This window comes from Filicampus tigris, chromosome 22 (genome assembly GCF_054856515.1).
Source record: "Filicampus tigris isolate MCC_2025a chromosome 22, RoL_Ftig_1.0, whole genome shotgun sequence".
In the NCBI taxonomy this organism is placed as follows: domain Eukaryota; kingdom Metazoa; phylum Chordata; class Actinopteri; order Syngnathiformes; family Syngnathidae; genus Filicampus; species Filicampus tigris.
This window is the reverse complement of record NC_141238.1, coordinates 4,033,041-4,093,988: the sequence shown is the minus strand read 5'-3', so window position 1 is coordinate 4,093,988 and position 60,948 is coordinate 4,033,041. Positions and strand designations below refer to the sequence as shown.

The 60,948-nt window shown below is 42.2% G+C and overlaps 6 protein-coding genes across 10 annotated transcripts in view; all 6 read right to left on the bottom strand.

The window, feature by feature from the left end:
* Positions 1–1,706: 1,706 nt before the first annotated feature.
* Positions 1,707–3,665, bottom strand: LOC147126567 (microsomal glutathione S-transferase 1-like). Its single transcript, XM_086022732.1, has 5 exons — positions 2,723–3,665; positions 2,546–2,615; positions 2,345–2,477; positions 2,175–2,266; positions 1,707–2,089 (listed from the first exon to the last, which is right to left on the bottom strand). The coding sequence occupies exons 3-5, from the start codon at positions 2,459–2,461 to the stop codon at positions 1,843–1,845; spliced, it is 456 nt and encodes a 151-aa protein (XP_085878858.1). The 5' UTR covers positions 2,462–2,477; positions 2,546–2,615; positions 2,723–3,665; the 3' UTR covers positions 1,707–1,842.
* A 152-nt stretch (positions 3,666–3,817) lies between these two features.
* Positions 3,818–5,321, bottom strand: mgst1.2 (microsomal glutathione S-transferase 1.2). The gene is made up of 3 exons (XM_086022731.1): positions 5,056–5,321; positions 4,894–4,985; positions 3,818–4,267 (listed from the first exon to the last, which is right to left on the bottom strand). Exons 1-3 carry the CDS (start codon positions 5,170–5,172, stop codon positions 4,021–4,023), a joined length of 456 nt encoding a protein of 151 aa, XP_085878857.1. The 5' UTR covers positions 5,173–5,321; the 3' UTR covers positions 3,818–4,020.
* A 15,949-nt stretch (positions 5,322–21,270) lies between these two features.
* On the bottom strand, positions 21,271–27,262 carry dera (deoxyribose-phosphate aldolase (putative)). The gene is made up of 9 exons (XM_086022374.1): positions 27,110–27,262; positions 26,255–26,352; positions 25,970–26,117; positions 25,752–25,847; positions 25,349–25,483; positions 25,148–25,276; positions 23,658–23,770; positions 23,128–23,277; positions 21,271–23,052 (listed from the first exon to the last, which is right to left on the bottom strand). Exons 1-9 carry the CDS (start codon positions 27,138–27,140, stop codon positions 22,996–22,998), a joined length of 957 nt encoding a protein of 318 aa, XP_085878500.1. The 5' UTR covers positions 27,141–27,262; the 3' UTR covers positions 21,271–22,995.
* Positions 27,263–29,785: 2,523 nt separating this feature from the next.
* On the bottom strand, positions 29,786–47,969 carry hmga2 (high mobility group AT-hook 2). The gene is made up of 5 exons (XM_086022446.1): positions 47,480–47,969; positions 46,210–46,296; positions 45,508–45,558; positions 34,184–34,216; positions 29,786–32,416 (listed from the first exon to the last, which is right to left on the bottom strand). Exons 1-5 carry the CDS (start codon positions 47,570–47,572, stop codon positions 32,348–32,350), a joined length of 333 nt encoding a protein of 110 aa, XP_085878572.1. The 5' UTR covers positions 47,573–47,969; the 3' UTR covers positions 29,786–32,347.
* A 6,504-nt stretch (positions 47,970–54,473) lies between these two features.
* Positions 54,474–55,567, bottom strand: LOC147126563 (protein BTG3-like). Its single transcript, XM_086022514.1, has 4 exons — positions 55,296–55,567; positions 55,093–55,230; positions 54,805–54,979; positions 54,474–54,634 (listed from the first exon to the last, which is right to left on the bottom strand). The coding sequence occupies exons 1-4, from the start codon at positions 55,463–55,465 to the stop codon at positions 54,488–54,490; spliced, it is 630 nt and encodes a 209-aa protein (XP_085878640.1). The 5' UTR covers positions 55,466–55,567; the 3' UTR covers positions 54,474–54,487.
* A 1,262-nt stretch (positions 55,568–56,829) lies between these two features.
* msrb3 (methionine sulfoxide reductase B3) overlaps positions 56,830–60,948 on the bottom strand; it is a 5,575-nt gene continuing 1,456 nt past the window's right edge. Inside the window, exons 2-8 of one of the 5 annotated variants that reach the window (XM_086023050.1) lie at positions 60,620–60,734; positions 59,968–60,120; positions 58,553–58,661; positions 58,160–58,237; positions 57,885–57,913; positions 57,594–57,691; positions 56,830–57,418 (exon numbers count right to left, since the gene is read on the bottom strand). In XM_086023050.1, coding sequence (XP_085879176.1) covers positions 57,260–57,418; positions 57,594–57,691; positions 57,885–57,913; positions 58,160–58,237; positions 58,553–58,661; positions 59,968–60,043 — 549 coding nt within the window. In that variant the 5' untranslated portion in view covers positions 60,044–60,120; positions 60,620–60,734 and the 3' untranslated portion in view covers positions 56,830–57,259. The remainder of the gene's footprint in view (positions 57,419–57,593; positions 57,692–57,884; positions 57,914–58,159; positions 58,238–58,552; positions 58,662–59,967; positions 60,121–60,619; positions 60,735–60,948) is intronic. The other 4 variants (XM_086023049.1, XM_086023051.1, XM_086023052.1 and 1 more) reach the window with 4 other exon arrangements.

Genomic DNA, 60,948 nt, shown 5'->3' with positions numbered 1-60,948 from the left:
GACGAAAAGCAATTGCGAACGGGGCTAAAACAGAGTTCTGTTCATGCATGTCAATTAAGCAGTGAGTGTTAAATGTGTGACATTCAGCAGGGTGTTTTTGCACCGGTTTGAAATGAAAGAAAAGCAGCGTTGTGGGGATATGCAGAGGAATGTTCGCAGCAAAGCTAATGAAGTTAATTGCTTGAGCGGAGGCACTTTTATGAGCTGCACCTGGTCTATAAATGATTCCTAATGAGGAAGCAACCCAGTTGACTTTTAAAATGCTTCCCTCTAGTGGCAAGGAGAAACACTATTGAATCAGCACAATGAAGGACTGGATGCAGATGTGTTGTCTTTAAACAGAACAAATTCAAGACTAGATTCCGCCATCGGATCGATTCAATTGCAGATTTTGAGTTACAATGCGTCGGTTAATGTGTGCTGTTCAATTCCTTGGTGTGTGAGTGCTACCAGCTGTCATTTTTTTGGGGGCCAAGGTCCACTCCAGTCACATTCCACTATATCACTGTGTGCTTATAGACCCCAAAATAACGAATGGTGATGATGTATGAAAATAGTTCGAGCATCTTAATGGGAGTCTGTCTTAGTTGTTCATCTTGGTCTTCAGAGGATGATTAATGTACTTGATGTGAAGAAAATGACCATCCAGCACTGAGTCAGGCAGAGCGCCATTGTTGTGTTCAATTTCACAAAGCAGTTTTTCCAAAGCTTTCAATTAACGTAATTGTAGATATGAGACGATAAAAAGATCTAGCATGGCAACAATAGTCGACAAATCAGACCTGGATAACATTTCTTCCACTGCTTTTAATATCGCCCTGACTGACTTTTGCTTTATAAGTAGCATTAAAAGTACAATCAATAGCACCCAGGCTCCCCCTGCAGTTGTAAAGTGTAATTTACTTTTAAGACACAGTGGTAAATACCGATCAACAGTGGTAAATGTGCATTTCGTACCTCAGTGACCTTTTTTTTTTTTTTTTTCGGCAACAGAATTGAATCATTCTGTTCACACCTCCTTGACCAAACCCACCATGAAAAAAGGGAAACAAATTTGACTAAAAAAGAAAAAAAACAGTTGTCAGGCTAGCTGACAGAGTGCAACCACCTTAGAGTAAGTTAGCTTATCTGTATATGTAAATAAGGTCAATTACTGGTCGGACATGTCAGTGCCGAGCCACAGCAAAATAATGACAGATTTTTCTCCTTACACAGGCATGAAAAGCAGATCAGATAGACACGATTGCCTGGAAGCCTTCCACCGGTTGTGGAATGCAGTGGGCGGCGCCCAGACCTGTCCCTTTTACTGCCAGTGATCAAAGCACCTGTAAGAACATTACATAAGACTCAACCATTCTGAATAAATAATTCTGCCTTATATCCAAGTGAGTGCCGTACTTAACACCGCAACCCCTGATTTGCATTTTATTTGATCGCAGTGGGCTAACTGAAGAACCTTTGACCCCGACGAGGTCAGACGCGATAGAAAATATCAACCTCCAGATAAGTTTATCACCTTGTTACCCAATTTCAACAACATGCAAGACCTTGAATAGGATTGAGCAACATTTTTTGAACGCCACTCAAATAAGAACCTGTGTTGCAACCCGTTCTACCAGTTGAAACGGCATGATCATGTATTTGAGCATGTTTACCTGACAATCACTCCATCCGTTTTTTATAAATCTGTTGGACAGCAAACAAAATGAGGTGAAACGTTTGATTTTAATTGGAATTCTCAACCTTCAGTACAATTACCACCCGGGACCATTTTCATTCGGGCTGGTTCAGATTTAGTTCAAACAAAAATCAAAACCAGCATCCACGTTTGAAAGGCCGCCTTCAGACAACGAGAGCTTTGCTGAGAACGTTGTAGGCCATGGATAGGGTGACCACCACACCCACGAGAAAGGACAACAACCTACAGGGCTGACGCAAAGCAGCAAGGTAGGCGATGGTGTGGCAGATCCGAGAAGCGGCGAAGAGGCGGAAGTGAAGCAAGGCGGCTGACGGATCCGGTCCACTCAGAGCGTAGAAAAAGCCCACCAGCACAAAGGGGAAAATGTTTTCCAAGTCATTCAGGTGACATCTGAAAAACAAAACATCCTTTACCGAAATAAGGAACGAACACAAAGTTTGCATTAATTGCAGTCTCAATCAGAATTTTCACTCGCCTACGAACTCGCTCAACCTCTGGGTGGCTTCTCAGCATCTTCTTTTTCTCGCCCGTCGGCGTATGGCCAACATCTTCCTCATTGGCGAAGGCCTAAAAAATGTAAATGCAAACCGAAAATCCTGGTTCACTTTTGAACCCTTGATGAAGACACAACTGGTATTTACCTACCCCTCTGCTAAAGCGGTAATAAGCAATAATTGGTGCCATGATCATCAACTTAATGATAACAATAAGCGAGTATGTGCTGAAAGCCACGAACACTTCATCTTGCATCAGGTCCGTCATCGTTATCGCTTTACAGCTGATGGATGAAAACAACAATTCATATTGAGCCGTGGCTTGACAAAAGTACCGGTAAAAATACCTTACCTGAGTGCGTGTGTGGCGTCACTTGCAGCGAGACGAGTGGAATGTGTTCCAGAAATGAGTCACCCTTCACCTGGTCAGTGCGCGGGAGGAGCCAGAACAACAAAGAAAATTGAAAGACTGGGACCATGGGTAAGATGGTGATTGTCAGAACGACATACATTTCAGCGTAGAAAGTACCTGGACATCCAGGGAAGTTAGTTAGTTCTTCCAACAATAAATCCTGAACTGAAGACTCCACAGAACAAGAGAAAATCCTTCATCAAGAACTACTAAGAGTAGAACGACACCAGAGAGGTGTGGACACGTCACAAAAGGGGGGGATGGATAAGACGCAACAGGAGACCAGGACTGAGGAAACGAGTTAAACCTGTTTTTCAATAGATTTGACTCTGCTCCCCCTCCGATTCCCAATCAATATGGCCCCGCCTCTTTCCATCTCTCCATGCTGGTCATCCCTCCCCACCTTCAGCTCTTCTCATCTCAGCTCCCAATGACTGGCTATCCCTGCCCGAATACCTTCGGCTCTGAATGAAATGTTCATGTTCAAACAGTGCATAATGTTGGCGTGGAACTCGCATCCAATATATCGAAGGGGGTCCAGTTTGGTGATCTGGTCCTGCTGGCCTCATCAAGCCATGTTTTTCCAACTCTCGCCGGAGCGGTTTGCAGGAGTTGAGATTAGAATCAGCGCGTCCCAAACTGTATCCATGGTCCTAAGACGGAAAAGGTTGGAGTTCCCACTCTGGGTCTGTGATGAGATTCTTCCAAATATCTCGGTGTTGTTCAGGAGTGAGGGAAGAATGGAGCCGGAGATCAACGGATAGATTGATGCAGCATCTGCAGTGGTGTGGACTTTGCATCGATCAACAAGGAACTGAGCAAAAAAGGCGCGGTTGTTGATTTACGGGAGTTGGTCTGAGTGTCCACTCGAACCATTGGTCATGAGTTGTGACCGATAGATTTAGATCACGGATACAAGCTGCTCAAATGATTTTTTTCCCCAGAGATAAGGTGAGAAGCTCTTTCCTCCAGAAGGGGCTCCGAGTAGAGATCGAGAGGAGCCATATGAGGTTGTTCTGGCATCTGGTTCCGATGCCTTCTGGATGCCTCGCTGGTGAAGTGGGACGTGCCCCGGCGAAGAGCAAATTAATGTTTCTGTTTTTCCAAGGCTTTGCGAGATTTTGAAGTTTTTGTTACTTGAAAGCTCCAATTTGAACAAGTGAGCGTTTTAGTACGCCTTCTAGCACTACTGATGAAAAATACTAATTCAAATGGTTTCATGAAAAATGTTTATTTACCAAATCATTCGAGTGACTATTTCAATAAGCCCATATCAAACAAATGACCAGCATGAAAATATTAAACTACTCGGATGGTTAACAATATTCTCGGGATATGTAGAAGTAGGAGCGGATTTTCAGTTATCTTTAAACATTCAAATGCTGAAAGTGGTTGAGGAGCAGTGGCTGTTATCTTCAGAGAACGAAAACTTTACTGAAGATGTTGTAGGCCATGGATACGGTGGCTGCCAAGCCTACGAGAAAGGAGAGACCCCTGCAGGGCTGAGGAAGAGCCCCGACGTAGGAGATGGTGTGGAAGATCCGAGAACCGGCAAAGATGCGGAAATGAAGCAGGGCGGCTGGAAGTTGCGGTCCGCTCAGGGCATAGACCAAGCCGACCAGCACGAAGGGAACAACGTTTTCCAGGTCGTTCAGGTGACATCTGGTTAACAAAAACATGCATTACGGAAATGAGAAACAAGATCGTCACAAGTTTTGTGGAGGAATACATTGTGTATTGAAACACAAATCGTCAACTAAACCATGTACATATTAAAAAAGAACAAAACTCCGCTAGCTTAATTAGCATCGATTTATGATCACTCGAAAACTTCAAACAATTACTATTTTATACTTAACGACTTAACATTTTTTTTAGTCATTGCTTGCCAATCACATTCAGATATCTTCATGGCCTTGCAGACAGTTGGGACTCGTAAAACACCAAAATCGTGTAACACAACAGTCGTGGCAGAAGTGGCACTGCTTGGCAATAACGCAATGTAGCAAACCGGTTGTTTGATGTGGATTTCTCAAGAGTTTTATAACATCCGACTGTCTGTGAAACCATGCGATAGCAGTGGTATTAAGAGGTGGATTAAGTTAAGTCCCCACTAAAGGATATGCAGGTACAAAATGCAGAGCCCACCTCTCATTATCTAGTTACTTGAAACAGGGCGTTGAAAATATCCTTGCTAAATGAGCCAACAGACAACACAAATCCATCGATCCATCCATTTTGTTGAAATTTGGCGAATGAAATGGTCGTCTCGGCAGAATTTCACTCACCTACGAACTCGCTCGACATCGGGGTGGGGTCTCAGCAGCTTCTTTCTCTCTTCCACAGACTTATAGGCCACATCTTCCTCAGTGGCAAAAGACTAAAACATGGAAATAGGCGTTGAAATAATCTTTTGATAGTCATTGAATAGACAACTCGTGTTGACCTACCCCTTTCCTGAAGCGGTAAAACGTAGTCAAAGGTGCCATAAACATCATCTTCAGGATAACAATAAGTGCGTAGGTGCTGAAAGCTTTGAACACCTCATCTTGCATCAGATCCAACATCGTGACTGCTTTACAGCTGATCCAGAAAGGCGTTTATTCCCGTATCTGGTGACTTGTAAAAAGTAAATATGTGCAGCTGTGTCGATCAGCCTTGCTTGTTTGGTGTCACTTTCAGCGAGACAAGACCGGAATGCGTTTCATAACACAAGTCAGCCTTTTGCCCAGTCCCTCGTGGGGGTGGAGCCAGCCAACATTCAAAAGCGAATGTGAGCCAGATGATCAACCAACACGTCTGTAAAGCCATCCTGTGGCGTCTGCTTTGGTGATTGCGCAAGAAGAGGCCAGAGTCGTAGCAGGACAACTAGTGACGGCTTCGCCATCACCGGGTTTCAACAACGTACCTGCTCACAACCTCCTGAGCGGCCGACAGTTTGTGGCTGAGAAGAACACTGCAGTGCTGGTGATTATTTTTCCTCTCTTTTTTTCCTGTTCTTTCCCAAGGTTAAGGCAGTCAAGGGGATCCGTTTTGAAGACATGGACGACATCAAAATGATTTGGACTGAAGAATGTCAGATACCTTTTGGCCATAATGTTGAGTTGGTGATTTCATTGACAGTGTGCACAGCCTGACTCTAGTCTGTGATGTACTAGTTGATAAACATATTCTGAGAGTAATATTATGTTTGTGTTTGTCAAGGTTACGTAAAAGTTGTATTCATGTTTGAAAGCTCAAATTTGAGGTACTGAATGTTTTAGTATGCCTTCTGGCACTACTGATGCGATACTTTATTTATTTATTTTATTTTTTTAAGTTATTGGACCAAAAAGCAGTCATTAAAATCGTTTCATGAAAAATATTTATTTGACAGTTATTCAAGTGAATAGCCCATAACACATAAATGGTCGGCATAAGAATTCTGCACTACAAAGGTAGTCAAGACATTTAGACGTTGGAGCAGATTCATCCATCCATGTAACGTAAATTCAGAGATTTGTGTTGACATACAGAGTTTGAAGATAATTGTAAAAATGTGCAAAGACTGAGCACGATTCAGTTGTGGCGATTCAACTTATTGCTCGTGAGTTATCAATACTAGCTAGCTAGGCTCATTTGTACAATTAGCCTAGAGTTGGCTAGCTAGCTAGCTATGCCTCCACCCCAAAAAAATATAATCAGGCAACAATTTATAGGAAATCTTTGTGTTATTTCATTTCCCAAGCAAAGAGATGACACTGGATCGGTAGCTCGCTAATCGGCTAATCCACGGGCCTGTTCTGTTACCTCGCGAGCTCGCTGGTGGCTAGCGCCTCTGGTCGCGGTGTGAAAAGCTCAAACATGCAAGGATATATATAGTGATCAGAGCGCTGTTAGACAAAGTAGCATTTGCTTTTCAGCAATGTGACAATGTGAAGGGTCTGTACAAAAAAAAAAAATGCTAATTAAAATGAAACAATTGCGAGCCTGCAAACTAACCCGACTTGCAAAGTGTCAGGAAATCTAATTCTCCTCATGAAACCAAAAGTGCTATTTTCTCCTTGGTGATTTCCACGGCTGCGTTTAGTGCTGTCTTCATCTTTCCTTCCATCAAACCTCTGTCAACACGGCACTCTCCAGACTGCGGCTAGACCCGAGCTGCACGGTAGTCAGAATCACTTTTGTCTCAAACTCTTGTCATTTCGCTTTAATCAAGCGCGCGTCATGTCGCAGTGTTTGGGAGCCAGGTGCTTGAAACGACCCGCGCTTGAACAAAGAGCCATGCCTTGCCAGCGTGAGGCGCTTTGAAAAAAGCGTGCAAAAACACCTGCCAGTCACATACCAGCAAGCCCGGCACAGTCACTTTGTTGGGCGCGTGTGCCAGTTTGGGAGAGGAATCGTCGATTGGTGTAGGGCGTCAGCTGCCAAATAGAAACAGAATGTTGGTAGTTTGTCTATATGGCCCAAGGCGTGTTTTCCATGATTCTGACACGCTGATACATGTGGAAGCGTGAGACTAATAACAGGTGACACGCAAAAGCCATCAATGTTAGTTATTCGGCGCCTGACGTTTTCCCCGCGCTCTTTGGGAGGGGGCTTGTGTTTGCGCAAAACAGATTAACGCCCGCCGTGTCGCCCATTTTTCAGCGCTCATCATTCATACTAGCGTTATACAAGGGAGCGTATTCCTCGTTTTTTTTTTTGTTTTCAGAGTTGTGGTGAAGCGAGAACAAGGAAGCGGTCATTTTTATTGACGGCCGACTCATGCCCACCTAAATTTCATCCAGGCATATAAATATGTCTAGTGATGGTATGCTAACACTCTCTATTTGTTTTTCTGTTTATTATTGATTTCAAGATGCCTTAAAACGTTTAACTTCCTTTCACCTTATAAGTGAGCAAAAGGCACCGGAGCAAAATTACCATCGACTATTTGGTGAAAACTCAACTCGTTTTACTGCCTCAAATTTTGTTCCTTCCTTCCGGGACGACCAATAAATGCATCACCGAGCACGGCAAGAGTCGGCTGCAAAATATTTTCCTTCCTGTATTTCTTATTTATTTTACGCGCTTTCAAACGGCTCGCACGGAGCGAGCCGTCGTCCCCCTTTTGCGCGGCAGATTCGCCGAGAAAACTAATGTCCCGTGATTTCCCTCAAGGAGTGGTAATGGCTAAAAGCTGCATTGATTCCTTGCCAGCCCTGCCAGTAATTGGGATGCGAGCTGCGCTGTGTTCCCATTGATTTCTCATGGTCGCCAGGTTATGCCGCTGGTGTAGGACAACAATGACTAAATAACAGCCCGGCCAATGATCTTAATGCCACAAGCCAAGCAAAGTTATTGATTTCATTACAGAATGCCTCCTAGGTTCTAGGCACATACATTTTTTTATTGATCACAACCGGTGCCCGCATTACTTTCAGGACTGTCACATGCAGCCGCCAATCAATGAAAGCCGAATTCTGCAACTGCATACTGCGTTGGGGGCGGGCGATAAATTTGGCGGCATATAATCAGGATTTGGAAGGTGACCCCGACTGATCGAATTGATAAGTGCAAGCGTTTTCCCTGCAACCTGTGGGTTAAACCATAAATATCGTGTGATTAACTTGTCCAATTGGGTTTCATTTGACCCCATTCACACACTGGTGGCCCAAGGGCAGTAAGAAAATAAGAAATCAGATTAGCAGCCGAGCAAGAGAAATGCTCTGATAAGACTGTACTGATGATAGGGGTTTCTATTTTGTCATGTTACCAGAACCTCAAAATAGACAAATCATCTTAACTGGATGGATGGACTGACAGCTCAGTAATGGTTAGAGCCACAATACTGTAACAGTAATTGGTTGATTTTTGTGCTCCTGTCAAGTTTTTTTCTCTCTTTTGTTGGAACGTTATCAATGGAGACTCTGACGTTCTCTTCTGGATCAAATGTGACAAATAAAAATAGGTGGTGACGGTGAATGTATCTTGGAAATTGATGTAACAACTGAAACTGGTTTGATTCTTAGAGCATACCGGTGGTGTGGATGGCTCTTTGGCTAACACCTCGGGCCAAGAATTGGTAAATGAATTCTTTGTGAAGACACCGTTCAATATTTGGAAAAGCAGTCGCATTTGATCATTTCTGAATATCTGAAGAAGAGCGGAACATTTTTCCATTGTCACTCTATCATTCCGTTTTTAAGGACTTATGAATTAAGCAATCTTTCTTTCATAAATGGATAATGCACTTTGTACAATCCATGAAGGCAATGAAGCCTATCATTTAAGGGGCAAAAGATTTATGAGTCACTGTGTGAATATGAATCATTTACTAATTTTATTTTCAGTATACACACAAATTAGGTCAGCCACACGGGTAACGCGGCTCGTCAGGATTTGTAGTGCGCTTACTGGGTTGTGACTCTTTTTCCCTGAGGATGATGCGCACGTTTAGCCGCATGTCTTCATTCTGCTGGTTGTCATAGCGGTTCCCCACGAATGATGAGGTTCCGTATTTGTTTTGTTTTGTCCGAGCAGTCTTTCTCCTCGTCTCTCCACTTCTAACTCCTCAATCGCTTGTCTACTTAAGTATGCTCCTCCACTGGTTGGCACGGCTGTACTTAACATGATCAATATGTCTTCATTGACAGACTATGCACCACAGTCCTTTAAAGTGGCTGTAATCAAACCTCTTCTGAAGAAAAAGCTACTCTTTCTCCAAAGGCCTTAATTATAGACCGATCTTCCTTTTCTCGCCAAGATTGGAGAAGAAGTGTTCCAGAAACTCCCTTGGATGGGTTTGAATTCCTTCTCGTCAGATCACTTACGGTTTGTAAATTTCAATCATGAAGACTCAATTTAATGAGCATTCAAAAGGCATGGTGTACCGCAGGGGTCTGTGCTCGGACCGCCACTCTTCAGTCTGTACTTGCTTCACTTAGACAAAATTATAGGAAAAACTCTCCCATTGTTTATACAGATGGCGCACGACTTAATTTATTCATGAAATCGTGTGAAACCATTCAATTAGTCAATCTTCGGGTTTGCCGTATGGAAATCCAAAATTGACCATATGAATGATATTTTTATTGGTTTCAATTGGACTTTAGATTCTAGTCATCACATTTTGAGAGCAATTCTGCAGAAGTTAATCGGTCAAAATCACCACAGTCAATCTGTTGTTGTTGTTGTTCTTTAGCAGTGTTGACAAAGGTGTGCCACATTGGTCTGTTTTAGGACCACTTGAATTCACAACCAATGTGCCTTGCGCAATTCAGTGCGTGTGTTTATGAATGCTCGATCCACTACCGCATTGCAGCATTTTAACGCTGAATCATTATATCAGAAAATGTCTATGCTGGTCCATATTATGATGTTTGCCAGAGGTCTTAATACATTGTGGCATGCTTTTTCCAATAACTCTGCAGCATTTGCACCCATTTACGAGCTTCAGCTCCAATCATTTGTGATTGACAGTATCTTAATCTCAGAAGATGAGTGCTATAACACACATCCAGTCAGTGGGTATATTTATAATGGCTTTCCCTGTTGGTGGTAGGCTGCCCCAGTGCTCGGGGTACTAAACCTACACAACTTTCCCCTCCGAATGTATCATAATGAAGAAGCTCATTAAGGATCAGCAGTTGCACTCCACTCTTAATGAGAGTCACACAGCTGCTCATTAGGCGCAGGCCTTTAGGCTTTGTCTTTTTACTCACTTGCAAAAGTGGCCCCGAACCCTCATTACATCCACCTTTTTAGCAAGCCGTTGTTGAGGTGGGTGATCAAACTAGTTAGCACATCTGGCAGCATATAAAAACCTTGTCATTGGCTGTTAAAAGCTGCTGCAACATACAGAACAGAGGTAAAAGCCACAAGGTCTGGACATGAATGAAGTACACTAAAGTGAACACAATGCTGCCATTTATCTACTCAGCGAAATGACATTATGAATAATATTGAACGCAGATGGGTTGCCCTGCCTACCGCAAATGCAGTTTCACAATATCTCTGAGCCGGTATATAATATCTGTTCTGAATACACTATCGCCACCATCCATTTACAAGGACAAAATAAACAATTGTTATTGTAATTTGCATGAATTACATTGGGCGCTGAAGCAGAAGTATGAGTTTAATGGAAACGTCGGCGAGAGAGAGTTCAAAAAGCGACTGAATAAAACATTTGTGTTGCGAAAAACACCATTACACCAATCAAAACAAGGGAAAAACATATCACAGAATTCAATCAGTCAAATAGTACAATACTTTATTGATCATGCCGATGAGGGTTTAACAAAAATCAGTGCCCTGACGAACGGATTCAGTATCGTACCTAAATCTACCTACATCTCTCAAAAATCTGAAAATATATTGTGGTCTGATGAGACAATGGTTGAACAAATATATATATATATACTTTTGTTCAACCATGGCCCTCACTTTTCTTTGAGACAGAAAACGGCATATCAAGCAAACTGAGCAATTACCTAATCGTGGAAAGGTTTTTTGCCATGCTCGTTACCTCAACTGAGTTTGGCAGACTAAAAGCAATGCACTCTGGGTGATCCAGCCAGGCAAGGATCTCGCACAGCGGGAGGGGCCGCAGCGCCTCATTATGGCGCCATTTTAACAAAGCACTCTCTCTCTCTCTCCTCTGCAGAGTTGTATGTAACCGCCGCTCAATATCCCATGCCTTTCCTTTCAGCCCTCACAAAGAGATATAAATCTTTCCGGGCAGGATAATTACCAAGATAATTTTATCCATAATGATACTTGTCAGTCAGGGGTGGTGATGAAATTGAAAAAAAAAAAAAAAAAAATCTCCACTGTGAAGTTTCCAGCCCAGATTTATCCCTAGATTTATGCAGGGGAAAGAAGAAAAGAGTAACTGAAGTCAGAGAAACTTTTAGGTGTATAATGGGCTAACTCCATAAATCCCCACAGTGTAAGCAGAGTGTACATTTCCCACCTGGCCTCAGGTGGAGCTTGTCTCAATTTGAAATAAAGGTTGCTATGAATGATTGATCAGTGCTGACATTATAATGAACTGACTTCATCTTTTTCCTAAACATGTCAACTATCCACTGTTTGTGTGCATTCTGTCATTGTGCTTTGACTCCTGTTTCTTTATAAGCCCCGGCTTTTTGCATGGTCTCAATGTAAAAACTCCAAACTCATATTTTCTATATATATATATATATATGTATTTATTTTATTTATTCATAAAATCCTGTCATCAATACATATCGGTCCAATAAAATGTATCGTTACACCCCTAATACATATATATATATATATATATATATATATATATGTATGTATGTATGTGTGTGTGTGTGTATGTTAGGGATGTAACAAAAAAATTATTTGAATCTGAAGATCGGTTTTGATTGAAAGGAATCAAATCAAAATAAAATGTACCATTCTTGAATCGTATCGCACCCGATGTGTACCGATCAAATTGTCTTTTATTGCCAAGATGCACACTCCTAATATTTGTTATTATATTACATGTCTTATATGTATATATTAAGATATTGTTGGACAGTACCTGAATTCGCGCATTTATATTTTATTCGATATTTCGTTAATTTTTTTTACATTTCATATATTCGTGCTCTGACTAAAAAATAAGAAGTTTTATAAGTTTCCTTTACTCAGTACTACAGTACATTTTTCACTGAATGCTTACTCTTAAGTAATAATTTGGAGGACTACTTTAGGTATCATTTTTGGTTGTTCTTCCCAGGCAATGAACCCGTCGCTGCATGTGTCACCCTAACCCTAAATACGATTATCCACAGTGACATAAAGTGAACATAATGTGCTCATGTTGGGGATTTCTGTCATTCAACTTGACATCTAATTTGCTGTTCACACACATGCCTGTAAATACGCAGACATGTAATGTGGTAACATCTCAGCAATCCAGGACAGGCCTTTTAACAAAACAGCGCACTTGATCATCGCGTGGCGCAGAAGAGAAAGCTGACGCCCTTGCGGTGGAGAAACTGCACACTTTGATCTCGTTTTGAAATTCTTCCAACTTGTCTTAGTGGGTTTTTTTTGTTTTTTTTTTCTCATAAAAAAGGGATACCTAAATTATTTCTGAGATGCTGTTATGAGGCTCAGTGGCAAAGGTAAAGGCCTCCCGTGGATAAGAGGGGATAAAAGCTTTAAAAAAAAAAAAAAAAAAAGCGGGGAAAAAAAAAAACACAAAAGACATCACTGGCTGGATGTTATAATATTTAGCATAAGCAGTGCCAAACATTTCTTCAAGGAATACACATCTTGTGCTTTCTTTTAAAAAATTAACGTGGTGGAACTGGGACCCCGTTACCCGTTGTATCACTCAACAAAGGCAACGGAACAATCACTTATGTCAAAGTTTGACAATGACAGAATTAGAGCAGGATTTTTCACAGCTCCCCGTCCCCCCACGGGGAATCTCGGCGCTCGCAACTCCGAAAAGTTTACTTTTCCTTGTCATTTGAAATTACGCTCATTTGCATCTTCGCGGAGGAACGGGGGCCCGTATAAAAAAAAAAAAAAAAAAACAATGACGCCACCGAGAGGGACGTGAAGAGACGCGGCGTGCCTTTGAAATGGAACCTCGGAGCGCTTGAACGGGATGAGCTGTCTTGGTGATCACCCCTGCAGGGCTTCGACAAATATGCAATTCAGGAGATTGAGCAACTTCCCCCATTAACATGATGTTCTGTTTCTCTCTGTTCCACTACTGAGAGAATGAATCCGAGCGTTTGATAGTGCCCCAAATTAATTCATAATATAGTGGATATATATAAAAAAAATAAAAAGTCTACACACCCCTGTTCAAATGCCAGATTTTTGTGTTTAAAAAAAAAATTAGACCAAGGCTTCAAAATGTATCCGGGGGGGGGGGGGGGGGAGTAAGAAATAAACAACTAAATGAATGCGGTTGCACAAGTGTGCACACCCTCATAACCGGACATGGTCACAAAGACTACGAGAACAGTTGAATTTGAATAGCGGTTAATCCAGGGCAACTAATGGCAGGTGTGTGCTAACTCCCATTTAACTCAATTTGCAATGTGACAGTCAAATAGTAAAGTTGTCCACCTGAGCGTGTTTAGTTCATTTCTCAAATCAAAACCACAACTTTTTAAAAAGTATGCACTTTTCATTTCTCAGAGCTTTAAGCAAACTGGTCATGTTTGCGTGCAATATATTTGGGCAAAGTAGTGCAAAACTTGCAATCTTCCACAATCCACTTTTGAAAATGATGAATGCAATCTTGTTCGGTGTGTTGACGCAAATTATTTTGGAGAAGTGCACTTTCTGCACTGAAAGGCATTACTAAGCTTAAGATCCCTGTTTTGCAGGAAAGCATAAATAATTGCTTGGCTGGCCCAAGTAGCAAGTTTCATATAAATATATATATGTTTTTCAGTAGAAATCATTTTTGTTTTAATTAAATGGATTACAAAAGTGGGAGCAAGGCAACATTTTTGCATTCTTGCAGTCCGTAGTGTGACTGGAACGTTTTAGGAGCACAAAAAAAATGGGAAAAAAAAGATATAAATAAAATTCCTCGGATTGAACGGCTGGACTTTGAAAAGACAAATAAATTCGTCAATGGCAGTGAATGAGTTAATATTAGTATTGTGCAACAGAGACTATTTGCATCTTGACATGCGTCAAGAGTCCATCGTAGACGGACGTAACGGAGAGAATACGGGCACAAAAGCAAATATTTCTTAGCCTCAGGTAACAAATAAACCGGACGTCCGGCAAGTTTTTCTATTCTGTCATCTGCTTTAAGTAGTTTCTCGCAGGCACGGGTATTACCTGATTAGACTGTTGACACGAACTTTTCTAAACAGGGGGGGTGGAAGGGGGAAAAAAAACCCTCTGAGTTACAGTTCATGTAAAAGCCATTTGGTCTCTCGCAACTCTCTTGCATCTAAAAAGAATAAAATCCCACTGCAGCATCAGCTCTTGAGCTCCACAACTTCCCTCAGTGTGTCAGAGAAGAAACATTTGGAAAGGCGAAGAAGGGAAATGAAAGGAAAAATCAATGAGGGCGGATTTTCGTTTGAGCGGGCCAGTGTGAAAAATCCAGCCGAGCGTTTCACATGCCGCCGAGCCCGACGCTGACCTCCATACGGCGCGCAGATCAATGGACAGGACGGAGGCCACCGGAGTATTGATTGATTAATCAAAGCTAATATTCTTTTGATCAGCGCCGCCGCCCTATTAACCGGTGAAGGCGAGAGTAAAACAGCGTGTTTTATTTACTCATTCACAGTGTGTGATGTGTGACGATGATAGCCTTCAAACTGACCATCACATCATGAAAGGGACTTGCATTGAGAGTTTACTTATTTTTCTCGGATCGTCGGTCCTAAGAAAGCGAACGTTAAATAGCAAAAAAAGGCGTGATGTGATGTCCAGTGAATTCAACCATGTAATCATAAGCAAATGTGGATAAATGCAAGTGAAAAATGTTCAGAAACTTTTTTTTTACATTACGTTAACTCATTCACTGCAAGTGACGAATTTACACGTCTTTTCACAGTGCAGCCATTCAATCCCAGGAATTTATTTAGATATTTTTTTCCATTTTTTTTTTTTTCAAACATAATGGTAAAAAAAGGGTATGAAAATGTCTGACGGTGAATGAGTTAAGGTCATTCAAGCATTAAAGCTACTTTTTATTTCTGTCCTTTTCTTCTAAACGTTGACAGTGTACGTTCTTTTCGTAATGTCAACTTGCTTTCATACAACAGTTCTAAAAGCGATTTATTCGTTTTCATTCATTATTATCTATCCATCAGTTATTCGATTCCGGCAACACCAGTGGTTCAGCAAACAGTGGCGTTAGCGATTAACGCAAAATGCTAACTAGCCAACGCGCTGGAGTCAGCATTGACAAAAAGATGTCAATGAATCTTGTTTTATTGTTTCACTTTCGCAGTACTACAGCATTTAGTGATAAGCAAAATTAGTCGGGAAGAGCAAAATGAGGTATACACGTCGTGACGAACGCGTCTGTCGGTCGATAGCTAGATCAACACAGTTCTACTTTGCAAGCCCAACTCGTTTCATTTTTAATGATCTCAAGTGCGGGGATTTTCACGTCTTCCTCTCCTCTCCCCGCCTCAGTTTACTCTCCCAAACTTGACGCTCTTGAAATCGCGTCTGGTAATTTCGAAGGTGAGCGCTTCTCTCTTGGTTTGAAAGGCCCCTCGCTCCCTCGCCGCCCTTGGGTTTCTTCAATGTCAACGCTCACTTCAAACGCCTCCGAATGAGCTCTGAGGACTCCGTTGAGATTTCCCATTGCAAACAATTATTCCGTCCGTGCTGCTCCGACAAAGATTCCTCTAGATTTATATTACTAGGCCATGAGTCAAATTTCCGTGTCTCTGCGGTATCGTGTGCTTCACAGAGGTTCTGCTGTTGACCCGACGTTTGAGCTGAATGTAGATGATTCTCAATAGAGATATCCACAAGCTAGTTAGGAGTGAGATTTGAAGAATAATTCACTGCGAAATTCTCGACAGCCGAACGGTCGTATTAACTTATATACTGTTCAATTTGCCACCGGGGGGGGGGGGGGGGGAGTATATTGTAAATGTACCGTGCTTGGACTGCTCAGTAAGCTGCAGTCATTATTGGTCAGTTTAGCAGAGGATAAAGAAGGTATGCCTTCACGTGTTGCTTAAAAGGGTATAGCACGGCGACATCAATGCTAGTTCCATTAGCCCACCGATAGTGTTCAGCATTGTGTGTTAGCGTGAAGCTAGCAGACTTTCCCAAGGCAGTTAGTGATTCTTTTATTTAGTTTGACAGGAAACTTCAAGAAACTGGTTGAAGCCTCTTTTTTTTTGGAAGATTTGTTCGCTATCCGCCAAACTGCTGCGTGTTGTAAAATGAGTCGGGTAATTGCTCTCAAATTTTTGCTAGCGTGCCAAATTTAAGAAACAAAAGTCAACCCTGCTTGTAAGTGAAGTGACAACTGTACCACTATTTCCCCAAATGATTGCAAAATCCAAACGAATCAAAGCGATGTTCCGCTGATAAGTTTTTCCCCAACGTGAGACCAAGTTCCAAATCACCACAGAAGTTTTCAACTTAGTATTTCTGGTCCAGCCCTCTTACTGCTCTTCCTCTGGAGGTCCTACAACCCCTCTGGCCTAGGCACCTGGCTTCTTTCATGGTGTGTGGCTATATCATCCAAAATAGATAAGAAAGCCTCTCTGTTGCCACAGGAAAACATTGTGAAGCCTCCCCCCGCCCTTCACCCCCGAGCAGTGGATCTCTGCAAAGGCCTCCCCCGAACAAGCTCCAGTCCACAACTGGAACTTTAAAAGAAGCTGGAGTTGCAACAGCCCTCACCTCCCCGCGGTAACCACCCACGCTGAGGAGACACACACGCTGCAGCCATGTCCTGGAGGGAAAACGAATCTGAGTAAACATGGCTGAATAAATAAATGCGTCAACTTTTTCTTATTCGGATTTTCACATTTTTGCTGGAGGACTCAGGTGAAGTTTTTCAGCGAGAGTCCTACTGACCTTTACAGCTTTTTTGTTTCGGTATTAAGGTGAAATATAGAGAGAAAATTGTATTACTGTCGAAGCAAGTTAGATTTTCTAAATTTAATTACATCAATAAAAAAAACAATTATTTTTATGGAATGAATGCACAATTCTATGTGAATTTCCTGGCATAAGGCATATAACCCGCCGTCGCATTCTCTGACCCTGACAAACCCATCAATCATCATCTTTTTCACCATTAATAACCAACCTGATCATAAAACAACATTGGAACGGCCCCCGTTGGAATGTGTCACGCGGGCACTTACAGCGTCATCGCAATCGATGCTGATCAACTTTCCTAATTGCGAGCGAGCCTCCGACAGGTGAGGCCCGAGCGGTTTTGATCTCTCAAACATGTATTCCATCTCTTCTCCCGCCACGAGGGAGCATCCAACCAAGGTCAGCGCTCAAAGGCAGCGCCGCACCATGGGAAATGAGCGCGTGCCAGCCTCCCACTTTTGCGGGATCAGCGCGGCATCAGAAGGATCGGACTGACACTAGTGAAGTCCCCCGGTACCACCTATCACAACTTGTTTCTGGCACCGAGGAAACCAAAGACCTGCTCTAATTGTATCATTAATATCATTGCAGCGGAGGGCTAATTATTCTTGCTTTGAATTTCACCTGCCCCAACCTTGAATCGGCTTCCGTGCGGATGTTTGAGCACAAACGGGCTGGAAGTCATGGAGGATTTTTTTTTTTTGTGTGTGTGTATGTGATCAAAGCGACATGCAACAAATGACCTTCAACTGGGAAACTTTGTACATGGTGTTTTTAGAAAATATCGTAAGAATCTACATGATTGCAATTGTGGACTTACTGCTGCACCGATTAATCAAATAAGTTGAATAATTCGATTAGGAAAAAAAAAAAGCAACGGCGTAAAAAGGTCAAGTCGCGAAACATGACACCCATGTCACTCACCAGACCAAACCCCGCCGTCGTTAGAGGCAGTCCTTGTTGCCCGGGCGATGTAACCAAATTTGAAAATAAGTTGGAACGCACCACCAACACTAATAAAGTAGTCAAGTCATAATTATGGTACATATGTATGAAATACATTTTTTCAATCAATTCCCTTCACTAATTAATAGGTAGAGTCTCATCCAATTTGTGCTGTGGAGTTAACACGCCGCCTCCATCTTTTATTAACGACACGCCTGGCACTGTCGAAAGTTATTAATAATGCAATGTGTACAGTATATTATATTAAACGAATAACCTCAACCAATACGTTACACGCGCGGTCTCGGAGCCCAAAGGAGGTTGTCAACATTAAGACATCCGCTATGTTAGCGCGTGGATTGACTGACCGCTCTTTTCCACACTGCCACGCGAAAACGGATTTCGTGTTGACAGAAGATGCTCTCAGTCATCGACACACTCCGCCAGCCACGATTTGCCGATCATCAGTCTGCAGTTCAGATGGCTCTATTAAGGGCATTTTTATTTTATGTCCTTAAAGTGACATTGACTGTCCGATCAATATTTTTTTGTGATATTTTACTGGTATGTGTGTTGACTTGATTTCGTAACAAGGTATGGAAATGGGAACCGAGCCTTGCCGTGAAAAGCAAAAACGTGGAAGTGATTGAGGAAAGCAAAATGTTTTGTAATCGCCTATAAATGTCAAAATGAAACTCCTCAACATACTTCAACATACTTCCTTGACAGGCGCAAAAACAATCACTGTTTATTAAGTTAGGTGTATGCAAAATGTCTTTGTTTTTTTAACCACTGTTTTCTTTCTTCATGAGCTAAACTTAACCAATATTTGGTTAAAAAATAGAAAAATATCTATTTGAATAATAGTTCATTCTTGTTTTTTAGCATTTTATAACGTATAATGAATTCTTTAATAACATTACAACATTTGTTTATTCTATCAATGCTTTCTTTTATTCACAATGAAATAAATAAACAATTGCTTCAACAAAAGATAAAGCTTAATCAACCAAGTTAAAAAAAACTAATACAAAAAGGATGGTTTAATTGATCATTCTCATTGTTTGAATTTAGAATCATCTTTTTAATTTGATCGATGTTTTTTTTTATTTACGATAAATCCATCAACCAATTTCTTGACAAGTCTTGATTAAACAATATTAGGTTAAAAAAAAAAAGAGTGAAATATTAAACCATGTTTTAACAATGAAACAGTTCTCATAATTATATCCCAAACTATTAAATACAAAAAAAATATATTTTATTTGAGCAATGTCTTTTGTTTTATTTACAATTTTTAAAAATATCATTCTCAACCCCCCCCCCCCCCCCCCCCCCCGTGGCCGTGACGTCCAACAGAAAGACGGCGTCCGGGGATATTTTTCCCTTTAAAACATGTACATTCATTCTTCACCCGCCGCAAACAGCATGACAAATCCAAAGTGCCGTTCATAATGGATAGCGGGGCCATTACTGACGGCGTGGGCCGCTCGGCCATTTTTTCTTCATCATAAACTACGTGTGGGATGCCGGGGCCGGGGAAAGTGTCGTTTTTCACCGCCGCTGCGGGCTAAAGAAACACTGATGAATTAAACAAGGGGAAAACAATCAATCTGAGCAAGACGATTTGTCAGGCGTGAGGGACTTGATCACCGCTGGCCTGCCGGGTGTTCATCCAAACCGACCTCTTGGTGGGCGGCTGAGGGGGCGGGGGTGCAATGCAAACAAACCGGCACCATGCCGTAGCTGTTGTGAAATTTGCTCTATAAATAAAGTTGGCTTGTATTCTAGTGGAAGTTTCAGAAAAGCACTTTTGATTCTGAAGGCAGATTAGACTGACATAGCAACAAATGAGAGGCTGAAATCTGATTGGGCAAATATCCACATGTACTCAAAAATGGTGTCCAACGACACCATTGTCTGCCGATTGCAGATTATTTTTTTGTTAATTGCCTATGGATGCCACAAGATGCACTTTTTTGGGATATTAGACAAGGATACAGCACAAATGAAGCACCTCCTTTTTTTTTTTTTAAAGCCAAACACACTCAATGGCACATGTTATCAAACAGAACTTCATTTATTCGGATAACAATATTGTCATGATTGTGTTTTTGTTTCGATTACATTTGGTCCCTCGTGTTAACCAATCAGCTCCCTCCGACCGCATGTGCCTTGTCCAGGTGCTCCACGTTAACTCGTTAGCTTGCTTGTATTTAGTTCCTTGGTTTCTTTGTCGGATTCTTGTCGCTGTCATGTTGTTTTGTTGCGCCTGGTGTTGTATTTTGCTTCCTTGTGACTTTGAGTTTTGGATTTTTCAGGACTTTGTTTATGCTGGTGTTTTGTGAATAAATTGCTGCTCAGTAAGCCCTGCTTCTCTCACCTCTATGCATTTGGGTCCTCTACCCCGCAAATATTTTGATATTAGACATGGCTTTAGGCCGAGCTCAAAAACAAAGTTTGCATTGTTTTGTTGTTTTTTGATTTGGTTGGGAGAGGAGCAAATATCAGATAGGCTGCGATAGTCAATTTCTTGAATGGCAAAGCGGGAATTTGGGGCTGGCTTTGCATACAATAGGTAATAAGGTATTTCCGATTTTGCTCCAGCCGATTGGAGTGCCATAATGTATTTCCCGGCCGGACGCCATTGTTGTTTAGTCATAAAAGCGCCGACATGGATGCTTCCACGTCGCCCCCCTTGTCCGCGTGTGTGCACTCGAATGCGTTCAGCGGGGCTATGACACGAAACAGGATGTTTGAAGAATACCCGGAGAAGGTTTGAACCCCCGAACAAAACCATTAAATTGAACCTAATGAAGCGAAACGGCGTGGCTGCTTTGTGTGTGTAACCGCGTGTGCGTGCGTGATGGGGATCTGAGTAGATGGCCTAGGGAATCAATCAAGCTGGTTCCAGCCTCCACGCCTCCATCTTATCAAGTGGCAGCGCGCTGACCGATGGTTCAGATTTGAGATGATCTACATGCCTTTATGTAAGTGCGGCTAATCCATCAAGAAGCGGGCCATGCAAGCTCACTCCATCATTGCCGCCTAGTCCACACCTCACACTGAGCTTTTGGAGCGCTTTCTTTTTCTTTTCTTTTTTTTTTTTTTTTTGTATCGGTAGGGGGTGGGGGTAGGGAGAACCAAAAGGGAAAACAATTTAAAAGTTGTCAGTTTGCATCATTTATTTCCATCAGCGATGGCATCATTCAGTCTCGATAAATCACACAGCCAGCTCGCTCCAGACCTGTGTGAGGATAAGCGGTTTAAAAAAAAAAAAAAAAAAAAAATGGATGGATGCGCATAAGTGATTTTAAAAACTTCCAATTCGGATATAAACCGAGGGGAAAACTGATTATAATGGTGCTTATTCTACTGTTTTAATGAAATATAGAATGTGTCCTTCACAGCGGTTCTTAAACTTAAGGAAAGGAACTCTCCAAAAAAAAAAAATACTTTGCTGTTCGATTACTAGTCAGCAATGTTAAAATACAGCTAGTCGAGTCATATCGTAAAAAGTACATTTATCATTTTAAGCCTCTGTAACATTTTCAAAGATCAAATATAACCGAACCATGCTGAGCAAATGTACTGTACTTTAAAAAAAAGGTTGAAGCCTCTGCGCAGTTTGAATATAATCTGTGCACTTAAATAATGGAAAATGAACTTAAAATGTTGAAAAAAATGTTTAATACATTTTTTTTACCAGGGATAGACCGACTATCAGCGCCGATATTCCCCATGTTGATATGAATATCGGCATTGGACTTTTTTTTTTTTCTTTATCTATTGACTGAAGTGTTTTGCATTTTAATTACCAGTTACTTAATTAGTTAAATGAAAATGTCTCCAACAGGTTTGAAAAGAAACCCTTTCTTCAGAAATGCATATGTACTGAGCTTAAAAGTTAAAGACAACTGAACTGCGCTTATCAAAAAAAAAGAAGTTTAAGGCACTGTAACATTATTCACAGATTTAGTTAGGGTAGTTAAATGAAAAAAAATCAAGTGCTTTTAATAGCAAACCATTCTTAGAGACAGTTTGACAATTCAATTCAATGATTCTTTTGGCATAACACAAGAAGGAGCCCACGTACCCCACTTTGAGTGGCTGGTCTATCTAATTAAAAAAAAAAAAGAAATCAGATGTAAACCCCGTTTTTGATTCCTTCATTACCAAGTTTCTTGCAAACCTCACGTAGCATGGCCTCATTCCCAGCCCTTTCCATCCTTGTGCAGAAGCCAAACCGCTCCCTGGAGTTTATCCACCATCAAATCCTGCATTTTACTCCCAAACACTCCCGTAATTAATTCACTCATTTACACTTCCTTTCCTTCAAGGTCAAGTCTTCTGATATCTTAATTAAAAAAAAAAAAAAAAAAAAAAAACACAAGGAAAAAAGACTAACTTTTTTTTTTTTTTGGTCTTCAAATGATTCCTCAGTTTTGTGAGCTGTTCAATCAGATCTTTTAAACTCACATAACCCCCCCGATTAATCCGCCGCACCCTTCAGTTGGCTTGGCGTCCCCGCTAATGAAATTAAGAAAGAGAAGCCTCCATAACGGAGTCAGCGCACGTCGCAGGGGAAGGTTGGAACGCTTCACGAATAACGGAAGAATCGCGCAGGCAAGTTTGAAAAAATGTGGTTCAGAGTCCACGGTCGTTCACAAGCAATAAAAAATTTTTTTTTTTTTAAATCACACCGTATTGTTGCTCTCGTGAGATGTTGCATTGGTTGCTCCAGTCAAACATACAAAGATAATCACAACTCACAGAAACTGCTGCAAGGTTCTAACAGAACTACGAAACATGACTGTGACAGAAAATGAAATTGGGAAGCTTGTGTGGTGAACTTGAGGTCCTTTTTGGTCTTTTGGAGCATCTCCGGAGCTTCAGGCCATTGGAAGCTCGTGGTAGGCAGCATATTGTCCCGTTACGTGATGATAAATCTGCACAAACACATTTATTACGATTGCATCCCTCATAGTTTTGGTGACTTCATATCGAGTCATTCCCGCGCCCACCTGTCTCTCAATGTCAGCCAACAGGCTGCTGGCCCCCAAGCGGAAGAGGTGAGGAGTGAGCCAATCGTTGCCCAGCTCCTCTTTGATCAGAAGAAGCCACACCAGAGACTCCTTGGCTGTCCGGATACCCCCCGCTGGCTTGAAGCCCACCTAAGGGCCCACAGTCTGGTTACACTGCTAGAAACTAGCTGGATGTATTTATTTTTTTTAAACTTGGGCTCCCCCTAGAGTTGACAAACTTAAATACAACTGAATTGTATTAACAAATATACTGTGCTGGATTTTTGGGGGGGGATGCAGTGTGCTCATGCGCTTCAGTGATTTATTTCATGTACCACTAGAGGGAGCCAGTCTACCACTAGTGGGACTCAAACAAACACTTTGAGAATCACTCATTTGTATTCATCCCATTTGTACTCATGCTTTGAATACGCAATAATAAAATAATTGGAGCAGGGTTTTACGACTGAAACACTTTTATGTACTTTACTCATAATGATTAAAGCAGTATGACAATTTAGTGACTTTACCTTGTGGCCCGTACGCAGGAAGTAGTCGCGTATGGCCCTCACCATCACTATGGCGACAGGGTAGGTGGCGTTGACGGATTCCTTTCCCGTGGACGTCTTGATGAAGTCGGAACCTGACGGGATTAAGAGCAAATCGTACAGTTGAAGGTTTTTCTTCAAGGGAACAAAAGGGGGATATGATTAAATTAGCCAGCGGTGGCTTTGAGCAAGAGCTATTCATTCGCAGTCTGGACAAGGACACTGTATCAATTGTTAATATACAGCTCTGGGAAAAAAAAAATCTCAGATCTTGATATTTTTCTGTATATGTTGAAGGGAAATGACATTTTTTTTGTTGTATTCTATTAGATATTGTCATTTAGAACATTTATTGGCCGAAAATGCAAAATGGTCAAAAATAGCAAAAACAAAAAGCACTCAATTTATTTTTTTCGTATGCATTAACATTGAGTCTTCTTCCTATTCGGGCGGCTTTCCATTTAAATCCCAAACGTTAGACGCATTACAGGAAGGTGCAAAGTGGACTCTCGACACTCTGGTCGGACAAGAACAGATGTTGCTGCTGATAGCTAACAGAGGGCAGCTGTACTCTCATCAATAAAATCCTTCATTTTCCCTTCCTTCACAGCCAATTATCAGCTTTCCTGATAAAAATAGAACATGAAATGACACTCTTTTAATAGATGATCCACAAACTATAGAGTGATAATCAGCCCTTCTGTCTCCCCGGCGTATAATGACTGTTCATTACGGAACAGAACAAGATGAACATTTTCCAGTTCATTAAAGACCTGTGCTATGTATTTTTCCAGTCAGGTCTTTTTTTTTTTTTTTTTTTTTAGCATTTCTCCCCCTTCCCTGGCATAATCCTTCAGATTCGTCATGGGTTGTCTTAATTACCAGATAATGGATAACGGTTATTAAATACGGGTGGCGGTAATGAAGCTCCATTCATTTGAGTGCGAAGGGAGGCGATACTGGTGGAAGAAAATAGCCCGCGTCAGAGATTAATAGGTGAAATTATCATTCAATTTCAGGAATCTCATGCGCAATTCATAGGAACAAGCGGAGATTAAGAAGGGAGAGCGTTGACAAAAGCAATGCATTTTAATAATGATCTCCATCAACGATTGGGTCCTGTAATCATCTTATTACGTGACGGCTTGTAAAGCATCTGGCAGGCACGCGAGCGTGTTTTCACCATCATCAAGACAAGTGACTGAATTGGGTTTTTAAAAACCTATTTAGCGGCATTGAAGAGCCAAATCGGCGGTTTCACGACGGTGTGAAAATGTCGCCATTAATTTGACGGATACTGAAATCATGACTAACTCATTCACCGCCAGACATTTTCAGACCCTCTTTTCGAAAAAATGTTGGAATAAATTCCTGGGATTGAGCGGCTAGACTGCGAAAAGACAAATAAATCAGTCAATGGCAGTGAATGAGTTAATAAGCACGATTACGCAATTTGTTTGCGTGAAACTGACCGGCCATCATGGCGACCAAACTGGCCTTGTAGACGTTGGTGAAGGTGCCCAGCTCGCCGATGGCCAGGATGGTCTTCATGTGGGCGTCGCCACAGGCCTCCCGGAACTGACGGATCTCGTCATACATGGCTGGGAAAGTCAAAAATGGACTGTTTTACGTGGTTAAAGCACGCGGGAGCAATCAAACAATTTCTATTTTACCTTCCCACTGTCCTGTGAGAGCGAGAGTCCTGTTAATGACGATGTCGATCTCGGTGGCGCCGTCCGCTACAGCCATGCCAACTTCCATCAGGCGCGTCTCCAGTGGGGTCTGGCCTGCTGGGAAACCAGTAGCCACTGGGAGAGAACATTTTGATTCAATAACACAAAAATCAAAGCTCATTATCCAAATTTTCAGCATATTTCATTTAAAAAAAAAAAAAAAAAAAAAAAAAATCATAATTTTGATCCTGGATTTTGTTTTCGTGTTTGGAATTGAACGACTGAAAATTATTGAAACACACCTGCTTGTTTTTTTTTTGTTTTTTTTTTATTAAATTCTGATTTATGCTCATTATTTTTCAGTTTTACCATTTCCATTTGGGTGTAGCGTAAGGCGACTTACCCGAAGCAACCGGAAGATTCGAGTTGGCAGCTTTTAGTGATTTGACCGCGTCGGCCACGCGTGACGGATACACGCACACTGCACCGGTTGTTACTCCTTTTGGACACATAACACAGAATCATTTCAACTGGTCTGTGTCTCCCCTAGCAGGCTGTAAACAGAACTGCTGGATGGCTTACAGAATAAGCATTGTTTAGCGCAATCAAGCCTAAGCAGACCTTTATCATGCATGTCAATTTTCTTGAGGAGCTCATACTGGACGGGCTGGGTGGCCTTCATGCACAGCCGGTGGACGTTGGACGGCGTATCGTCTCCGGCCAGAGTCGTCAAGTCGATGCATGTGATGGCCTTCGACAGCCAGGCGGCCTGCACAAGAGCATGAATGTATCAAAAGTGCTTCTCAAGTTTGTTTGGGGTTTTTTTTTTTGCACAAAGTACCACCTCGAGAAATACTTAGCTGAAAATTGTTGTCACCTTTCAAAGTAATGTAAATATTGTCGTACCTGCCACTGTTTCTTGGGGAGCTTCAGTCCTTGGATGTACTGAGCTCTCCTAAGCACAGCTTGTGTGTTCACTCTCACTTTGGAAACCCACTCCAGATCTGAAGTACAATAGGACAGAAAACACAATTGTTTGTATTGTTTAACCGGAGATCATTTTTTTAATTTCTCACTGAAAATAAATGCTCATACTTTGTACTTCATACTAGATGCGTTTTCTGAGTGGTTTAAGAAAAACACAACGTCAGATGCATGTAAATACAGTGTTGTTATTTTCTATGTCCATTAAATTAAAGCATGAAACCATAGAAAAATATGAGTGAGAGTTGCAAAAAAAATGTTTGCGTCCGAACACCACTGTACTTTACAAATGTGTTTGTTTGGGACCGTTGGTTGCGTGTTAATAATGCAAATAGTACCGCCGCTGCCACATTTTGAGCCAGGAAAACCCCTGCAGTACATCAACGTATGCATTCGTGTACTCGGTTGCAGCAGTCAGCAATTAAGAGTAATCGTGCAGTCTAGTAGGCTGAGAAGGGAATATTATAGCCTTTTCTAAAAAAAAATAAAAATGAATCTTGAAGCCTTCATGCCAAAAGATAGCTGATCACGAGTTGTTAATTACATGGTCACAAGACAACTTTCAGCCAATATTTCTTTACAACGAAGCAAGAAAAAGTCCGTCTTATTATGCCACACTAGTTTGCACAGCTTCATCCCTGCGTTTTGCAGGTCGTTTACCTTTTAAGTGTTACTTATTAAACAAACAGAAGGACAGAAAGCGATCTGCAAAAGCACATGACAATCGGACACATTTGTAGGCAGGAGCTATCATTTTTAGCTGTATTTGGCACTTACCGAGTTGTATCCCCGGGTTTCTGGCAGACATAATGACAATGTTATATTTTTAAGCGCATATAATGCTTTTCCTCGGTGCCCACCGAAGCTGTCATTCACTACTTCCTGTAAACCCGAGTGTACCGGAAGTGAAATCCCTACGCAGTAAAACTTTTAACCGCGACGCAAGTCGAAATTCCTGTTCGTTGAAGCTTTTTGTTCCTTCACTACTAATCATGTACCCCAATCCAACTGTGAATGAAACAGCGACATGTCTGCCAATTTGTGCCGTAACTTGGAAGTGAACGTATGCAGGAAGTGGAACCTTTTTCACAGTAAAATAAAAGGGCGATCTCAAACGTGTGTTGCGAGCACTTGTAATGCCATCATTTGACCCACAAGAGGGAGCTGTTGACTACAGTACGAGTACGTCACGTTGCTTTATGGTATGTTTGACATTCTTCCAGTTAAATGAAATTAAAAGCTTCGGTTTAACTCTAACCCCCTCGAAAAAATGTCCACATCATTAGCTTTGGATTGTAAAAATTCATGTATATCATATGAGATATCAAATCAGTGAGTGAACGGCTAAAAAGCAGAATCTTAATAGTACTGTAGTTCAAAATTAGATATATAGTGCATTGTAAAATAAAAGAAAACAAGTCATTGATGTTGTAGTCATTTTGGTGTCAAACTCGAGGCATGGGGGCCAGATCTGGCCTGCGACATCGTTTTATGTCACCCGGGGAAGCAAATTATGTGCATCAACGTCGTGTTACTTGTTAAAATACCAAAATTGCTAATTGAGATATTGCAAGCATTTTTTGTTACCGATTCCCTTTTAAAATGAATGTAACATCTGAAAGAACTGTTTTCGCTGGCCTCTGATTTCCAAACTAATTATGAATGAATTTGTTTTGTAATATGTGATATGAGGTGATCCATGTATTTGGGTTCACAGTCATAACAGCTCTCTGACAGAAACCATAACTACGATGTGGCCCGCGACAAAAATGAGTTTGACACCCCTGTTGCAGTCTCTCTGTGCCCTGTGACTCATTGGTGATTAGTCCAAGGTGTCAGCTGGGATACGCTTCTGCTCCCTTTGACCCTGAACAGGAAACGTGGTGTAGAAAAGGGGATGAATGGAAGAAAAACAAACTTCAATCCAAATATTTGAAAAAAGGAAAAGGACTGGCAACGTTCCTCAATGAGTCGACACCAGTGGAAGTGATGGCGCGCTGACTCAGTGAGGAAAAGGAAGCGACTTGATGTGACTCAATGTTGAGTCACTACATCACTGCTTTAAGAACTCTTATGGAAAAAAAACAAAACTCATTTGAAGACTGAGGACAATGGGTTGGATTGCAATTTCATCCCTTGTCAGGTCGCCAGGTAATATTCAAAAAGACAAAATGGAGAAAATGCAATCGTACTAGCCTCTATCGAGCATTGATTAGTGTTCAAATAAAAACATGTCGAGCCTCAACGGACGGGTGCTAAAAGCCTAATGAGATGTCGAATGCTAACATGCTAAGATGTAGTATACCATGTTCACAGTATAAGGAACTTGACTGGTATGATCCTAATGTTCCCAGTTTAGTCAGGCCAGGAATTTTTCCACCATCATTAAGCACTTATCGTGCGGTGCCACTAAGAATAGTCCAAAAAGTCAACGGACTTTAGTAAAAATAATTGTGGTCAGTGTCTAGTCCCAAACGAGACTTTGTGGTCGTTTCCTTGTGGTAAAACCAGTCAATGCTTTATTCAAAGTGATTGACAGGTGCTTTGGTGATCTTGTGGTTCACCATATGAATGAAACCACAACAGTACGTCCACGGATTCACTAAAATGGCGAAAATACTTCAATTCCAAGATGGTATTATTGAAAAAAAAAATTGAACTCAAACCCCCCAAAATGCTTCCGTTTACTTTCTTAACTTAAACATGTCGATGACTTGACGGAGAAAAATTTTGAGTATCTCAAAGAAATCACACGCGTTCTGGATGCCATACTTTTTTTTTTTTTTTTTTTTTTTTATTGTGCTGAATAAAACGCAGTGAATATCTGAAGACTTTTAGCAAGCAAGTAAAAATTGTCGTGTAATCCAAGACAGGAAGTGGATAGGGAAAACAATAACAACAAAAAAGTTAGATACTTGAGACGTTAGATGCAGTGGAGAGAGCTTGGAAAAATCCAACCACGTGCCTCCCAGCTTCTACTACATAATAAAAGTTACAAGTTCAGTTGAGGTGAATAGAAAAACAGTCATATAAAATATATCCCGGCAAAAATAAACATTTCAAGATGTTATATGTCAGTAATTAGGTTTGAGACTGAGGTAAAAAAAAATAGGCCTTTTCAGAGGTAGTAATGTGTATCTGATTGTACTAGAATACAAAGGTTACGATGAATAACTTTTTTTTTTTTTTAAGAATCCCAGAGCTGAAAGTTCATCCACAGTGGCTTCAACAATCATCTCAGTCAAACAGATAATAGCGAGGCAGCCTTCACAAAACAGCCGCGGCAATCACGGGTACTTTTCGGGTTCTGCGGCTTCATTCGTCAAATTTGTCGTGAGATTATACTTTTGCGAATGAAGCCGGATTGAGAGAATCAATGCAACTCCTCTGAGGCTCTACCTCCGGCCTTGGGTGATTTTTTTTTTTTTTTTTTTTATATATATATATATATATATATATATATATATATATATATAATAACACCTCCCAAAGTAAAAACCAATCCCATATAGATCTGGTTTAGCCATATAACAAGAGAAGAAAAAAAAAATCACATTTGCCTACATGAGTCACCTAATCAAGTATACCGACTAAATAAAAACAAAACATAGTCATGACTACAATATACAATATTCAAATCTGAAAGCCACTTGAGGGTGAGAAAAGTACTGAGCTTAGACAAAGCACCTTCAAATGAGGAACCTCTGCAGTCCTGATATATACTGTAGATTATTAACATCAATCAGCATCGCTCATACTGAAAGTAAACCGGCATGGTCAAAACTGGAGGTAGTGAAGTGATTAGTCCATTGTTAGCTGATACTTTTTGCGGTACAGTTCATTCATACTGTAGGTAGTACAATCAGGAAAAGAAAAAAAAAACAGCCCTACCCATTCAAAAAATAAAAAATAAACATTCAAGTTAACTATATTGTCAAACAGAAATCCCAGTTTGTCGTTGAGGAAAAAAATGTTGCATTATCGTGTGTGGACATAGAGTAACAATAAAGTCAATTAGAGGCAATACATGAATGATAGCTGCTTTTTTTGAGTATTAAGTAAATAAAAACAGACCACTGACTTTTCCCCAGGAATCGCTTCAGAAGCAAATGTCAGGTCGCAAAGTAGATTTAAAATGTTGATAGAACGGAATTCACCTATTAGCGGATTTAAAAATATATATTTTTGGCGCTAAGGACAACGCCATGTCGCATACAAAAATATAGTTTGGGCGCCATCGGGTGGCATCTATAGGCAACTACAAATCAATTACTTAGCGATGCCGCCCTCTTAATTCCCTTAATGCGTTGATTTAAAAAAAAAAAAGAAATATTAACAATGTTCCCCCCCCTCCAAAAAAACCCACCAAATTTAGATACGAGTTAAAAGACGATAGATCCAAACCGATTTAAGGGCGCAAACCTGACGTGAGCTTCTTCATCGATGCACCTGATCGAAACAAAAAAAACAGTTGCAGACCAAAATGCGTTTTCCTCACGAGAAGACATCAAGCGAGACCTCGCTTTCAATATACAGTATCATAACGTAAGTTCCAACGCGTGAACGTTTCAAGAGCGGATTGTGCTGAGTCGGAGGTAGTTTTGAAAAAAAATAATAATAATAAAAAAAAAATCAGATTTCCACGCGAGGCTCCCCCCGCGTGTTACAGTGTGAGATGAGATGTCCGATGTCACGCTGCCGCTAAAAAAAAAAAAATCAGGTATCACGTGTGTTCTGAGGTAATGCGTTTTTGTTCTTTCATGAGGTTTGCAAGGCGGTGGACCGTCTGAGGAGATATCTTTGCAGTGCGACATCGAGCAATGGAGCTTTAAAGCTACGTTGTGCGGATGCAAACAACTTAAGCCATCCGTGAATAAACTGTACAGTAGTCGAAATGCAAACGAGTTTGGTTGTGGCGTAAAATGACTGAAGCGGAGGTTTGTGATTCCACCAAGGACAGGGCGACTAAAGCAAAATGCATGTCTGAGGTCGTGGCAATAAATGAGACTAGTATGACCTGAAGTCCATCGAAATTAAAGCTTTAAAAAAATAATTGAGGGATCGAAATGTTCAGAATTACATAGTTGATAATTATCCCGTCCAAGTGGAAGCTTATGTCCAAATTTGGTCATTTCATGTTTTTTTTGTTGTTGTTTTTTTTCACAAATTGAGATTACTTGTCAGTCCCAACCTGGTTCTGTCATATTTAAAAAATATTAACCAATCGGAAGTGGTAAAGAGTTTACTTGCTTTTCCTTACTTCCTCAAAAAGAATACTTTTGGAGATATGAGGATTCCGTCCAACAGCGATTTTTCATTAGAACCAAAACATACATTGTTTCCCATTAGAATAACATTTTAAGTTGAATTGCATCATTTTTCATTCATTCATAATTTGAGGATTTTTCCACCCTTCTGATCCAAATCTGCAACAGCTGTGAAAGATTATCATGACTGGTTATCCTGCTTGAAGGTGATCGTGAGTGTTAAACTTGTTCAATATCAACGATCACAAATCCTGATTGCGGCCGATTAGAACGCTTTCTGACAGGGCCTCGATTATTTTCGATTAACAGAACCCGAGCGAAGTTTCCAACTTCAGCAAACTTGGCTTGATTTGATTTCACCAAAATAAAACTGCCCTGAGGAACATGTCTCCCTGTCCTTGGTGGTCATTTTAGGACAGGCGTGGGTGACTCGAATATCCGTCTCATATCGAAAAGAAGACCTGCGTTCGGCATTTGTCAGTGGCGAAAAATCATTTCGGAGATTAAGAGCGAGCACACGTCCAAAGGTGTCGTCGGCATGTTGCGGAAATTGGAAGAGAAACATTGTTTGCCTGCTGAGTGACAGGTTTCTGCATCCAGTGACAAAGTAAAATACTGGACATGGACCGAAAAAGAACAAAAGTCAAATGACATGTGGAAAGGGTTAAAAAAATAAGTGGTCAAGGTAGTCTTTTCCCTTTGAAAGACCTGACAGCTGAATGAGGTAGAGGTTTCATGGTCTGGGAGCTTAATCTTCCTCCGGGGACTCCCCAGCCTCTTCTTCTTCCTCCTCCTCCTCTTCTTCCTCTTCTTCTTCCTGAACGAGATCAACTATGTCAGTTACCGGACATAAATGAGTGCGAGAGAGCAGATTTGAAGACATGTTCTGAATGGATATTTTCAAAACGTTAAGGCCGGTTTCGACTCAAAATACACAACTTTAGCGCTTTTTTCCACTCGCTGCTCGCGCGAGGTGAATTTCATTTTCCACATGGCTTCATTTGATGCGGAGGGGCTAACCGGCACAATTTATAACCCTTCTTCCTTTCCCAGGCCACGGGAGTGAAACCCATCGAGCGGCCGAAGCGTTTTCTGAAACGCGCGGCCCGGCTTCCATTCATTAGCGCTTGCAGTCGGCGGCCTTGAAGAGCCGGCTAAATGCTACCATGTGTGACGAGGGCAAACGTGAACAAGAGAGGGAAAAGTGGTGTGGATTGATGGGGGGGGGGGGGGGCTACCACAAAAGAACCTTTAATCATATCGGCCCGCCAGGCACAAACGTGACAAAGAATATTGCATGCAGGCAAAGTAAAAGCGTGAATTGATTGAATCGAACTTTTTTTTTTTATGCACTTCGGCGTGAGAAAAAAACAAAACAAAAAAAAAGCATATTCCCTTGGCTTCCGTCGCTATAATTATGAAAATACGCATTTGAAATCCTTGACTGCACTCGTGTACTTCTGCGGCAGAGACTCTCCGCACTTCGCTTTTTTAGCCACAGTCAGATATGTTTCAAACGTAGGTGGTAAAACCAAAAAGTAATCAGGAAGAAAATTTTAAAGATCGACTCCTGCGCAGTAACAAGTCCAGGTATTTGTACTTCCTGACTGATAAAGAGTCGAGTTCACTTCCGGATCCTACCCCACCCCGCACGCCGGAACGAAATGGTTTTGAGGTTTTTGCTCTCGCCGGGCGTCGTTTGAGCTGAGATAAAGCAGCCTATCAAAGTGGGTGAGCTAAACGACATTTTTATGGTTTGCAGCTCCCCGGGCCTCACAGCACCTCCCAACTACTTCAGGCCCCGTTCCCACAGAGCCACAAATCAGAGGTGAGTTATGCAAAAGTGGCCTGTACCAGCAAACACGGGGAGGTTGGTAGATTCCTGGACAGTGAGGGCATGCTGGGGGGTGGGGGTCCCGTGTCGTGTTTCACCCGCTCTATATCATTCTACTTCCATTCTCCCTCTAATGAATGTACTCGCATGGAACACGAGGCATTACTCACGATTATACGTTACATCTGCACGTGTGGAGGAGAAGAACGGCACGTTTTTTTTTTTTGCTTTGGAAAATCGCAGTGAGCGAGAACGTCTTTCTTCTTTGCCGCGTGCGGCGAACTTGTTTCAAAGAGTCGACGAACTAAAAGTAAATCCCGCCCCTAAAGTCCAAGTCACCCTGAATCTGAAGTGAGGAAATTGCGAGCGTATGTTTTAAAAAAAAAAAAAAAAAAAAGATGCATGCACTAGTTCTGACAAAAATTTTGAGGACCCTTTCGTTACATAAAACCTTATCTTTCGATGAATGTAGATTGATTTTATGATTTCATTTGAAATCACGGTAAATGAGAAAAACTACAACAAAATTCAAAGCAGGCGTCGCAATGCTTTTGAATCACCTACCAATCATTTTATGATCGCAACAATTTATTTCTCACTTGTGCTATTTGTTGTCCCGATGGAACCTGTAAAGTATCCTTTTTGAAAGTCAGATTTCCATACGGTAAATCATTTGCGTAAGGCAAGCAATAAAAAGTGTTAAATACTTGAAGTATGACAACGTTGTACGTGCATGATACTGCGGCTTACCTGAGCAGGCTTTTTCTGGACGACTTGCTGTGGCTGCAAGAAAGCAGAAAGGAGACGCGTCTTCATTGGTTTTCCAGCCATTGACACAAACGTACATACAGCGGAAGGGAATTCCGTTATAAAAAACGTATCAGCCAGGAGAAAAGTATCAAATCATTTCCAGGGCGTTGGATACGCCATGGAACAGTCATCGCCAATGTGGTCGGGCGGCAAGGCGAAAGCTTTTATTCGCAAAAAAGGGAAACATCCAACCCCTCTACATTTTGCAAAAAAAAAAAAAAAAAAAAAACATACGTTAAGTCCGCCTATACGGTCGAGGAAAAGGTTTGACGGACTGCTGTTTTGTGGCCTCTTCAAACTAACCCCCGACAGGTACATTTGTTCCAAACGGCCGTCAATGTTGGCCCAAAATCTCCAGACGTTCGCTACAAAGCCTGATTTCATGTGTTACGGTTCGGAAAAAAATGCGAACAAAGCTCTGAATTGATTCACGTCGTCCCATCACAAAACCCGTCATTTGACGGGAGTTCCATCTGATTTATAGCCACTGTCATTTCCACAAGGCCAAAGTCAACTAGACTAATATAAACTGACCGATCATAAAAAAATTTTTTTTTTTTTAAAAAGCCAACAGTTTTACAGGGTGTATCCCGGGGCTAGCCTGAGTTTTATGGCTAAAGGCAAAGAGCCAAAGGAAGTGGCTAGCCACCACAGGGGCATGATAAGCTCCAAGGGAATGTTGGTGGATGACATACACTATATAGAATGCAGCTGCTCTTCACACCTCATAGACGTTGAGACCTAAGCAAATTGAGACTGGATGAATGTCTTATTCGGACTGACAGCGAGTAAGCTGGACGTAGAATGCGTATGAATGGAACATTCCTGAGAAGTAATACTCGATAGACGGTGTCACTTAATCACAACTCAAAGACAGCCGAGCTAGGAAAAAGGAGTGAGGGACGATGAAATATTACCGCCGCCGAGCGCAACGGCTTTGGGGTGAAAGGGAGAGTTTCGGTTGCTGGTTGCTATAGTTGTTGTTTTGCAGGGTTTTTGCAGCAATTCATGCCTACATACAAAAAAAAGTCATTGCGCCGATTGTGGGAACTGCCGCTTGCCGCGATTCAAGAGGGACAAGTTGTTCTCTCTGAGACTTTGCAATGAACAGACCTGAATCTCACGACCAGTGTCCAGGACAAACCAAAGTTCCGGAAATAGATTCGGAAGACAAAGGAGAGGAACTTAATTTCTCAATCTCGAAACAATGCCCAGGACACATCAGAGTTCCAGAAAGAGATTCAGGAAACAAAGAAGATAAACATTAGTCCTCAATTCCAAGACCATGTCCAGGACAAACCAAAGTTCCAGAAAGAGATTCAGGAAACAAAGTAGATAAACATTAGTCCTCAATTCCAAGACCATGTCTAGGACAAACCAAAGTTCCAGAAAGAGATTCAGGAAGCAAAGAAGATAAACATTAGTCCTCAATTCCATGACCATGTCTAGGACAAACCAAAGTTCCAGAAAGATATTCAGGAAACAAAGAAGATAAACATTAGTCCTCAATTCCAAGACCATGTCTAGGACAAACCAAAGTTCCAGAAAGAGATTCAGGAAACAAAGAAGATAAACTTTAGTCCTCAATCTCAAAACAATGTCCAGGACAGCCCAACTCTCCAGAAAAAGAAACAGAGCTGAACTCCAGAGTCTCAGATTATCTGCCTTGGCAAAAGGAACTAGGTAATTTTCTTTAATTGTGCTAATCAAAAGACAGTTATGTGCTCCAGTGTATTTTGTCCTGCTCTTGGCACCGAAAAGTGTATCAATTTGAACTGGCTTCCCACAGTGTTGGACGCCCGCAGATCGTATCTTGATGATGCAAATAAAGTGAGGCAACCATCTAAGGACGTCTCGTCTATTCAGTGAGCCGAGGGACTCTAGCTAGCTGTTCACCTGCCACCCTCACATAAGCATATGGAAAATGAAACTTGGTTCGGAAAAAAACCTCCCCAATTATCTCGCCACTCCTGATGGCGTATGTTATATTGCTCAACCCCAGCTTTCGTTCAGCTGTTTTGTCAGGTTTTCAGGATTTGCATATGCACTGATGTCATGTGAGGGATGTCCTAAGCCATCCTAAATCTTGACAGGAAGTAGCATTAGAGCAAGCGAACAGCTGAGCCGCCTGACCGCTCTGAGAATGTAAAGAGAAACATGGAGAGTATCCTGTGCTTGTAATCCAGGCCAGCTGCAGGTCACTGAGCCCCCCCCCCCCCTCCCCCGCCCCCCCCACTACCGACGCCAAGATCACTTTTAGCAGCTGGTGGGTTTTGGACCAGCTGGAATGCCAAGAGACTAAAACGCAGCAACCGAGTCCATGCCAACACCGGATGCGTAACACAAGTAAGGTGCAAAAACACAGCGGTTCCAAGTTGGGAGTCTTATCACCTCCCGTTTAATGATCTTATGTTTCCACAATGCCTAAAAATAAATCAGCGCGTACAAAAGTGAGTGCAGCTGTCAGTGGATTAGGTGATAAGATGTAGATCACGTCATCGGTCGACTAAGTTTTTGAGAATACATTTTACGGGTCGCCGCAGAGAGTTACTCGCATGATTTTTTTTTTTTTTGGGGGGGGGGGGGCAAAGATTTTGTGCCTTTTCTGGTGCAATCCACCAATTATTTTCATCCTGCAAAAAAGACAGACAATGTCATTTGGATTCTATCTTAGACCAACACTTTATTCACCTTATTGTGATTCAAACTTCCATCCAAGTCCTGCCGCCAATACCGAAAACCGGTAAATAATTTACCCCCACCCCCCGGAGCTAAGTGGATCTTATTGTATTTCGACCGCTACTACTACTCTTTGTTCATTGTTTGGACAGTTTTACACAGTAGGCTACATAAATTTGTCAAATGATCCCTAATAACGACGTGTGACAAACAGTCATTAAAAAAAAAAAAAAAAAAAATCCACTTCCTTTCGGCACGGATTGCTCTCTCGCCCAGTGCCCCGGCAAAGACCCTTGGCTCCTTTTGTCCCCCCCCCTCGCCACCTAAAAAGAGAAATCACCGCATTGTCTTTCACTTACTGCGGCGGCTTTTTGATGTCGCCCGGCTCTGACACTATGAATCACTTTTAGGCCCCGGCAGCTGCTCAGTCGTACAAGCGATTCGGGAGACAGCTTGAGGCGTAGCACGAGGGCAGCCCATTCAAAGGAATGTTGGGTAAGAATGACTCAAAAGGGGAGTGCGGTTGGGACCCCTTTCTGGGCTTGAAACACAATCCCCGTCTGCTGCTGGAAGAATGCGAGCTCTCCTCCTGGGCTTCTCACCCACCCAGAAGTCCCGTCCGATCAAAGGGGAAAGCCTTCACTCCCCAGAAAGTACACCGCACAGGCCACCATTCATAAGAGACTCAAGGCCACTCAGCTTGCTCCCCGTCCCTCTCCTTTGTGCCCAAATGTTTTAGCCTCTACTTGACTCGCTAAAAAAAAAAAAAAAAAAAAATGGACTCGCACACGCAAATGGCGTGACCGCTTAATACCAGGAAGGTATAAGAATGTTTGGTTGGTTCTTTCAAATTGGAATTGTACTGAATGGACATGGACGTGGATGTTTGATTATTTTATTTTTTTTTTTGTGTTATGTCAAAAAATTCTGACCAGGGCCTTTGGAATTAGTAGCGTTGACCCATGTAACGAAATCGGCAATTAGACATTTTCTTCAAGCAATCGGATTTCAAAGTTGTCCTCGGGGGGGGGGGGCAGTGAGCTGGCCCCAGATGATGTCATTTTTCCACCCTTTGAGCGGTGGGTCGGATCAAAACTTGCTTCAGCCGAGTCCAGCTAGCAAAACATCTGCACAGATGAATACTCAGCGTTTCTGATAAATCATGTATTTTTGGGGGGCTGTTTTTGTCACATAATTAGATATTAAGTGTGTAGTATTTAGTATAGTAGTGATGGTTTCTATAATTTTGATGTGATAGTGATTGTTAACTACTAGCCATTACTATTAATTTCAACAACAAAAATAATACTCTAATTGAATGTTTGAAAAATCTTACGCCAAATCACTTTTTTGGTTTTTATTGTGTTGAATTATATATGCTTGAGCCTGTGCATAATTTAGTTCAAGGCACAAAACGAATTAAACTCCGCTTCCATATATGTCCGTAGCAATACTAAAATGAGAAAACATATCGGGAACTGCATCCATAAAAATGCAGACCTGCGGCCTTTTAGCCTCATTCCCGCGCCGCTGTCCTTGCAGAGGTTTTCGGTCTCCCTTAAGATAGGAGCTGCTGTTTGCTCTAGTTAACCGGTACTGAGCCCGCTAACCTTTGCACCTCCTTTGAAGCCCGGCGGATAATTGGAGCAGCGAGGTTCAACCTCCACAAACACACACACGGCTGCATGGGCGAAACGGCTGTAACGGGATATGCATCAGACGAACCGCATTGCAGTGTAGGAGGCTGTTAAAATCTGGAATGCTTGACATTTAAATAGTTAAAGTTTAACAACTCTCCCTAATAGAGCACTTTGCCTAGGTGAACATTTTACTTTTATGGCAGGTTTGTGGAACACTCGGGAATAAACACCGTCTGCACAGAGATACGGCAGATGAAATTGCGAGGATTATACCAAGAATGACAATTTGTAGTGACATGCGCCAATGTATTATTTGCTCCAAAACTCGTGTTTCATATAAAAATATTGCTTTTTACGTTGGGGTGTGGGGAGGAGCTTCATTTAGTCAGGCCATAGCCTTGTCTAATAGAATAGAAGTAGTGCTGAATACTGAATATATATTTTTTTTTAGATAATTCGATTAATCCGATATAAATACATTTTGTATGAAACAACAAAATATGCATGTGAGGTGCAGGCATTATTGCTGTCCACTTGGGGTCACCATAGTCACATTCCACACTATATCTGTGGCTGGTGAGTGACGTGGGAGTCAACAAATGTGTGTGTGGAGTTGGCTGTTTGTGAGGCGAGGTTAGCGACGGGCTGTTAAACTGTAAGCCAGCCTTACTTTAAAAATTGAGTTATTCGATTCAGCAGCCCTAAATAAAGCAGGGCTCTGTCCCGATCACCTGTGAATTTAGTTCATTGTATTTCTCTTCATTATCTCCTCGGGAGAAAGTGTTTTAAGATCCAAACATATTGAAAAAGCTTGACCCGAGTCCTGGGAAGGAGTTTGTTCGCCCATATCTAAACCATCCTCCAGATGTATGCCTAAGAGATACGTTATCAGCAGCTTCCTCATCCACCAGATTATTTTAGTAAACATTGGCAATGTAAACCTCAGGTAGTCGTGGCGACACAGGTAAGCACACAGCTGCAGTTCAAACAGGCATTTGCCGGATTTACCACGGTCACGCGAACACGTCAAGGTAACCTTTCGCCAATCGGGACCGAGTCATGCACCCACCGAACGTAAGGAAAACAGTACCATATGTTTTAACCTGAGCACAGCATTGCTGGAAACGCTCGATATTTTCAAAAACACGCTGACCCCTTGACGCCACCCACTGTCCCGACAAGCCAGAGTTATGAATTGCACCTACCAGGGTCCGGCGATTAGGGGGAATTTGCCGAAGGGCCCTTTGTAGAGCAGAAAACTGTCTGTCGTTGTAAGGAATGTGGAAAATTCCTCGCAGACAAGCAGTCTTTTGTTTGGGAGGGTTTTTTTGGGGAGGGGGGGGGGGCGCTTGCTGTGGAAGGAAAGAAAGGCGCAGACAAATTGGACTGGCTCCATTTAGGAGCCTCTGCTGTTTGAAGTAAAATCTGTTCCCAGAGTATCTGGGAAAAGGAGGGAAAAAAATTAGGGGGTAAAAAGTAACGTGACAAATTTTCCCAGTGTCTTTTTTTTGTTTGTTTGTTAACAGCAGCGGTTCTTGAAAGTACCACCTTGTTCGAAAATAAATGGTTCTTAAATACAACTAAAGCGTACTGTACTACGTTTTGACAATCAGTGGTTTACAGGATTTTTTGACGGAAAAAAGAATTGCACTCCCACTTGTTCGACCAGTTACACGTGTTATGAATTAACCTGTCTTGGCTGAAACGGCTCACTTCCTGCCTCATAATAGCGCTGGCGCAAATACGCTAATGGCGAGAAAGTCTGTATCTATTTTAAGGAATTTTAACAAAAGAGCGCCATTGTGGGGAGGGGTTGGGGGGGGGGGGGGGGACGTGCAGGACACCCCGGGACAGCTGTGGAGCTTCCTGTGTAAAACAAACAGTCGGTGAGCTAAGTGCCCTCCCTCTGCAAATGCACTACTTAATGTTTATTTGTAGATTGTGTTAAACAAGGTTCATTAGAACAGGGAACATTTTTGGCTAATCTAAATAGTGAGGAGTCGTTACAAATTGGTTTGTGAGATACTGTGTGGATCATGAGCCAAAATTCCCCCAAGGGGAATTCCAGAGAGTTCAAACAATGTGCTCGGTTGCCCAAATTACCTCATCCCTTTGTACAAGAGGAATAAAGACAGAATTCGACTATTAACATCGAAAAAAAAAAGATGTTTTAGTGTGAAATGGTTAAAGTCGTCCAAAGTCAGCAGTAGGAAAAAGAGGTGGGAGCTCGGGATAAGGCATGGGTGGGGGTGGGGGGGGGGCGACCTGTGGAAAACCACTAATGTCCTCGGAGACCTCCTAATGCCGGGACAAAGGTCTCTAGTGGCTGGAATTCAGCTCCTCTGCAGCCAAAACTAGAGGAAGGTGGGGGGTTGGAGAATGTAGGGAATGAGCCAAGGTCTCTGACCACTGACACCCCCCTCTCCCCCCCCCCCCCACACTCAAAAACTCCTTTCAGTGTGTGTGATCTCTGGGGTCTCTCTTTCTCGCCCTCTTAAAGATACCCTGAGGGAACCAGTGTGGTCTAGTAGCACCCATCTAAAAATAACTTAAGCGCACTCCATCCAAGATTCGGGGACCAAAGCGAAAGTATATCCAAGAACCCAAAAACAAAACTGACTGTAAAAGATGACACAATTATCGAATTAAAATCGTGAATTATGTGGTAAGCCCATTTGACCTAGGTTGCTAACCAAAACAGCAGCACCGAATGCACAGAAACTGTCTCCCAGCCAGATGAAAAAGCATGGCTTGTTAAATGGTTCTACGTTTTGGCAGCATGGGGAGGGGGCGAGGGGGGGGGGGGGCTACATTGCCTGTACTAGACTAATTGTGCTATGTAACATTCATAAAAAAAGGGACTGAATGAACAAGAAGTCTTTTTAAGACGTTTCTGTGCAATGACTAGCTCTGTAAATAGTGATTTGCAAAGACAGTACCTTGCTTTGGTCCTTCAGTTTCCTGCTTATGTCTCATTTAAAAGTAAAATGCTCCCAAGAATTGACACACTGTGCACCCGAGACCGGCCCACTGACACACACGTTGACGTGGAGGGAAACATTTCATGTCCGCATGCACAAGCAACCCCTGTGCTAGCCTGCTAAAAAAAAAACAGTTCAGCAACTTTTGCAGTGACTCCGTTGTCGGATATAGGACTTGACTTAATATGGATGCACAACGGACTTATATGCTGTCAATTACAGATAAAAGACGATTCAATACGTATGGTGGTTGACCAGGAATCAAGCCTTTACGATATGGGTGGAACAAAAAACGATTTAAACCGGGAAACCGTTTTTTCATTTAAAAGAGTGCATTGAAACGAAAAGGAACCGTATCGTTCCACTTCAAACTATATTGAGATACGTATGGAATCGTCTTTTATTGGAGAGATATAACTTTCAAGGAAATGGCACATTTACTGACAAGTTCATTCAAATGTGTGTATAATGACAACAACAACAAAAAAGTGGTTGCGTCATACCCTCTTGAATTGAGTCATAGCATATTGAATCTGAGTGAGCCATAACACTACCCCCCCCACCCAGACAGCCATCCAACAATTTCAATACCGCTTCTTCAGGGTTGCAGGCAATATGGATCCTATCCCAGTTACCGTCGGACACCACCCTGCACCGATTGCAATTGGCCCTGGAGCTTCGTACTTTGAAGTACCACGGCGCTCTGTTGCAACCGCTGTTGGTGTTGTAACATGCGCGCTCCCCTCGGGAGCGACGGCGCTGCACCGCCAAGTGATATCCATCCATCCGTTCATTTTGTACAGCACTTAACTTGTCGAGGGTACGATGGAGCGTTTCCGAGCTGACTTATCAGTCAGCTATGTGAGGCATTACGTTGCCAGTGACCCAAGGAGATATTAGTCACACCGCATTTTTAACGCGGGGATGCGTTCCAAAACGGAGCGTGACTCATACGGTGGCCAAATGAATGTCAGACTTCGGCGCGCCGCAGGACTTCATTCCATCCTGACTCATTACGGATCCAGGCAAATATCTTGCCAAGAAACCACGGACACCGGTTCAGTATTTTCTCTCAGGTGTTGAACAGCTGTTTGATGTTCGACACGAGTGATCACAATAGAACGTTCAGCCCTTGCGAACACAAGCAGAGCTTTTGACACACTGATCGTCTCTAAGGGCTCTCCAAAGCTGCTGGACAAATGCCAGGAAGTGCTGCTCATCACCTCGGCCTTCCTACTTGCTTCTCCAAATGCTTGGCACTTGCCACCGGCGTCTGACCCGAAGCCAAGAGCAGCAAAGCCGCGCAAGTTTGGGAGTTTTCTACCCTCTCCTCTTCACACTCCATCAACTCCCCCCTCACACGCGCTCGCGCCAAAGCACTTGCGCTTCCTCTCCCATTCAGCCAGTCATTTCCGCAGGGTTGCATGTGGGGCGTATTAGTCTCACAGTAGCCTCCATTGAGAGTTTGCGCGGTAGCAGAAAAGAGGAGATGGGTACGAGTGTGAGTAAGAGCGTGTCCTGGGTGTGAGTAACTTCAGATGTGACCGAGTTGAACACAAAGAAGCAGCTGTGTGCGGAAGGAAGCGGGACGCGGAGAGGAACTGGCCAACTGGTGGAAAAGGAAAGCTGCGCTCAAAGTCAGAGGAGTGATGAAGAGAAACCGTACAAATACATACGGTGCATTTCCTACTTGGCAGGATTCGATACAAGGCTGTCCTCACACACACATGAAAAAAAAAAAAACATTAGGCTGGAGGTCACGGTCCTCGGAAGAAAATGCCTGACTCATTTCCCATGTCCAAGCATGAGTCAAGGTACCATCATCCGCTAACTTTCATGTTTTTATTGTTGGTATGGCGAAAGTGGCCGACCTACCTTAGGAATTAGAAAGTGGGGATTTGACTAAATTCCTCAATCGAATATGTAGAGAACAAGGAAACCTCTCGACTTTAAGGCAGGCGTGTAAAGCACTCCTCCACCTCAATTATACATGCGATCAGTCACCTCGTGTATGTGCAAGTCTACAAACCGCAATCCTTTGGCCGAGGACAGATTTGACAAAACGGATCTTTTGGGGCGGCACGTGGCCCTCCATCAGCTTTGACTAACAGAGGAAGCAGAAGCTTCCTTGTGCAATCGAGCACCTGCACGCAGAGGCGATAAAGAGAGGGAGCGGAAAAGGAAATCTGAACTTTTAACGGTTCGGCAAGTTGAAATATGGTCCAAGAGTCAAACAACAATCCAGATCTCCTACTCAATATTGCAAAAGGATTTGAGAGATTTCGGGCCTAACATTACAGTTTACCAAGTGCCGACGTACTTTCATGCAATCCCGAGACTGACACTTGAAGCTACATGTGATTCATCTCGCGGCATATCAAATAGTACGAGATGTTCCAAGAACTGCAGACAAGACCGGGCAAGCGCTTGTTCCCCACTCATAATTTCATATGACTCCATATTAGCGTTACTGAAGCAAACCATTAGATATATCAAAGGAATAATCGTTCTTGGGAAATCATTCCGAGACCATCGCCGAAGAGACGAGAAGCAAAGGCAGCCGATTCTTCAACCGGCCTCTCTGAGAAGCCTCCCGAGAAAAGTGTTCTCTGCTGCGATTGGAGAAAGATTCCAAACCAGGTTGTTTTCACCTATCTACAGCGACGAAAACTAAACTGCTGGGCTAGTCAAGCAGTTCTCCACGCAGGCGGCCCAGTCAAGTGGTTTATCGAAAGAGCAGACTGCCTGTAGTCGATGTCAAGGCCAGAGCGTGGGCGTCGAAGCGGAGGTGCGTGTACCTGGGACATGCAGGCACCAGCAGACACCACTACAAAGAAAGCACGGCGGCAAACTTCAACCGGTCGTTATCAGCTCAGTCCAATGGTTCAGTGGCGGCCTTGCAGCTGTGTTGAGAAACTGATTTGCCGGGGTCGGTGCTTGGTAATCAACTTCCTCACTTAAGCCCAACTAAACATTTTTCCCAAACAACACACGGCCTTCCCTTGCGATAAACGGGCTGGGGTTGACTGGATAGAGCGGTATGGGGCCGCCACGTCGAGCTTCAGGAAACCACCAGAGCAGCGCCGGCAAAATATACGTGGAATCTACTGAACGCGCAAACAGTCCATCTCCGCACACCCTTCCTGGTGGCACCTCTGACTCCATTTCCTTTGCGCTATCAATCACTCCTGTCGCGTCGGTGCTGATAAACACTGAGGCCTTCAAGCTGTCAGAGGCATTATTTCAGTTTTCCTGTGGTCAGACTGGAGGGTAAACATTTTCTTTGACTGATAACAGTAACCTAAAGAAGGCAGGGCGGGTGGGGTTGATCTCCTTGAACACATTTGAGCGAAGCATCGAGGTGACATAATCCCTTTTAATGACGCCACAAGTCATTTCTCAAGATGTATTAAAAGCAGGCGGCGGACCTACAGGGGGATCCCGCTGGGTAACAAAAGGCTTTTCAATGACAGGAAGTGAGCTTGTGCTCATAAAATCAGTCACTCGAAGTGTTTCTCTTTCTCGCTGACTATTGGTTGTCAAACCCCAGTGTTAACGCACACCTGAGATTGCAAGTGGACAGCTGAAAGTGCAGGCGTGAACACGTTTGAGGACGGAAAGGGAGACGGTCCCTTCGGGGGACCAATAGCTAAACTATTGAGACCTTGTCTAAATTGAAATACTAATACTCAGAGGTGGGGATTTTACTCAATTTTGACACGTCAGTGGCCAAGGCACCCGTCCGTCATTCGTCAGTCCGTCATCTTTTGCGACGAATCAAATCGTAATCGTCAGTTCATCAGTCCGTCGGTTAAGTCGGTCGGTAAGTCCGTCAGTCCATCGAAACAGCTACGATGAAAATATGGATGCGAATTAATATTATCTATGCAGGCCGACTGTTAATTTTTTGACAAGGACGCTTTTAGTTCCACTATGCAGCAGTGGTAAAGCACCAACGACTTACCCATTTCCTGGGTCGCCCTCTGCGTCTTTTCTCCCCAGTTGCCTCAGCTTTCTGTGGACACAGGAATTGATTAAGATTCCGTGAGATGTGCAATTAAAGACACATAAATGGAGGCTGGTAATATTAAAAATCAGAGGTGGGAATTTTACTAAAGTTTGCTGCTCCGTCATTTTTTGTGACGGACCGAACTGTAATCGTCAGTCAGTCCATCAGAAGTCCGTCCCGCCCCTACCCCACGTCAGCAAAACGGGCGTTAGTCAGTGACGGACTGACGGACCGTCGCTGGCGGACGCGGTTGGCGACGATTACTCTGACGGACAAAAATCCACTTCCCTGGATGTCACACTCCCGTTTTAAGGACATAAACCAATCTTTTGTATAACGATATCCCATTACACCAGTTTGTATACTGCAGTCCCAGTTCGACCTGCTCCATTTTTAATGTGGACATTTGACGGTCAAAGGGAAAGACAATACCCCGTTTAATTAATCATCAGTGTGATTTATATGGCTGAGCAGAGACACGGCAAATGTTTCCAGCAGCTCATATTCAAATTCATATAACTACTGACCTTATCAGAACGGGTCCTATTTTTACAAGAGTATCAAACTGATAAATTAGATTAGTGGCATTTCATTCTTCAGTCTTATTGTCACACATACGTAGTTGCGGATGCGTGTCATTCAGGTGTCGGAACTCACCTTCTGTGCTGCCTTGGACGGGCCCTTGTTCTTACTTCCTTTGGGGCGGCCCCTTGGTCGCTTGGGGACGGGCTCTCCGCTCGGCTCCTGGAGGGGAGAAAGGGGAGGGGAGGAGTGGGGTATGACATGGGTGCGGAGAACAGGAAACAAAAGCGGGGAGCCCCCGCACACCATCCCCAACCTCAACTCGCACCACACACACACTGGGCAACCCCTCTTGTGTGGGTCCCTTTTCAAGCATGTGCTCATTTGCTGGTGGTGGTCCCCCATTTGGTCAGCGCTTTATGGGTCAAGAGCAACGCAGACAAAGGTTGCGAGCGTGTGTAACAATCGCGTGCATGTGTGGGCTGACACTGGGAGGTGTTTTATTCCCTTTTATTCTGCGCCGTTACGCATTTCGAATAAAGCCTGTTTCAGTACGAACCACATATCTTGCGCGTAAATATTCATTTGGAATGTGCATAAAAGATGCCAATTTGCCTATGCACCAGCGTGGTGATGCTATTACTGTATCCGACATTTGCAGTTGCATTTCAGGATTTCTGCACCATTAGCCACTTTTTATTGCTATGGCTGGCTGCATGTTGCACATTTTGTGTATGTATTCTAAATGTGAATTTACTTACAGTATAAGTGTCTTTTTATGGTGAATGTAAAATGTAATTAAACTCAAGGCCTGAGGGTCCACCACATTTTGTGGTCTCTTAAAGAAAATCATCATCAACTCATTACCAAAAAATTGCAAATTGTCTTCACTTCCAACTATTTTGCTTCACTTCTAATTTCAAAATTACTTCTCCGTCAATTTGTTGTTTATGTGTAATTATACAGTGAGGCGATAAATGTATGGTTTTCAGTCACAACAACCCTCTGAGGAAAACCATACCAACAAAAAATGAGTTTGACTAATTCCGTTCATGTTTTAACATACTTTGTCGGTAAATACGATTCAAATTATACTTCTGATTGTGTTTTTGGTTTGAAATAATGCTCGAAAATTGACTCAACAGTGAACTGTACACACATGCACATGTTCAAAAGTGTCCCACTTGTCATGGCGTCTGGGACTCCAATCATGGATGTCTGTAATCAAACCACCCAGACTGGAAATTCCTACATTCCTCTTTTTTTCCCACTTACACAAACATGTCACATAGATGAAAGACTCATGTTACACACTACAATCATTTTACAAACGTGCGTGTTTTGCAATACATTAAGATGCATTGTTGTTATGATTGAATTACCACAGATTAGAATTTATACTGACTTTTTGGAGTTTCCTCGGTCTCCCCGGTCCCCTCTTTTGGGGTTGCGCGGGCTCTTGGGAGCTCTCGCCGGTCTCGTCCCCGCGTCCACTCATGGTTCCCGGTGGCTTCGTTCTCAAAAAAAAAAAAAAAAAAAAAAAAAAAAAAAGAAGAAAAAAACTCCCAGGTAGATGTTGTTATCCAAGTGAGTGCAAAATAGGAAGCGGGGTTAAACTATTCTAGTGAGGAGCCTGAAAGTTTGGGTACACGCACGGTGAGCACCAAGGGGGGCGCAGCGGGACACCCGAGTCCGCGACGCCGGAGGAGAAGCGACTCGACTCGGCTTACAAGGCACCGCGGCACCGGGGTAGACCGTGGAGCAGCGGCGAGGCGTGACAGCTCGGCACGGACCGTCTGAGAAGCATACTAAGCGCATCCACGGTCCACTCGGAAAAAAAAGCGCTCAATGAGGATGAGGTTTAAAAAAAAAAAAAAAAAAAAATAGGAGGGAAAAAAAAGGACGAAATCACCTCTCCCGTGGGTGGACGCACAGGGAGGAGGAGTTGGGGATCGAGGGGGGGTTCTGGAGTGGGGCCACAGAAAACACGCCAGGCGGATTCCTGGCGGTGGGCCAGACGTGACAGACCGCATTTATGAATTAAATTCACATTTTCGCACGTTTCAATGGAATTCGACCACCGGACAGCCATTGAGAGGAAAGTTCACTTCTCAATGGTGGCCTGATGCTATCAGCTCGACATGGAGGAGGAGGAGGATCATTGAGGAGTTCACTTACACATGCAGAACTTTTGCTGTTCTGCAGGAAGCAACGAAGTACTGCACAAGTAGTTTTTTGCACTCGTGCCTTGATTTGCGAGATTAATTCACTCCATGACTAATCTTTTCTCACATCACTCATTAATCATGAGGAAAAAAAATACTCATTCATATCATGATTATATGAAAAGAGTTTCACAACTAAAACGCTCATTAAACTCATTCGTTTTCCGCAGAGGATAAAGAATATATGCCTGTGAGTATTTGTACTCACAGCTGCCTGTGTTGCTGTATGTTTGTGTACAAATATTCGTTTCTTAAAGATTTATAACTAGCGCCAGAGCAATGCTAGCGTTGTTGGCCCATCTGGTGTTTTGTGTTAAGATAGCGAACTTTCAGTCAAGGTCTAAATAAGAACTTGACCATGAATAAGTACTTTTTTAAAAGGAAATATTCATTATTTGCTGCTTGTCGTGAAGTTTACTGTCACCGTTAATGTTGAAATTCAAATTGTTGTCAATAACTCAAGGCAAAAAAAACATTTTTGTATCTTGAAAAACTTGTAAGTGGGGTCTTCAGTACTTCTACGGGAGTATTTTTTTGCCGTTTTTTTTTTTTTACAAAAGTATCTATTTCCTCAGAGGTACAGAGTGTGACTACCTTTGGTTTTCCCAAATTGTATTGTATTGTTTTATAATTAATGCAGAGTAGTTGCTACATTGTGAAATTACTGTGTGTAAATAACCTTATCTTGTCATTCTTATAGTGTACTGTAGGAATATAACATGCAATGGGGAGCCATTTTTCCACTGGGCAGAAATGATTGGTCTGCACAAATTCTGCCTAGCAACAAGTGACGGTGTAATTTCAGATGAAACTTTCAGAAAAGAGGAATTCGAATTTGGGGAATTGCGTCATCAGATTCTGAATTTGGTACAAATGTCCTGTTTTGCTGTCAGTGGGTATTATTTATGGTTAATACAGAGCAAAAGACAACCCGCAGTCCATTTGAATTGTCTATTGAAGCTGATTTTAGGTTTACGAACATAGTGAGGCCGAAAACACATCTTAACTAAGGATATGCAAGGTGTCCACTTTGTGGCAAGGCCGCGGCTCACTTTGAAGCTCTCCGCCGTGGACGCGCAGGCAGATCAATTACCCAAGAACAACAGAACCAAAGAATAAAAGTGTCTTCTGCGCGCGACCTTTCCCACGATCCCACCATCTCCGAATGCTTTTCGAGGCTGGCCGGCCGCTGCAAGTCAAAATGGCGAAACGTTCGGCCGGAGTGAGCTTGACGTAACCGCGACGCTATCAAAATAGTCGCTGGTGCAACTGCTCGCTCGCATGCAGACAATGACTCCACAGAGAGAGCATGGTTAATTTGTAGCGCGTATTCATTCATAAAAACAGCCCCCCCCCACCCCAAAAAAAGAAGGGGGTCTCTGTGCAAATCCCGCCCCCGCAGACGGAGCGGCGTCGGCATCAAACCAATACAATCAATGGGCCGCGCAGCTCCTTCAGCAAGCTTCAGGGTGGTTTTTGTGGCGCACATGTGCAGCCTGACCCCTCGTTGAAGCGCAATTAAACGAGAACGTAAATATGTTATTGCGCTTTGTGAGCCTTCGTGTCATCTCAGACTTTCCACCTTTCCAGCCTGGAATGCTGCCTGAGCTAAATAAATACATCCGAAACAGTCTGAGTGATGCGACGCTCAGCCGGCCAACTCAGTCAAGCGTCTGCTGTGAGAGTCTGTTTTTTTCGTGTTGTACGGTGGTGGGAAGGAACCGAGAATAAATACCGGACTTTAGTAGATTTGTCAGGTTTTCTGAAGACGTTTTACTCCCAAAATTTCAAAGCAATTACAGTGCTGTCTTATTGAGTACATATCTTAAATCGTCTTTCCCCATTGAAGTCAATGGAAATGCCATTAATCTGTTCCAGCACCGCAAAAACATATTAAAAAAATTGCAATGTGAATAAGAAAAATAGCAGTATCATCAGACGTACGTAATACATAAAGAGTTTCACAGTTGAGTGAATCAGTAGCGTGCAGTGACAGCAGTTCTTTGCAGATGATAAAGAATATATGCTGTTGTCTATCTACATGTGCAATGTTGATGCTAGTTTTGTTAGCCTGTGTCAGGTGAGGAAAACTTTTTTGTGAGTGGAGAATTTTTTTTTTTCAATAGGTATTGTATATAATTGAAAACAAAATACAAAACAAAATGTTTTCTCTTTGGTTTGCCAATACTGAGATTTTCCCCCTTTTTTTTAGTTGATTCTCAGAATTCAAGCTATTACAAGGTGAAAAAAACAAAATGAAATAAGTGTTTAATCTTGTGGTATAAGAAATGTTCACAGCTGTTTTTCTTTTTTTTTGCGTGGCTTTCCAATGATTCCTTTTCGTAACGTTGAGAACAGAACTTTGCATACAAACCTAAGGGTCATTTTGCCCCATTTCCTGGCAACATGTCACGGCTGTCATCAACACATGGTGCGTGTGTGCATGTGCGCGCGCGCGTCCATTGCGGTTGAAGTGTTTTGCTGCAGTTTGTTGGCAACAAGGAAATAGCGGCCAACTTTACCCTTTAATTTCGGTGTAGCGCGTCCGACGGCAACTTAAGCCTGATGGACAGCGCGGTTTTCGGCGCGTACCGTTTTTGCGTCCGCTGCTAATAGCAACTGTGACTCCAACATCCACATTCTTGGCCGCGCTTTTGGCAAGGCAAGAAAAGGACCTATTCACAGCACGGGAACAGATGAGAGTTTGACCACCGCGCCACCCAAAGTCCATTTTAACAGTCTCCCCTCCAGACGTGTCCCTCCCGGGCTCTCTCAAAGCAGCGGCACATATGTCATGCATTTACAGCGCTACAGTGCTGAGAGGCCATCTGCCAAACACTTCGGATTGTTTAAGAATTCCTATTTCTATCTGCTCTCGGATTACAAGCGTTTTCGGAAAAAAAAAAAAAAGAAAAAAAAAGATTGGGGGGGGGGGGCATTGCGCCCTGCGTTTATGTCTTTTCAAGTCAATTCATTGGAGGGTCCGCTTTCTTCAGCTTCAGTTTTGCGCTTTCAAGGACAACATCTCCGCGCGGAGGACGACATCTTCCCCACTGTCAGGGAAGGCATGAGCACATTAAATATAGACGGCGGGAGATAAAGTAAGCCATCCAGATGTCAGGCGGTCGGCTAGGGTGTGTGTTGCATGTGGGATTAACCCAGAATAGCATATGGAGTGTGGCGTACAATTGCATATACAGGATGTCAAAAAACACATGGACGTTACACATTACGGCCGCAGGGGCGGAGCTACGTGGTGGCCAGGGGTGGCCATAACCACCCGCTTGGATGTTCAATACATTTGGATAAACTATTCACCCTTGAAAGATTAAAAAAAATAATAATAAAAAAACCTATGAGGGGAACATACAAATTTACGACGGTGAACAAACCGCACAGTCAAGTCGGTGCATTCCTGGCCTTCCACCGTCAAACTATTTTCTCCTCGTACATGGCGGGGCAGTGAGTGTGTTACATTCCACAAAACACAGGATCCATGAAGATTAGGGACACTGGAATGTGGAAAGAAAGCAATAAAAAAAAAAAAAAAAAAAACCTGAGGAGGAAGCTTTGAGGATTTAGAGGCCTGTCCTGTCAGACGAGCGGCGATATGCTCCAACAAGCCTGGGAAGTTGTGCGTTCAATGTTTAGAGGACATGAAAATGGGGGTGCGCCTTTTAAACAGTCCTGTAATCAGGCAACTCAATTCAGTCTTGAGGTAAGGTGGAACCAGTGACTTTGGAATTTGAAAACCGGTTCAATAAAGATTTGAGTTCAAGTTACATCAGCTGATGATGATCCGAATCCCGTCAAAACAACGTGAGTGACTTTAACAGCAGTGTAGGACCGAAAGTGTGTTTTCTGTCACAAAGTGCCAGGTGCATTTCCTGTGGATGAGGCACTTAGGAAATTGATAGGTTTTTTTTTAGGGAGGGGGGGGGGGGGCGGTGTGGATGGACTCATTTTGTGGAATCCGGTCACAACACACACAGAGGTCAGAGGTCACATTGCAACGTTGAAGTGTGTCTGTCAGCATACATGGGGAGCTTCAACACCAAATTTCCCTTTGCCTAAATACATATATTGGCATCAAATGCATATTTTCGACATTTTTAAACATTTCCAAACAAAATGTAGTGGAAATGATTATTTCTGTCAGGAATTAGCGCCTCTTATCAGGAGCTATTTAAAGCGGGTCTCACTTTCTGGAAAGGAAACACCGCCCTCTGCTGGTTTTGGAACACACTCCTAACGTGACAGAAATTCAAATTTACTTTGTTTTTATTTGAATAAAAAGGACAAATCTGAAACTCGCACATTGGTGCCTGTGGCGTTCTTTCTGGAGCAACAGAAACTGGAATCCCAGTCACTTCAAAGTTGTCTGTTTAGGTGCCTGTTTTGTTCACACGTTCCAGGCCCGTCTGAGAGGGCGGATGTTTAAATTTTCCCTAATCCGCATTTAAAGTGTGCAGGCCTTTGCGATGACATCACCCCCCCCCCCCCCACTCTGTTCAAGCATATGCAGACCTCCACGATGCTATTAATAGACCTGCTAGGACCCTCATTGACTGCATCTATACCCCACAAAAAAACGGAAAGTGATTGTTGTGTTTACAAGACCTTTGGATGAGATTATTGTGCAGTGATGAAAATTGCTTGAAAATCGCAAGAAACCCCCCCAAAAATATGAATGTAATCTGTGTGATTAGTAGTATTGGTAAGAGGAACTGCGTTTATTTAGTGTTTACTGTTACAGTCCACTTGCATCATGACGATGACATTTTAGTAAGGATCCGGATAAAAGTACAAAATAGAGATCAAAATGACTTGTTTCAAACTAACTACTATTAGAGTACTTGCCCGGTACCGATACTTGCTCCAGCATGTCCGCGACCCTTTTGAGGATAAAGATAATGGATGGTTGGTCTTTAGGAGTCATGTGGTATCGGTGTCGTAGTATTGGAGCATTTTTAGTTGTCTTTGAACAGATGCTTTTTAATGAGGACCTAAAGCCACAGATCATAAGAATGTAGTTTTTCTTTTTTTTTTTTTTAAACGTTTCAGTGAACGTCATCTTGGTGCGAATTTGTGAATACAAGAATGGATTTGACTACGTAGTTTATTTTCAAGCAAGTACAGCCACTGCAAAAAAATAAACTTGCATTTAACAGTCGTGTGTTGCCTAGTTGGAAAATATGTCTTACATAATGTTTTGTGGAAAATAAGCCCCTCTTGAATGATTTACGTGTTTTGCTTTCTGCACACTGCAGCTGGCAAGAAGAAGCCAATTTTATCCAATCAGGTACGAGCAATTCGACCGATTTCCTCAACCCATTCGGAATCCCACAGTAGCAGTAAACCGCAAAGAGGCCCGTGCACGCTTTTCCTCGACGGCCAAGTGTTTTTCCAAGAGGAGAAACATTTGCAACAAGGCCGAGACATTCCTGCCATGCTTTGCGTCAAACACGGGCTCGGTGTGTGGTAAATCAACATTTGACGCGGAGATATTGGAGGAATTCAAACTCAAGGCTCGGGGGCCATTTTGGGTCCGCCAACTCATTTTTCTGCGGTCCACTAAAGAAAATATTTAGCATGTTTTAAATGCATTTGTTGCATTAGTTCCATATTTGAATCTTTGCTTGAAAATATTTGTAATTCATATTCAACAAACAGAATATCAATTAGAATGCTGAGTTTAGACAAGTGGGGACGCACAGAACATATTATTGTCAAGAATATTTTTGACTTGACTTCCCCTTGAAAAAAAAATGGCATTTTTTTTCTAGAATAAAGTTGGATTATTCAGTTGTTTTTTCCACCAATAAATCTTGAGGGGGAAAAAGACAATCTTGTGTGAAGTCAGATTATTCTTTTTTCATTTTCATTTATATGAGTCATAATAACGGGCCCTTCGGGGGGAACCCATGACTACCTTGTGGCCTGCCATGAAAATGAGTTTGACACCCATGCTGTAGCCTTTGCACTGGAAAAATACACTATGCAGTCAACTCGACCCTCGTAAAACTATTTACGGTTTCCAGGCCTGCAAACTACATTGCTTTTGTCATTCAACGGGAATTTATAGACTTGTATTTTTTTTTCACCCTGCAACACTGACTCATGAAAAATAATAATAATGAATCAATTCGTTACATTGATACAAAACAGACTTGCCATGTTTTGTTTTTTTATTTCATTTTTATTTTCCTTACGGAGTTAGTCTGACAATGCCTGTAAATATTAAACGACTTTTCTTTGGTACCTCGACAGACCAAGCGGGAGCGTGTAGGTTCAGGAAAGCCAGAGGGATACCAGGCAGGAGCGAGTGGATTCAACTACAGAAAGAAAAAAAAAATGATCAAAAACAATTCAACTTCATTAGCTCCCAGTTTTAGCCCTCATTGCTTTTGTGCTCAGGCCATGTTTAACAATTTAGTGAGGTAATAGTATTGTCGAACAGGAAAAAGGTGCTTTGCCGCCCTCTTGTGGCAGGCATGTGGAATACCTGCGTGCAGTTGCTCATGGAAAAACAAGTGTGCGTGTCCTCGCCATCTGAGGAAGAACACGAGTTGGAGTCGGACATCTCGCTATCCGGGGTGTTGGACAGCTTCTGGGCTAGATATTCCTCATACATGGCGGCCACAGTCGCTACCGAGAATGGAGGATTTTCCTCACCAATCCTAAGAATGAACGCGTTATTAAAATAAAAGACATAACATGGCATAGTAAAAAAATGTTCCCTCAATATTGCGATTTAATATGCGATTATTTTTTTTTCAAGGGCCACACTCACCTGCAAAAAGCCTCACCAGGGTTTATCCACAGCGTGAAATCAAGGGGCAGTCGCAGGTCACAGAACTGCAACCCACTCTCGTGACAAGCCCGAAGGAGTTCTGGGTCATTGCTATTGTACTGGTTTACTCGTATGCACCTAGAATAGACGTGAAGCTGAGTTAATATTTGGATTGGTTGAACGCGCTGTTATTGTTATTGTACCTGTACGCTTCCCCCTTGCTGGGGTTTTCGGGGTACCAATGACCCTCAAATTTCTTGCGCAACGCAAAACTCAGCCTCTGTATGAAGAGTTCTGTTTTTTGGAATTCCACCTCTTTCGAAACAAGCGTCTTCATTAATGGAAAAACAGCATCGGTTATTTCTTGCTCCATATTTCGAAATGTCTCCAATGGGGTGGGGGTTGGAAAAGTGCATCCATTTTGCCGTTTTTTTCTCCCCCGCTTAGCCAGTGCCAAATTCTAAAAATATAAATGTGACCATCTAGAACTAGGTGGAGGAGTTACAAGTTAAAAGTTGGCCTTTATGATGCCAGGAATGCATCATAAAGATCAACGGTGCAACATTAAAGGTAGGTCTGCAGATATTAGTCATCATTTTGCAAAATACAAACTATTGGATCGGTAGCCTTGGCACCCTTTTCATGTTTTTTAGTCTCAAACTTTGTGCTGGTCCCCGCAAAAGTAAATTTTTGGTATTTCTGTCACAGTTGATTCCTACATTATGTTGTTTTTGTGTCATCCTGCTCGCCAACAGAACAACAGCGTCCTTGGAAGAGAGATATGCACAATTGTACATCTTTGGCCCATATGATTTTAGATGAAGCTGTTTTCTTTCAAATAAGCACTTATTGTAGTGTTTAGTCAATTTGTAATTTTGTGTGTTTATTATTCTGTCATCATACAGTAGTACATTCCACAACACACACTATAATAATCAACAGCCACGATAATTAGTGACAGAATGGCACAGGCAGAAGGGATTTTTTTTCTAACATTTTTGCTGAAGCTACTACTTTACCAATTTAAGTACAAACAAAACAAAAACTAATAGTAAAATGAACAAAACTGAATTAACTGTTATCCAGTTCATAATTTACAACCTTCAAAAGTAGCTTTGTGAACAAGTACTTTGAAAATTAAAAGTGAATCACAAATGTTCAAATGCCAATATTGCATCATTCCACTATTTAACTCCAACAGCAGAAACACATCTACTTTTAATTTCTTATAAGTCTTTTAACTTAATAACGTAAGAAAAATTGCATCGGTATGAGTCTTATTAATAAAAACGCTCTTTTTTTTGTTGCAAAACCACACTTGCATCGTTGTTTTGAGTCGATCCCCACAACATTACACAACAGGTCAAATAGGGGAGAAAAAAAATCAAGGAATAAATTATATGGGAGGCTTTATGATTTGAAAAAATGTCTTGACTTTAATAATATAGGTATTGTTTTAGAAATGTTACCTTTTATGTAATTGATATGCTGTTTCCATGTTCGTTTATCATCTATAACTCCAAGGATTTTTTTTCAAAAACTCGTTCAACACTGACATAAAAAATATTTTGTGCGATATTCCCATGTAGTTTAACCAACATTTTTTTATAGTCCCATAATGCGTGTCTGTAAGTCGAATACCACACTAGCCTTTATGAGAATAGTATCAAAACAACTGCCATGGCGAAACAAATTAAACAAAATTATTGAATTTAAAAAAAGAGGACAATAAGCCACTTTATTTTGCACTGTTTTATTCATCAATTCAAATGTATCACTTCAAGCTGTGCAAAAAAAAAGAATTTCATTATGAAGAAATACAAAATAGTGTCCACATCAAGCAATTCAAATGCTCTGCCTCTGCATGAGAACCTTAATCGCACCTTAAAAGCTTCAAATATCATCAAAGGTACACTCAAAATAGACTCTAGTATATTAAAAATAAACAGGTATGTGTTTCTGTGAAAAAGGACATCATCCATCTATGAGTACATTCTCCTATTGGTGAACATGAGTGAAATAGTTTTGGTCAGGATTACGTGAATGTGAAAATATTTTGTGCGCGTTGCCTTTGCCAATATAGCTCAAAATTGTGAACTGATTTTACTATAATTAAGTCTATGCACCCATTGACTCAAACACACTATCTAGGAGCTTTGCCGGGTTCTTATAGTTCTGTCCTTTCCTCGGCGGCATCTGTGGAGGCGGAGCCAGAGGGCCCCTCCGCATCTTTGTGCTGGAAAGACAGCGAGGCCGAGTTGATGCAGTAACGTTTGCCGGTGGGCTTTGGACCGTCATCGAACAGGTGTCCAAGATGGGCTCCGCACTGCAATAGAGCAGCATATGAAATGAAAGCAGAAGGGGCCCCATAATTGAACCCTGTGGAACACCATACTAAAATGGATAGTTTTCTGTACATGGCTATCGCATCACTATAGTCACATAGTGGCAAAAATCTTGGCATCTCTTTGGTACTATACCGTATAGCGTTGTTAGTGTACCTGGCCGCAGGTGGTCTCCACTCTGTGCAGCCCATAGGAGAAATCATCTGACACAGTGATGGACTCCTGTTTCAGAAGCTCAAAGAAGGAAGGCCAACCTGCATGGATCATGAATGGGAAAAGTCATGCTGCGGCGATAGACTAAATGTAAAAAAAAAAGTTGTTTTTTTTCAAGTATATTGTGTTTGTGCAAACAAACATGCAAAAAAAAAAATCAAGAGGAGAGCAAAATCTCTACGGATGAGTTCATGATCACAAGGCTATTGAAGCATCCGTTCAAGAAGCTCTTACCTGATCCTGAGTCAAATTTGGATTTTGAACTGGAAAAAAAAAAAAAAGCAATTTTAGTTTTAGAAAAACACTTACTGTCTCCTTACTTCCCAACTATAACATATCCTTATAGCTACAGCTAACCTGCACATAGTAAAAATACTTGCATGAAAAAACACTTCTAGGCAAGAAATATAAAACCAATGAAAAAGAGTCAATACAGAAATAGTAATAAACACCATAAATATGGCACATATTATGCATCGACATTAAGTCACGTATACAAAAGGTCTTACCTGAACAACGGTGCCCCGCAGACTACACACATGTAGGTTCCCTCTTCCTTGTGGTACGTGAACTCTCCTGTGAAGGCACTGTGCAGAAAACTTGCATTAGAGACAGAGGTGGAAAAAGCGCACACACTCTGTACTTAAGCTGAATTACAGATACTTGCGTATAAAAACAAAAACAAAACATTTGCAAGACAGTGGCATTGGTATCTGCACTTGGTATCGGTGAGTACTTAAATTAGGGTGCAAAGGTACAAAGTCCAAAATTAAACATTTTATTGTCAATCATATCCAAAACCTGTTTTGATCATTTGGAACATGTAAAAAAAAATACTGAGCAGTGGGGTGGAAATCAGGTGAAATGTCGTTAAATAATCAGCAGGTGGTTCAGGCCCATACCTCTCTGTTCCTCGTTCCTGGGTCACATGATACTGAATTGGCGTGAGCCGTTTCTTCATCTCCTCCTGAGAGAAAGTCACTGGCCATGTTTTCTTAGTTCGAGCAGCTCCTACAGGAAAGATTGAAGATATTCAACTCGGTTACAGTCCGCAATTAAAACTAGATTATTCTTTTCACTGAAACTTGTTGCAATCATTATTTTTCTTCTCCCCAGGATATGATCCAAATCTTTATTTTCATCATCATCCATAAAAAAAAAAAAAAATCCCTTGAAAATTAGGTGTATAAATTAGTCAAAGTAAATCAAACCCACTCAGTGCGTGCAAGCTACAAGGAAGCCAAGCAGTGAACCATTTGGTTTGTATTGTTAGCGCCCAGATTCTACGTGTGTGACAACGAACAACACAGACAGCCATGAAACTAAAGCGTCAGCATACACCAGTGTTGATTCTTTTTTTTTTTAAATATGTATACAATATTTTTCAAGTTAAGTCATTACCACGGCAATCCCAAATGTTTTTGGTCACCATTTTAAGGCTAGCATCTGTGCTAATAATACTGTTCAGAGCTGCGAGGAGCTAACGATTATTTTTAATTCTCTTTCAGTATTCTTAATTTCTGCTTCCACATCAGTGTTGTATTGAATAGTAATAACGGTGGCTTTAAATCATGTGTAGATTAAGCTTTTCTTCCCATCATGTTTTTCTTCTTCGAATCACAAACTAGTTGACTGAATAAACAGCACCTCTGCTGGCTGCAGCTAAGCATCGCACTTAACTTTGCCTCAGTTCTTTCAAGATGCCCCAAACCACACCAATGGACAGAAACCTATTGATTGATCATTTGCATCTTGTTAAGTGCAGCAATATTGTTCATGACTGAAATACACACTTGGAATCACCAGGAGTGAAAAAAAAACTGCTGTGCCGCTTATACTAACAAGCTGCCTCCTCAAAAAACATCAACCACTTGGAATATAATGAGTCGTACGCCACCATTTTTGTTCTTGTATTACTTTGGATTAATTACAATTCACACAAGGATTTAGGTAGAGTATTGACGGTTTCCATCATTGAATAAATAAGAGGTTCCACTTTAATACTTGAGCAGGACTGAATGAACACAAGCAAATAATCAGCGCTAAGATTTGGGAACCTCACTGGGACATATTTTTGCTCCAAAGAATTGAATGTCCAATACATTTGTCAACCATCAGCACTATTGGTATTCCCAGGGAGGTTTGATCAAAATGAAGAAAACCAGTGAATGCAGCTAATCATTGTGAACACACACACACACACACACAGACTGGGACTGTTAAGACATGCTGACACGCCAGCCAAGTGTTAAAGGCTTTCTACGAAAGAGAGATGCGGAGCTCAGCACAGCAGGCACACGGCACCCAGTCAGTGGACCTGAGGGAAGACTGCAGGACCTCAGAGTCACTGGCTGACTCTTGCTTATTAGATGGAGAAGATTGAAGCCCGACATGGCTGCTGAAGAGAGATACTCCAACCACCACTAGAATCAAAACACCCTCCTCAGCAGGGCTTACAACAAGGCCTGGGCTGGATGAAGAGGAGCACACACAAGGAGAGATAACACATAAGAGGTCACGGTAACCGAGCGGCGTTATTTGGGATTTCCGGTTCATGCAACACATAGAAAGCAATGGTTAGGACTTGGAACACACACCTAGAAAAGAAGCAAAATGTTAGCGGATGATGGCTGAATATCTAAGTCTAAACACATCAGATGTGTTTGGGTCACAAACCCTGTGCGGACTCCCTTTTCGACGAATAAACAGTCTTTTGTTACTCCATGACATAAAATGGGGGCAGACAAAGGCTTCATTTACAAACTCCAACAAGAACGGGTGATACCAAGCTATAAATATTCATAAATATAAATATATCGTTCGCCTGACTCCCATGCGGGCAAGCGTGGGTTCACTTCCATCTTAGCGTAAATGGAAGGATGGCTCGGAAATGTCGGTTCGAAAAAGAAATTGGACCATTGTCATGGAATGTTCCATGGACTACTAAAGGTCAAGAAAAATGACTCTACCTAGCAGAATGGCGGACACTGCGGGGTGGCAGACTGAGCTGCTGCCTTGCCCAGTGAGATGGTGCAAGGCCAGGTAGAGCCCACGTCTGAGCAGGGCGGCCATGAGATAGTCACACTATAGAGAGACACAGAGTAGGCTGGATTATTTGTCGAAATATTTGCACTACAATTTCTGCTGTTTGGGAGATTTTCAAATAAGTTTCGTTGGTTAGTGACAAAGCCCCAGTTACTATTTCCTTGTTTGTGACTCATTACGCTTTTTTTTTTTAACATACGCCACAAAAAAAAAGTGGAGCTACAAGCAACATGCATCGGGCTAGTCCAACTAG

What these genes read in the sequence shown, in the direction of transcription:
- mgst1.2 (XM_086022731.1), bottom strand. Translation starts at nt 5,172, where the DNA reads ATGTTGGATCTGATGCAAGATGAGGTGTTCAAAGCTTTCAGCACCTAC. An exon ending in TTTACCGCTTCAGGAAAGGG is followed by an intron (nt 4,986 to 5,055) that starts GTAGGTCAACAC and finishes TCCATGTTTTAG; the next exon opens with TCTTTTGCCACTGAGGAAGA. An exon ending in GATGTCGAGCGAGTTCGTAG is followed by an intron (nt 4,268 to 4,893) that starts GTGAGTGAAATT and finishes TTTGTTAACCAG; the next exon opens with ATGTCACCTGAACGACCTGG.
- dera (XM_086022374.1), bottom strand. Translation starts at nt 27,140, where the DNA reads ATGTCTGCCAGAAACCCGGGGATACAACTCG. An exon ending in GAATCTTCCGGTTGCTTCGG is followed by an intron (nt 25,484 to 25,751) that starts GTAAGTCGCCTT and finishes GTTCTCTCCCAG; the next exon opens with TGGCTACTGGTTTCCCAGCA. An exon ending in TCCTGCGTACGGGCCACAAG is followed by an intron (nt 23,278 to 23,657) that starts GTAAAGTCACTA and finishes GTGGGCCCTTAG; the next exon opens with GTGGGCTTCAAGCCAGCGGG.
- LOC147126563 (XM_086022514.1), bottom strand. Translation starts at nt 55,465, where the DNA reads ATGGAGCAAGAAATAACCGATGCTGTTTTTCCATTAATGAAGACGCTT. An exon ending in AGCAAGGGGGAAGCGTACAG is followed by an intron (nt 55,231 to 55,295) that starts GTACAATAACAA and finishes CGTCTATTCTAG; the next exon opens with GTGCATACGAGTAAACCAGT. An exon ending in CCATGAGCAACTGCACGCAG is followed by an intron (nt 54,635 to 54,804) that starts GTATTCCACATG and finishes TTCTTTCTGTAG; the next exon opens with TTGAATCCACTCGCTCCTGC.
- LOC147126567 (XM_086022732.1), bottom strand. Translation starts at nt 2,461, where the DNA reads ATGACGGACCTGATGCAAGATGAAGTGTTCGTGGCTTTCAGCACATAC. An exon ending in ATTACCGCTTTAGCAGAGGG is followed by an intron (nt 2,267 to 2,344) that starts GTAGGTAAATAC and finishes TACATTTTTTAG; the next exon opens with GCCTTCGCCAATGAGGAAGA. An exon ending in GAGGTTGAGCGAGTTCGTAG is followed by an intron (nt 2,090 to 2,174) that starts GCGAGTGAAAAT and finishes TTTGTTTTTCAG; the next exon opens with ATGTCACCTGAATGACTTGG.
- hmga2 (XM_086022446.1), bottom strand. Translation starts at nt 47,572, where the DNA reads ATGAGTGGACGCGGGGACGAGACCGGCGAGAGCTCCCAAGAGCCCGCG. An exon ending in CGTCCAAGGCAGCACAGAAG is followed by an intron (nt 45,559 to 46,209) that starts GTGAGTTCCGAC and finishes CTGTGTCCACAG; the next exon opens with AAAGCTGAGGCAACTGGGGA. An exon ending in GAGGGCGACCCAGGAAATGG is followed by an intron (nt 34,217 to 45,507) that starts GTAAGTCGTTGG and finishes GCTTTCTTGCAG; the next exon opens with CCACAGCAAGTCGTCCAGAA.